This window comes from Arvicanthis niloticus, chromosome 12 (genome assembly GCF_011762505.2).
Source record: "Arvicanthis niloticus isolate mArvNil1 chromosome 12, mArvNil1.pat.X, whole genome shotgun sequence".
Classification (NCBI taxonomy): domain Eukaryota; kingdom Metazoa; phylum Chordata; class Mammalia; order Rodentia; family Muridae; genus Arvicanthis; species Arvicanthis niloticus.
In genome coordinates, this window is record NC_047669.1 from 61793594 (window position 1) to 61865682 (window position 72089).

General features: G+C 35.5%; 1 long non-coding RNA gene across 1 annotated transcript; it reads right to left on the reverse strand.

Moving 5' to 3' along the window:
- Nucleotides 1–39742: 39742 nt before the first annotated feature.
- LOC143434023 (uncharacterized) lies at nt 39743–49224 on the reverse strand. The gene is made up of 3 exons (XR_013103167.1): nt 48851–49224; nt 45548–45615; nt 39743–39833 (listed from the first exon to the last, which is right to left on the reverse strand). It is a non-coding gene; the product is annotated as an uncharacterized LOC143434023 (long non-coding RNA).
- Nucleotides 49225–72089: the final 22865 nt, after the last annotated feature.

The window sequence follows — 72089 nt, forward strand, 5'->3', positions numbered from 1 at the left end:
GGATAACTCCCTTTTTATTTAGAAACACTTCTCGATCTTTTGCATATGGCCACAGACAGAATTCATTACATACCCAGATTTTCACAGGTAGAAAGACATCATTGCCCTGTATACATTCAGTTAGGTTCAGGAAATGGCATTTTCTAACTAGTTGTTAAAAACAGTAATTTCTGGAAACACCACCTTTCCTGAAAAAATGTAGTTTCTTCCTCCTGCATATAGATAGGCAATGACAAAATAAATCAATCATTCCAAGTTCAGATTCAGGCGTACTGATAACTGTTTTACTTACATAAGCTTATTTGTACAGTTATGTATAGGTATTAGTGACCCAGGCTGTTAAATAAAAAGAACAAATCCTTACCTGCATGGGTGACATCTAGTGAAAGTTGCATCACATAAGTTTATGAGACAGCTGAACCACTCAAGATTACCCTTTATTGCAACAATTTTTGATTGTTCATGAAACTTCTTGTAGTGCCCATGGTAGCCACTGTGATCTTTCTTGTGCGCCTTGTGTGTTTTATGTATCCTAGTAGCCCTCTATCTCCTCCCATGAGAGAATGTTCGTCACCCAGAGGCGATAGTTACAATGTTGGAACCAGATTACAAAATTTCTGCTTTGCTCTGTTGTCTGCTTTAAAATAGAATCCCAACTCCATTCTACCTTGGTACTTTCTCGAACCTTCTCTTTCAAAAAACAATTTACTGAGTTAATTATAACATAATTTTTGGAATGAGTTTATTATATTTGAGGTCCTCCATTAATTATTTCAAATAAAATATTACAAACAACTACAGAATAAAGGAACTTAAACTTGAGCTATGATAAAATTTTAAAACAGGTAATATTTGAAAATAAATAAGATAATTATATAAAAATATAACTCAACACCTCTGATTATAATTTTAGAGTGGGCAATTGTATATCCTAATTGAATATTATTTACAATTTTCAAATGGAAAATATAATCACATTTTCTAAGGGTTCTATTGCTGGGCTTTCTTGGATCCTCCAGCTTTTGAATAAAGACACAGAGATTATTTATTATTTATAAAATCTTAGGTACTGTAGCAAGGCTACTTCACCACTATCCCAAACTTAATTTATCTGTTTATTCTAGTACACATCTGCCAGGTGGTCCATTACCTGTCTTTCACTATGATATGACTAACTTCCTCATGTCACATTGGCAAACCCTCTTGTGCTTCATCCCTTTCCACAAAGCCTATCTCTCTACCAGTCAGGCCTGCCATTTACCTCTTTCTCATCTATTGGCTATCAGATCGTTATTAAAACCAGAGAATGCCTTAGACGGGTGAGGAAAGATAAAGGCAAACCTTCAAACAATGTACAAAAATGTTACTCCAACAGTGTTAAGTGGGAATATGTTAAATGTCAGATGGGTAATTTAAAATTCTTATAAAATACATGATTCAATATTCTGGATGTGTATATTCTGGGCAATAAAGTATGTATGATTATTACTCTTAAAATATGAAACTCGTGCAAAACAAATCAAGGACAGTGAAATTTCAACTTCTTTCCATTTTAAAGTAACTCTCAGGAATCTGTATCATATTGTGTTGAAAGTCATTATGTTGAAAGCAATGTAAATTTAGCAGTTAAGCAGGCAGGTTTTAAAAAATGCTAATCATCCTTACAACTCAGTAGTTAATTACCCATGCCTGTGTGTGGGAGAATGAAAGAAAAATGCTGCTACTTTAGCATATCAATGTAGCAAGCTTTTATAACAGTAAAAAAGTATAATGAACAAGTACAGTCATTGATAATTTCAGTAAAAATCTTCAAAACCATCATGTCTTGAACATAACATTTGAAAGTGTGGTGCTTTTGTTCAGAAAGCAAAATTTGCCTGGTTATTGAAAGTATGAAACAATTGTCTTTAAATTGGAAATGACACTTCAGTTAAAAACTTTACATTTATTTTGACCATTCTTGTTCTTGAAATACAAGTATGATAGCTGTGTGAATTATTCACTTCACAACTGAGATTATACTTTATTTATACTACAATGTTCACTATATGTTTACATGATACCTGTTCTTCTCATTTTGTTTTTCTTGACTGTTTTGCTGTAGGTGTTCTGCCTTCTGTTCTATACCTTAATGCTATGTTTATGTATCTTGATGAACATTTTCTTTGAAGGTCTCAGAGGGGGTAAGATTATTATAATTTTAGTTTTCCCTTCTTCATAGGTTCTGAAACATGGGCCAATAACTCATGGAAGGATGTTGATTCTGGATCCTAGTATTTAGCAGGCAACATGACCCCAATCAAATGTATGAGTGCCATTTTCTGCTGCCCCTCCCAACACAGTACTTCTAGTGAGGAATGAAGACTGAAATATACAGGAGCAGATTTTGATGCTTGCAAATATTCTTGATGCTATAACCTTGTTTGAATATGTAATCTCTAGTTTTGTGGTAATTTCTGTTCTAACATAATCAGTGTGAAAAAAATCCATTGTCTCACAAGTCTGGTGCTGCTCATTCCAAATTAATGAGCAATTAGATTATTATCATCTGGCAAGAACTGCATCATCCCATGACTGGAAGTGGACATGAAGGAGACAAAAGGATCACACTTCTCTCTCCTGAATATTATAGTCCTAATGACTGCAAGTAGAGTTCTTGGGTCTTATTAATGATATTTTAGGGTTCTATTTCTTAATGCTGTTACAATTGCAAGTTAACTTGAACATGACTGTGATGGTGGAGACATACTGATCTCTCTCTTGTAAGAAGGATTTAATGAATTCAAAGCTTCACTTAGAGTATATAATTAAAGGTCATTATAAAAGAGATAAATACAAACTTCCCCAGATTTACAATTTACAAATGAGGTCCCCAGATTTTCCTTTTATAAAGGTAGTTAGTAAAGGGGGAAGGTATATTGAGTAAGTATATGCTACAGACTGTCCAAAAACCTCTCTCTCTCTCTCTCTCTCTCTCTCTCTCTCTCTCTCTCTCTCTCTCTCTCTCTCTCTCTCTCTCTTCCTCTCTCCCTGCCTCCCTTTCAGTATCCTCCCTTTCCCTTTCTCTCCCTCTAACCCCCCTACTCCTCTTTCCATCCGTCCCCCTCTCTGTTTCTTTCTCCCTCTATCTCTTTCTCCTCCCTTCCTTCTTCCTCCCTCCCACTTCCCACTCTCTCTCCCTACCTCTCACCTTCCATTCCCTCTCTGTCTCCTATCTATCTCTCTCTCTCTCTCTCTCTCTCTCTCTCTCTCTCTCTCTCTCTCCCTCCCTCCCGACCTCCCTCCCTCCCTCCCTTCCTCCCTCCCTCCCTCTGGCCCTCCCTTTCTGTACCCTTTTTCTCCCTCTCCACCCCTTACCCAGCTTCAATTGCCTGAACAGAGATCAGAGAAAATATTATAGGAGCTAGCTGTTCTGTCCTTTCACCAGATGAGTTATGGGGTCAGTCTCACAGTATCAGAATTGGAAGGCAATTGCCTTTCCACAATGAGGACAACTCAGTGACCTTGGCCATGAACAAATTAAAATAGTGTTTAAATCAGTTCTACCCCTGTTGATTAGCTTCATTACCGACTGATACCATTGTTCTTTTCTTGTCCACTCCTAAGACCTTCACCTGTTTTTACCTAGTCGTCGTCTTAGTGTGACCATCACATTTTATTACCTCACCTTTACAACATGAGCCAAATGGAACTATTTGAATCTAGAATACCATGATGCTCCTCGTAACCATTTGACATACAAGCAAGGATGGCCTGAAATGTATGACCCAGCATCTTGCAGAAAAATTGATTTAACATGAATCTCAACACTATGAATCCTATCTCTTAAGCAGTCTTCTAATTAATCAGAGGAACCTAAGTTTTTAAAAACAAATCTGTCCACTGAGTAATGTGTCTGGTACCTTGCTCAAGTTCCTGTTGTGTGCTCACCATGTCTGTCGATGCACAGTCTTTCCTGGGATCACTCCATTCTTTACTCCCACAGACTGCCTGCTGTTCCCAAGGCCTTTGCAATTATGATTACCTCTCCAGTCTTCAACTTAAATGTTATTTCTATAGGAATACATCCCAAATGTCTTTTTTTATCCAGTCTTCACCATTTTGTGGCTCATAATGAGAATGTTAATTAAAAATTTGGGGATTAAAATAGAAAGTATAGATTCAGTCTTTCTAAAATATTTATAATCTCCACAAAATTTTTAAACATGCCCATTTTATTCAATTCTATAACCTCCAAGCTTTACCATAAATTTTCATGTAAGGAGGTCAGTAATTTTAGACATTTTTAAAATGTGCTATAAAATTTGCTTTGTATTAATATATGAGCTCTTACTGTGTCTCTAACATATCCTTCTATAACTCATTTACCTTAGGGTACTTTGAGATCATTTTAGTACGAATGCATTAAGAAATAAAGTCTGATATTCAACTTTATATCCCCATCAAGTTTTTTTTTTTCTTATTTCATGAACAGGAAACATATCCTGAAAGCTGTTTTTCAAGGGTGAAAGGTTATTTAAAAATAAATTTTGTTCCCTCTCACAAGGATGAAGCCAAAAAGACAGACTTATAAATTTTTATTGTAAATCTCAAGGCAAAGTAGATGCAGAAATCGGGATGAAAGTGTATCAGGTATGCACATAGAATGATAATATCTACTTTCCGTTTATGGAAGCAACAGGAGCTCTGACCTCAGTCCAAGGGATAGTGGTTTTAATGGATACAATGTCATTTTAATTTTCAGTGACAAGTAAGTTACAGTACTTTTATTTCAGTTACTTGTTTGTTATCAAACAGAACAGACTTGATATTTAGGATCCAGAGCTTTGACTCTAAGACCTAGAAACCCATGGAAGATTGTAACTGCAATTTGTTCATCGACCCTTGACCTGTCTCAGTCACAAATGCTGTTAGGTGTGTATCTTCAGCAGAAGCTGCTTAGAGACAAATCATAGCGGAGCCAGATTGAGTCCACCTGACATGGAGAAATGAATAGATGTCATTTTTTTTTTATCTTGTGTTGAAGCCTGGAAGCTGTGGTGTTTGACCTTCTGGATGACATCTCTTGTTTGACAGTCATTATTTTTTACCTTCACCTCACTAGGATGCTTTAGAAGTGCAGTTATTACAGCGCCACAGGCAGAGTAAATGGACCTGTGTGTGTGTGTGTGTGTGTGTGTGTGTGTGTGTGTGTGTGTGAAAGAGAGAGGGGGTTGTTTGGTGGTGTGGACTTTTCTTGTCCGAACCGGAAATTGGAAGGGAAGAGAGTTTATGGGAAAAAAAAAGTTGTTCATAGTTACTCAAAGTTGTATTGCTCCCATGTTGACTATATTCACTACTGTTGATTTCCCTGTGATTCTGAATTTCCTAGAGAACCATTAAATAGCTCCTCTCGAAAAGATAGACATCAGCCTTATGCCATTAGCCTTGAGAGTATTGCATGACGTATCTACAACGCCCCCACTCCTGGCCCATGCCTTCAGTAATTCTGAAAACTGTTTAAACAAAGATTAAAATTCAGTTAAATAAGGCATGTAGGAACACAGCAAAATCAAGCCTGGGGAATGAGCTGGGTAGGTATGTCACAGCAAAAAATGCAGAGGGAGATGAGAGTGTTAAGTGGGTACTGATGTAAACACACAGAGGCGTTTCTCTGGACCACTCCATCTAGACCACTTCTCTTCCTCTACCCTTGTCATGTGAGCTGTGCTCATCTTCTTCCTTAATTGACATCTTCTTTCTCCTCCTTTCATCATATTCAGATTGTTGAAGTTTCTTCTTTTCTTATAAAGACCATTGGCAAATAAAGGTTTTTGACAATGATTCAAACTTTCTAATCTTTGCCTGTATGGATTCCCCCCTCCCCCCGAGGAAGACATGTAAGTAAGTATACATGGTTCTAAGTATGTTTGTTTCCATTTCCATTTGACTCAATATCGTATTTCTTAAGTAACTATTGCCTTTTCTTTACAGGGAAATAATATATTTCACATTAGTGAAGTAAATGAAGCTCTTGGTGGTCTGATAGAGTTTTGTCTGGTATTCAATTAATGACACAAAATGGAAATATAGAATAAATGCTATTGATTAATTGAAAATATATTTTCATCAACTGTATTAATTTTGAAAACACATAAACAGGTCAAAGAACATGCAAATAGATCCCAAATCCTTTTGCCCATGTATATGTTATAGTGTCTATCAGGATGCATGGGCTGAGCTAATTTTTATTTCAGGCAAGTTGATGCACATTTTGATAATTAATGAACTAACTGCGCTATCAGTACCATATTTATTTAATTCTGAAAGTATGTAAAGCAGTATGTGCTTTACATCCTTAAGTATATTTTGTAATATATAAATGAATCATTAAAACAATGAAAAATTTTCACACATGCATGCACACAAATAGAAAAACATTCATTCTCTGCTGGGGGCCAGCCCCAGCTTGGGTATGAGGGGGGAGAGATTCTGCTTCTTCTTATTTCCTCTCTTCCTCCTTCTGTCCAGTTCTTCTTGAGGCAGCCCCTATGCTACTGTAGCTGACTTGCAGTCAGCATCCTGGACCTAAGAGCAGCAAGGAGTTAAGTAAATAGCCTTGTACTATCCTAAAAACTTCTTCTGAGGATAAGAGACTGCAGGCTAGGGTGATTAACACCTGTAGCCTAACAGCAGAGGATTAGGCAATGTGGCCTTTGTTCTATCTCAGCAGGAACTGCTGGGCTCTAACTTGCAGGCTAGGTCACAGGAAGAAAAGACACTTAGAAAAGTTACTATAGAGTTTATTAAGTGTAAAAAGTATCCTATGAAAGCTATCTGAGGGGAAATGTGGAAAGGTCCTAAGTGGGGAAGAAGAAAAGATTCTAACAAAGTAAAAATTCTAAGGGAGAAAAATTCTAGGCAGAGGGAAAGGAAAGGGCGACGGGGTCTTAACTAACTAACTGATACCTAACTCGCTAATTTCACCAACTCTTTGTCTTCAGTATTTATATACAATTCAGAGCACATGATCACATGTTACAAAGCACATGATCACAAGTTCACACCAAAATTCAAATCTTAAATTGAAATAGAAGTTTACAACACAGAATGTTTACATGAATATCCATTAGGAGTAATTATCTAGCTAGACATTCATCACCTGTCTAGCTCCACAGGTTTGCAGAAAGTTTGAAACTATAACTTAAGAAACTAGTGAAGTTTTGAATAGCTAAACCCAGGCAATATATTCTCTTCTGTCCTGGTACCTATAATAAATCGTGGATTCCTAGGTTAATTGTTTTACAATTTCTTGGAATGTGCTCTGAGCAGGAGAGAGGTTGGTTACTGTCTCTCTAGGGGCAATTAACTGATAACACTCAGGAGACTGGCAGAGTTCTCATTGCAGTTTTGACTATGCCTGAGGGACTTAATAGCAGTCCTGATATAAAAGAGCTTAGTAATCATTGACATAATCTTAGGAATTCTTATAGGATCACCATTAAGACTTAAGAAGTCATCTATTTGCCTATATAGTATCACTACAAGACAGTACATCTTCGTGGATCTGCAGAGATCTGCTACAAAGGGGTGTGCTATTGCTTAGTGATAGTTGCATATGTCTAATCATAGTAATAATAATGGGAAAAGCATATTAATAGCAGGAATCTTTCTCAAAATCACGTCCACCACAACCTTGCTAATGGGGCACACTCATCGCAGATTATATAATAATCCGAGGCAAGCATTTCAGGATGATCATCTGTTCATTATTAGCTTGTCCCATTATGACTCCTGTCAATTCTCTCTATTCCTGCTGGTAATTAACTTGGCATTGAACATTTGCTGCCATTTCAGTGCATTTAAATCCCTTGCTTCAGATTCATGTTTTCATCCACTTGAATAAAGTAATACCTTCTACCCTTCGGTTAGAAAACATCTGGACTATTCACTAACCCCTTGTTGTCTACCTATTTCTCTATCTGTTCAATAAGTCATCCTCATTTCATCAAATGAACAAACTTTAGAACCTACTCTATATTGTCCCCACCATTTGTTTCTCATTCATATCATTTTGTGTGTGTGTGTGTGTGTGTGTGTGTGTGTGAGAGAGAGAGAGAGAGAGAGAGAGAGAGAGAGAGAGAGAGAGAGCATTCTACATTTCAAAGTACTGAACACTTTTGCATTTTGGCATCCATGAATCTTAAGTAATGTGTAAAAATTAAATGTCCATTTATATTCAGAACTCCCTCTTAAATTATTCACTGCTCTCATCGAGAAGTTGACAGGTATTGCCATAGCAACTCAAGTTTTCCTTGGATAAAAGACAAGTGTTTGTGACTTCCAACAAAATGATTTGGAGTTCATCACTAACCTCTATGATCACATGTGCCTGACGATTGGACTGTCCTGGTTTTCATTCACACATAACTCATACATAATATAATAGAGGCTAATTTCCTTATTGGCAATGTTTGTAATATCAGATGTTTTATTTTGAAGATCAATTTATTGTCCCTACTTTTAGAGCTTATATTCTATTACATGAAGTTCATTGTGACTTGTCATTGTATTTCTCTTCAATTGGCATTCATTTAAGTAAGTGTAGACTGTAGAGTTTAAACCAACATTGTTTTACTGATGCTTTTATTTATTATGATAACAAGTAACTTTTACTTATTGAATATAAGCATAAAAACGACACCACAAACAGTGATATTATAGTCATCTGCTGGTAGTTGTATTCTCAAAGTAAACAGGTATGTTTCTGTAGTTTAATTACTTTAAGTTGGAAAAATAATTGGTAAAAATAATACATAAAAATAGAAATTAGAAGCAAGCATATTGGATTTCTTACTTATGTTGGTTTTTAATTATTCTTCTAAAAGTAAAATACTTAAGATGACAATTTTATTGAATAATAATGTGAAGGCTAATAGTATTCCTAAGAAGAGATATTAAGGCAGTTTATTTAATTATTTATATTCAAAATGTAAGCCACATACTTTCTCCTAATTTTAATTTCAAGCTTCAATTAAGATGATGTTATTGATGAATACATGAAGAAATCAGATTTTTAAAAAGCATTATACTCATATGCATACATATTAAGGAGAGCAACCATTCTGAACTTTGTGGAGTCTCATGTCTTCTAATGCATGTGCATCTTAGGGAATCGTTTGGTTGGCTGATTATTTCTAACCACTGGTAAACCATACAATATTCATGCATGTTACATTTATTAACTTTTAAGCAAGATTTTAAAAAATCCTATATTATATATAAAAATACTTTTTCCTCCGAGTTATGAATGCCTTTTTATAAGGACTTATCATAACCGATGATAGTTTATAATTCTTTGAAAAATAACATACAACCATGCAACCACAGAGGTTAGGTATAAAGTAAGGCACTAGGGTGGAGGTTGACATGCTCTAGAAAAAGGGAAACAGAATAAGTTTTTAAGGGTGGAGGCAGGGGTTCATGGCATGTTAGAGGAGGATGCAATGGAGAGGAGTATGGTACTGGGGGTGAGGGTAAAAATACAATGAGAGACACCAAGAGCTCAGCATATTTCAGGATCATATAGAAACCTAATGCAGTAGAGGCCTCCTATATTATTATATTATATAATATATTATATTATATATTATTATAATGATATAATATTATATTATATATGATACTATATTATTACATGTAAGAAGGTGATCTAAATGAAATGGCCAAATAGCAGGGAGATGTAGCCCCAAATGAACATTGCTGATCACATAATAAAGCTTCCAGTCTCTAAAATTGGTTACATTTAATTGTACTATTGGCCAAAGAGGCCACAGAGAGAACATGCAAAGAATTCAAGCAGATGCAAAGGGTATTGATTGCTCTGCACAAACTGATGATAATATCCTATTGCTGAAGACAACACCTACACATCTTATCAAACCAGGAAAAGTCAAGCCAGTGCCTATTCTGAACCTTCACCCTACTGACTAGAATTTTGGGTACCAGAATGTACTCTGCATGCTCCCCCAAACAAAGTGCAAATACCAAACCAGGTATGAAACCTTCAATCTACAATTATAATCTGCCTGTAAGATGTGCTTGTACAATAGAGGCACAAAGTTTGTGAGGAAAACCAACCCACATTGGATTGGGTTTAAGGCATTCTGGATGAGATGGAACACATTTGCCACACTGCTTTGGTGACTGAGAACCCAAGATAATATAGACTAGAAACCTTAGGGAAAACTAATACTACTGTTCTGTTAAAGAAATATAGCTATACTCATAAAGAGTTGCCTTGCCTGAGAGGCATCACAGAAGCTCCCTCTTGAATTAGACAATAACAATACAAAGATCCAATGTGGACAATGTGGAGTGAGTGAAAGATGGTGGGACACTCCAGTCTTACATGGGAGGTTGCCATCAAACCTTTGCATCAAGAAGCAGAGTAAGCACCAAAAGTGATAGAGTTGATGAGGCCACCAAGTACCAAGGCCTTCCGAACACTACAAACTCAGAGAAATATGAACTAATGGAGACTGTTGCAGCATGCACAAGAGCTAAGTGGATTTCTGCCAGAAGAGGTGTCAGTACTGAGAGGAGAAGTGGACACAAGCCCCATTCTTAACCCAGCAATATATATATATATATATATATATATATATATATATATATATATACATATACATATATACATATATATATGTATGTGTGTTACCTATCTACATTGTGTATTACCATGACATTCTCACTTAATTTTCATAAATTTTCCTGAATTTCTCTTATTTCCTTATATTCTCTTTTGTTGCTATTTTCTTTGTTTTTTTATATTTTAGCATAAATGGATTTTATGAGATGTTCTCCAATACATGTAATGTGCATGCCCACCACATGTATAAATTCATAAATTACTTCTGCAAAATTATACTTCAGTAACAAATAAGATGGAGTATGAATATTCCACTCTTCCTCTCCATGTGCTAGTGAATAGGTTTTAGCACCGTGTGCAGATTATGACTTTCCTGAAAAGCAATGGTACAGTGCAAAATCAATGTTTAAGCACATACATATTAACTTAGTTGAAGTGATATCTACCTTCAATGCTTTATAAATGTGGTTATTCCTAGATTATATTTTTATTTATTAGAAATAGATTTTTTTCATTCAAATTCTGGTAGCTATTTTCCCTCCCCATTTCTTCACGTTTGTCCCCAGTCTCTTCCCATCAGAATTCTCACCATTTCTGTTTCTCCTTAGAAAACAAATAGGAATCTACAGAAGAAGAAGAAACAAAAAAAAAAAAAACAGAAATTTTTTAACATTTTCTGGTTCTCTTAATATTCCAACATTCACATACACATGGGGATTGTGAAATACCAGAACTCTTCTTTAACTTGAGTTAGCATTTAAGATATTTAAGGGTTCTTTATGTTTTAATTATTTATATTGGATATTTTATTTATTGACATTTCATATGTTATCGCCTTTCCCTGTTCCCCACCAAACCCCCATCCCATCCCCTTTCCTCTGCTTCTATGAGGGTGTTCCCCCAGCCACCCACCCACTCACACCTCCCAGCCCTTGAAATTCCCTAAACTGGGGCATCAAGTCTTCACAGGACCAAGGGCCTCTCCTCCCATTGATGCCTGACAAGGCCATCCTCTGCTACACATGCAGCTGGAGCCATGGATCCCTCTATGTTTACTCCATGGTTAGTGGTTTAGTCCCAGGGAGCTCTGCCAGGTCTGGTTGGTTGATATTATTGTTCTTCTTATGGGGTTACAAACCCTTTCAGTTCATTCAGTCCTTTCTCTAAGTCCTCCACCAGGGACCCCATTTGGGACCCCATGCTCAGTCCAATGGTTGGCTGTATTTGTCAGGCTCTGTTATTTGTCAGGCTCTGGCAGAGCCTTTCAGGAGACAGCTATATTAGGCTCCTGACAGCATGCACTTCTTGGCATCTTTTTAATTTTCAAAAATGTATTTAAGGGGCAAGAGAGGTATCTCAGTGGTTAAGAACACTGACTGCTCTTCCAGGGGTCCTGTATTCCATTCACATCACCAATATGGTGGCTCATCATTTGAAACTTCAATTCTAGAATATTTAAATCTCTCCTCTGACGTCTATAGATACAGAAGACATGCATGCCATCAACTCTCCATTCACATATTCACATAAATACATCTAAAAAATGTCTTTAGTCCATGAAAAAAAATGTATTAAAATATTTGTGGTGGCCAAAGATGTTACTCAGTAGTATAGAATGAGCTCATCATATGCAAGACCCTGGGTTTAAACCCAAGGAACGAGCGTGCTCTTGCACACACACACACACACACACACACACACACACACACACACACACCACAGAGAGAGACAGACAGACAACAGAAACAGGGACAGACACCGAGAGGAGAGAGTTAGACACAAAAAAATACCACAGTGAGAGACAGAGAGACTGAGAGAGATAGAGATGACAAAGTCACAGAGATGAGAGACAGACAGACAGACAGACACACACACACACACACACACACACACACACATACACACACCACATACACACACACATGGAGAGAGGGGGGAAGGAGGGAGAGAGAAAAGAGAGATTCTTGATGGTTTGAAGTTCTACATTTCTTTTTTTGAATTTTATTTAATCTTTTATTTTTTCACTCCAGATTTAGTCTCCTCCAGGTTCACCCTCTGACTGTACCCCATTCTATACCTTCTCCCCAAGCCTGTGTCTCCACGAGGATGTCCCCACCCCCACATGCCCCACTCCATCAGACCTAGCCACTCCCTGGGGCCTCCTTGAGGGTTTGTTGCATCTTCTCTGACTGAACCAAGACCCAGAAACCCTCTGCTGTAAATGTGTTGGGTGCCTCAGATCAACTGGTGTATGCTGCCTGGCCGGTGGTCCAGTTTTAGGTCTCAGGGATCCAGGTTAATTGAGACTGCTGGTCCTCCTACAGGGTCGCCCTCCTCCTCAGCTTCCTTCAGCCTTTACCCAATTCAATCACAGGGTTCAGAAGCTTCTGTCCATTGGTTGGGTGTAAATATCTGCATCTGACTCAGCTGCTGGTGGGGTTTTTTGGAGGGCAGTCGTGATAGTTCCCTTAGTAATAGTGTCAATCCTTGGTGCCTCCCCTTAGGCTGGATCCCACTTTGGGCCTGTTGCTGGACCTCCTTTTCCTCAGGTTCTTCTCCATTTTTGTCCCTGTAGTTCTTTCAGACTGGAACAATTATGGGTCAGAGTTTTGACTGTGGGATGGCCACCCCATCCCTCACTTGATGCCCTGTCTTTCTGCTGGAAGTGGGTTCTATAAGTTTCCTCTTCCTACAGTCTGGCATTTCATCTAAGGTCCCTTCCTTTGCGTCCTGAAATCTCTTACCTCCCAGGTCGCTGGTACTTTCTGGAGGGTTCTCCCATCTTGTACTTCCTGAGGTTTCCTGTTTCCGTTCTTTCTGCTGGCTTTCTGTAATTAGTTTCTTAACGCATCATCCTTGGTTTAAAAGTTACTCTTTTGGTCTCAGCTCATGGCTGAATCAAGTCAAGCATCATGTCTTGATTTGATTCAAGTCAGTGTATTTTGATTGCACATTTACCACTTTTCTTCACATCTTTGTGTGGTTTTAGAGAATGACACAGCTGAATTATCCTGCCAATATACTCTGGTCGTTAACATTGAATCTAATTACTTCAGAAGATACTTCTTATACTAGTCTTAATACAGCCACCAGTGTAGGAGGAAATAATGATATGGGCATTGATTATAGACTAAATGAATACTATTCTTATTCCAAAATAGTTATTTGGCCAACATAAATATCTGTTATCTAACTTTTTGAGGATTCTTAAATGTTTCAAAATAAAAGATTGTATCTGAGTAACTGTTTTTCTCTTAAATATAAACTATAATTTATTTATTTATTTATTTATTTATCTATTTATTATTGGATATTTTATTTACATTTCAGATGCCATCCCCTTTCCCCATTTCTCCTCCCTAGAAAACCCCTGTTCCATGCCCTCTTTTCCTTTTTGCTTTTATACAATTTTTTAAAAATGTTAATCAAAGGCTTTATAAGTTTGGTATTGCTCAATCAGAAGTGTAACCCAATACCCAACCTAGATATATCAACTATCTTTCCCTGGGCTTGGGGACTAAGGCAGTTAATATTGGGCTGTCTTTCTAGGGAAAAGTAGTGGTTTTGTTGGAACAGGGAGGATTAGCTAGGACTTATTGCATAGCCATAACCTATTGGTAGATCTGTATAATTAATATCAAGATGAAGTTATAATTTCTTAAATAGTACAAAATTTAGTTTGACTTCAAATTTAAGGTTTTCATTTGTACGAGCTTCTAATTGATATAAAAGGGAGATGAATATTGATACTCTCATGGGCATTGTGCCTGTATAACACATTTAGGAATACAAGGCTTAGACCCAGTCCTTCTTTAACTTTTTTAACTGATTTGAGATGGTTAGCCTATGAGTTAAGGGACTATCGCAAATTCATGGCTTTAAGTTTATTGTTAGGGTGTTTTCTATATTTTATTTAGAAATAGCTGAGAGGAGTTAACAGACAACAGTCCAGATTACCTTACATGGATAGTTGGTTTTCAAAACGTCAGAAATCCACAGAATTGACGTTACAAACATTTCTATATTAACTATAATATATTTAATCTCATTTTCTGTAATATCACTTTCAAAATACTGGAATTTATTTCATAGTATTCTAGATTGTCACAAAGTTACAGGTCTTCCTTCCAATATATGTGCAATATTTTAGAACATTAAATAATATAGATAAACCAAATATTTGTAAAAATGGCATCAAAAACAACCCTTAATGTACATTTATAAATTAAAAAAAAACTAGTATCCTGGTCATGTATAATTTTATGAATCATGTTTAACAACTAACCATTCTCTAAGAAAATCTGCAGAAACTACTTCTCAAATTTCTCCTAATTTGATGGTTAATCTATCTGTTTGTCTGGATCCACAATAAGGATCAAAATTTTTATCCCATAAGTGCTGAAGTTTAAATCATTTAATTCTAACAAAAATGATCCAATTTGACTATACATTTTCCAAACAGTATAGTTTAAATAACCATTTAAATGTTCATCATTAAACTTGAAAAATTCTGGAAATCACCATAACCTAAGATGGTAAAACACATACATGGGTACACACACAGAGAGACACACACAAATGCCTACATACACACTCACTCACACAAACATACATACACATACACACACACACTCACACACACACATGCACATACATACACACTCACACACATACATACATGCACACACATACACACATGCACACACACTCACACACATACACACATGCACACTCTCACATACATGCACACACATGCACATGCACACATACACACATATCTCACACACACTCACACCCACATCACACAGGCACAAACACACATACATATGCACACTCACAAAGATGCACACACACTCATACACATGTCTATACACACACACATACACACTCACATATACACACATGCACACACACACACACACACGTACACACACACACATACACACACACACACACACTAAATTTTCAAGCACTTCCTTCTCTCCTTTCCATTTCTTCAGCCTATCTCATTATGTCCTTTGATGGGAATTCCTATCAAAAGTTCTTTAGCTTGAAAAACATCTGTTTTTGTTATGTCTGTTCGACACATGCAGAGGAGAGCTATTATATTGGTCTGTCCCTGATAAAGCTTTCATTATTAAGTTCTGAATCAGAAAGTTCTTCTCTGGAGGATTATGCATCATTTAACAGACCATTGCTCCTGCAATCACAAACTCACCAAATTGCTCCATTATACTTCCTTCTGGAGTAATCTCTCTTCTCCATTCAGGTTCAACATTGTCCTTAGAGACTAAAGAACTACTACGACCACCTCAAGATCTTGCAATTAACCCCAAATTGCTTTTCATTATTAGGTTGAGATACTTTCTCCCAACCACCTTCTTATTTGCTCAGAGGTTGAGAAAGTATTTGGGGGTCTCCCAATATATTTTTATAATGCACAGCATAGGTGATATTAAATCGTTAACTCTAGGTCACACAGTGGCTAATGATTTTTATCTCCTCTTAACTCAAGGTGAAACTGCATTTCATTTCTGGGAACTACAGTATGTGTTTGACATCTGCCTTCATTCCTCCAGAGGGTCTGTACCGGAAGGTCAGAACTCACATCAATGATCTGATTAGGTAGGACCAGCAAAGAATGAAAATTAAAAGGAAAATATTAGTAGTTATCTTGTTTGTAAACTAGGACAGCTGGGCCAATGATAATTTTTGAACCATTGGCATCTAGTGTTTGAATTTATGTGTGAAAATTTCTTAGATAGCAGTTCCAACCTGATCAATCAGAAAATTTCAATACAGATCCTACAGGTGACTTGGAGCAGATTGGCAATATCCACAATTTTTGACTACTGATGATTTCCCGAGCAAAACAGTGGATGTGGATAATTCATAAAGGTGATTTTTTTTCAATTAAATTTGTGTATGTGAAATCTAAGATAATGCTTTAGAAAAAAATTACTAATGATGCCATTAGTGGAGTATAACTAATAACGCAATACTAAGGTGACAATAGCTTCCCCTTCCCTCTGTATGGGAAATCATATGTTTGAAACTATCATAGTCTTAAAAAATTACCAATACTTGAATTCAGAATTGAAAGTAATTTTAAGTATTATTTACTGCTTTGCTTTCCTCCAGGCATATTTATTTTTTTCTGTATATGCACTGAATCTACCTTTTTTTTTTTTTTTTTGCTTTTTATGTGTTTTGCATTTCAAAATGCTACACAACATTTTAATGAGCCTATTCCTGTGTGTATATGCTCCTCTGCACATATATTGTTTGCACAACTAATTATATTAATAGTATCATTTTATTAAGCACCACTACTAAGTGAATGCACACCTATGCTTTTATAAAGTAATCTTTTCAATCCTAACAAAGTTACACTTTTAAATGCTGTTACTGACATTAATCTTCCACCTCTGTGGAAACAAAGCTTTTATAAAAAACAAGAGGTTAAAGACCATTATTGTATTTTCTTATCTGGAATTTTACCCTGGTTTGACTCCTATCTTGGCTTGCTGTGCCTTTCTGAGAATCAAGAATGGAGACGCTTGTTGTGTGCTATTTTCTTCAGCAAAGTTGCACAGCTTCTTTCTTTTCATGAAACCCACACAGAACTTAGAGCAATTACCCACTGCCACACCACAGAATATACTTAGCATTTCAATTACACTTATATAGATTTAAGCATCTTTCTCACTTGACCACAATTGAGAAAATTTTTATTTGTTTTAATTTTTATTTTGATGTTAATTTTCTATGATAAATATAAGGTTACTGACAAGGCTAATGACATTATCTTTGTTGTAATTAGTGGTGGTTTTTTTTTGTTTGTTTGTTTGTTTGTTTGTTTTTTACTATTTAACGAGAAAAATAAAGTCCTCTTAAGAAAATAATATCTAAAATAAATCCATTTTTATTATGATGATATTATCCTACTTAAAATGTCTCATGTGGAGTTGAATCTTTTCAAAAATGCCCCTAACATTCATCTTATCATATGTATCTGGCTATTACTCATCTATTTAAAGTGGTAATACTTTTTAAATTAATTATCTTATTTATTTACACTCCAAATATTACCTCCCTTCCTTGTTTTTCCTCCCAGTTTTCTTCACCCTATCGCCCTTCTCTTTCGACTCTGAGAGGATGCTCTTCTCTCTCCACTCTCTGTCATCCCTGGGCCATTAAGTCTCTTCATGATTAGGCACATCCTTTCACACTGAGCCAGAAAAGGCAAACCTCTGCTACCTTTGTGCCAGTGCAGTGGCTTCGAACCAGCCCGGACTTGAAACCCCGACATGAATACTGATGTCAAGTGCTTGCAGACAGGAGCCTAGCATGGCTATTCTCTGAGAGGCTCTACCAGCAACTGACTGAGACAGATACAAATATTTACAGTCAACCATTAGATTGAGGTCGGGGACTCTAATGGAGGAATAGTTAGAGGAAGAATCGAAGGAGTTGAAGTGGATTGCAATCCCACAGGGAGACCTACAGTATCAACTAGCTTAGACCTCTGGGAGCTACCAGAAACTAAGCCACCAACTAAAGTGGCAATATTTTATGAGGGAAAAGGACCATTGTAACATGTAGCTTTTAGAAACTATGAATGCTAATCCAGCAATGCACTGGCAACGGTGGTCTCACCCACCTCCATAGCCAGCCCCAGGAGGCAGTCTTGCCTTGGTTCTCGTGGTCAGCTGCTGCCAAGCCACTCGGATCTTCCTGTGGCTAGCCTGCAGAAAGCCAGCTATAGCTCGCTCAAATCCCCTTAGCCCCATAAAATGATAACACTAGAGACTTATAATATGCCAGCCAGATTGTAACAGTAAATCTCCAACCCCAAAAGAGCACAAAACTCAATTGATATAAATACGAGCTGCACACCTACATAGGGCAAGTGTGCCCTACATCAATTACTCTATTGCCCATGTGTCAAATCTCTAGCTACCTGTGACTCCTTCAGTCCACGTGGGCCCAGCTTATCTTCTTCCTTCATCTTTTTCCATCCTCCATCTCTCTTCCTTCTCTTTCTTTCTTCATCTTTCCCCTCTCTAAAACTTTCAGCTCTGCCCTTTACTTCCACTGCCCAACCACAGGCTCTAGCCTTATCTGACCAATTAAGATTTCACCTGGTCTCACCTGGGTACATACACCCATCTTGAGGGAGCAGAAAATGCAAACAGCAATCCACAACAGACCATTTGAACAAAGACACATAGGGCTGATGGTGGAGCTGCAGGAAAAGTCTACAAGAAACACTTCCCAAGCCACTGGAAGAAAAAAAAAAAAAACTAAATTTATTTATCATGTTTTAGCGAAAGTATACATGAACCATTTTAACATCTTTATTTAGCTGTCACTGTTGACAATGTTATTGAAAGTGTGAAGCTATTCTCTAGAGCTTCCAATGATGCCAAAGAGATCTTTTGGGAAATGTGTAGCGTTCAGTAGAAGGCTTACATAGAAATCAGAAGGCATATGAAAAATTGTGTCTTCAGTTTATCATGCCAAATATCTTTAGACTATGGTAAATGATATTACCACTTTCACAGTTCCTACCTGATATTTTCAAATTTACTTAAGCATGCCATTTCCTAAAGGCCATTTTTTCTTTCTGAACAGCAACGCAAATCCATAGGTTTGTTTTGAGAGACAAAAATTTCAGAACTAAGCTTCTGAATCAGTTAATAAACTTCAATACAAGATCCCTGTGTATATTGAGAGTGGATTGGTTCTTCTTTCATGGGCTATCTTATGTACCCATTATCTTGCTATATTTTATGTCACATCAATGTTCACGTTCCTTTCAAAAGTAGATGAATACTTACCTCATTTCAATAATGAAAGGACATCACTTCAGAAAACTGTATCATGTTGAGTGCAAAGAAAAAGAAATGCGGTTCCAGGAAATTTATTAACACCATTTCTTTAACAGTAATATTGAAAATGAAATGCCATATGATTTGTGAAGATTGGGAATTCAGACAGAAAGTCCTTAATGTGTTATTCAAAAAAATGTGGAAGAAAAACTTCAACTTTCTAAAGACCCTTCAGACCAATGTCACCATTCCCATTAAAGCACTTCACTGTGTTTTCTATGTCATCTTCCCACTATGAGGCAGAAATATAATTGAAATAAATCTGCAAACATTCTAAGATTGCTGCACTAAGTCTGCAGGAATTCACCTCAATTTAAATGAAGTACATGCAATTTATGATGTCCCTGCTATAAAAACAAAAAGATATACTCAAGCCTCCCTAGGGTTGGCAATTGCTACTGGATTTTGATTCTATACAAATAGGAACCACTTTGTCACCCACAGGAAAATGACTTTCTGTGCCATGAAAGTCACTTACATTTGGATACTTCAATAACCTCTAGCAATTACAGATATTTTTTTTTTCAATTCATACAAGTTATTTCTTTAAACATAAAGCACCTTCCATACTCTTTGCCATCTACACTGTGAAACATGTATTCATCTTTACATTGTTTTTTGTAGTCCCTGGAAATGTACTTTAATGAACATATAAAATTTATATGACTCTACAGTACAAAATACGTTGGTATAGATAGGCATACCTCAGCAAAGAATTACATTAAACTAATGAATATATACATAATTGTACAATCTTTATTTCTTTCTATTAGTACTTTTAAACTATCTTTTATGGACATGTCAAATATATAAAACATGATTTTTATTGACAGTAATCATGTTGCACAAATAGTTATGCCAAAAATAGTTCTCTTCTCGTCTGCTTGACATCTCTATAGTTCCCTCTCAATACTAGCCTCAACTTTCTTCAACCTCCATTTTCCTCTGTGATTTTGTGATTCTCTTTCAATAAAGGAAGCTTACCCGGTATCCGAATATGTTCAGAATATGTTTATATTTTGGGGAATGACAATCATTTCAATAAACTAAAAAAAAAATGATTTAAGATGTTTCAAGCATATGGATCATGAAGATTTCTCTTCTTTTATAGATGTAAATTTATCATTGGTACTGGCATAAATTCTAATTAAAAAGAGACTGCAACTTAAAACATGGGGCCTATTTATGAAGACGGACAAACTACATTGGAATCTGGTTAATGGTGCCTGACTCCTACTAACTGTTATCTGTTCTTGGGTATCTGTCACACATTGCTTGACTTGTATGTCAGTTGAAGGTAATAGCAGTACTTATCATGTATATACACTCACAATATGCAGTAGTAATGTTGACTTTTAGCATACTATGAAACCTAGGGTCTTTGGCTCCACATGTGTCTCAGTTTCTTCAACTCTGTTACCAGGTTACAAGCACTTGGCTTTGGTGATATCCTTGTGGAGTACAAACTATATTGAATGTACCTATGATGCTAAACACATTTAATTGAAAGTTGGTTCTCCTACCATATCAAAGAGCACACGCCACCTAATGAACTCTTATACTAGGAGTTCACTAAATATCAAATCAGGGCCAGATGGACAGTGGGGAAGAGCTGCTTGTACAACTTTTTAACGAATCAAAAATCTTGAACACATATGTCACATGATCTCACCTTTCGTCATATATAAATTGTTGCTAGATAGTATTGATCTTGTTAATTTGCAGACATATTCATCATTATATGTAAACACATCTATCTATGTAGTGTATGTGCATGTTATGTCTGTCTGTCTGTATATGTGTCTGTCTGTCTGTATTTATGTATGTATGTATGTATGTATGTATGAATGAATGTATGCCTGTCTGTCTGTCTGTATGTATGTATGTATGTATATATGTCTGTCTGTCTGTCTGTCTGTCTGTCTGTATATGATTACATTTCTGTCCTTATTGAAGCCCAAGCTATTTATCTTTGGGGACACAATTTAATGTTTCTGTTCATAGAGTTTTACACCATGTCAGTCAATTTTGTCAACCGAGCTGACTTTTTATTATAATAATCCAATCATTATAATTCATTAAATTTCTTTATAGAATTTGTTTGCTTTCAAAATTAATTTGATAGCTGGAATATTTCATGCAGAAGTATTCATTTGCTTGTTTCTCTGTTTAGGCTTAGGAACTGTCTTCTTCCCAACCACCATCACTTTCTAGTCATGTATAGCATCCACTATACTCTCTTCTACTTTCCTCTGTTTGTTTGTCTATAATCTTAGCAGTATCTGTAGTCACTGTTCTGAATGTTCCAGGACACCATATTTTATTGCTGGTTATATAGATCTTTGGTTATTCGTCCCAGAACGAAAGGAAAATTGGGCTAATGTTTTTCATAAGTTTTTTATTTACTTTACATCTTGATCATAGCTTCCCCTTCATCCTCTCTTCCCAATTTCTCTGACTCACTCCTCTATCCAGTCCTTCTTCCCCTCTCCTCAGAAAAAGTGAGGCTTCCTATGGATACCAATCAGCCTTGGCATACCAAGTTGGAGTAAGATTAGGTACATCTTCTACTGTGGCTAGACCAGGCAGACCAGTTAAGTGAAAAGGATGCAAAGACAGGCAATATAGTTAGAGACAGCTCCAGCTGTCCCACATAAAGACCCAGATGTACAATTGTTGCATATGTGCAGAGGTGCTAGGTCTGTGCCATTCATGCTTTCTGGCTGGCAGTTCAGTCTCTATGAGCCCCTATGGGCCCAGGTTAGTTGATTCTATAGGTTTTATTGTGATGTCTTTGACATCTCTTGTTCCTTTAATTATTCTCCCTCCCCCAGGTTTCATAAGATCCCCTTTTGTTTGACTGTAGGTCTCTGTATCTGTTTCCATCAGTTGCTGAGTGAAATCTCTCTAACGACATTTAGGCTAAATTCCTGTTTGCAAGTATAGTAGCATCACTGTTAGTGCCGGGGTGGGCTTCTTCTTGTGCCATAAGTCTCAAGGTGGGACAGTCGTTGGTTTGCTCTTCCCCAAAATATACTCCATCTTCTAGCCCTGTGCATCCTGTAGGTAGGACAAATTGTGGCTCTAACCTTTTGTGACTGGATGAGTGTTTCAATCTCTACATTGCTACGTCTTGTCTGGTTGCAGGAGAATGCACGACCAGGCTCCACGTCTCCTATTGCTAGGAATCATAGGGTCACCTTCATAGATTCCTGGGTGTTTCCATTGTCCTAAGTTTCTAGTTTATCCCAGCAATCTCTCCCTCTAATCCAGTTTTCTCTCCTAGTTCTCTCTCCTTTTGTCCTCCCCCTACCTAATTCTTGACTGTTGTTTTTTTTTTTTTTAATTCATTCTTCCTTTTAGTTTTTATTTTGTGAATAAGGAACGTTAGCTACTATTAAATTCATACAAGATTTCAGGGCAAACATAAAATTTTGCTTGATATGTTCTTGAAAGACCACGCCTATCACACTAGAAATTAATAGCTAAATGGTAGAGACATCTCCCTTTTACATTACAGGTTTTGATATCAATGATGATGCAGCATGTTATAATAAACCCATTTACTCTTGGATATGGTACACAGCACTAAATAAAATTCATTTCTTTGACTCTTAACTTGCTCAGATTTCATGGTCTGAAACATTTTACATGGTTGTTTTTTAACTTATTGCTTCAGGAATTGAATTTTCAGCTTTGATAAACTGTTTAATTTCTCTCTTCCACAGGTATCTACAAAACTATTTTTTTTTTACCCTTCCGGGCTATAATTTTTTCTCAGTTCTTGGGCCATAACCATGAATGGCTTCTTGAGGTAGCTTCCCCACAGCTAATGTCACCAACAGGAAACTAACAGCCTAGGTTTATAAGCATGAAAATCCTTATTCTGAGGTTTTGTGTTAGTTAAATTAAAATGCACACATTTAAGAACTGTAAAAAAAAAAAAAAAAACAGTTGTAAACATATTGCAAAAATCAAGCAGAGTCATTTAAGATGAGAGAGCCCCAAATGAAAAGATTCCCCCACCAGACTAGCCTTGTAGGCAAGCCTATGGTGTAGTTACGGATCGATGATTGTAGTGAGGCTATTATGAATCAAGTGGTCCTGGGAGCTGTAAGAAAGCAAACTGAGCAATCCATGAGCAGGAACCTAGTAAGCAGCACTACTCCATGGCCTTCCTCATGAATCTTTCTTTTATGATGGATTGTGCTGAATAATAAGTGTTAGCTGAAATAAACACTTTTCTTCCCACACAAACACACGAAAAATAATCAATATAGCTACCTGAAAAACTGTGTTTCCCCTCCCCACCCCCCCACGAAATTAGGAGAAACTGAATTTCTTGGTTGCACTTTATTTATTTAAGGAAACACATACACACACACATACACAAACACAGATATACTTTACATGTGTATGAGATTCTAAAAAGTACAGTTTGTTTATATGTATTTTTAAAATTTATTTTAATTTTGTATGTGTGTGCCTGCTTCTCAGTACTTCCATCATATGCATGCCGGTGCCTACAGAACCCAGAAAAGGATGTTCTATCCATTGGAATTCACTCAAGATTTGGAGTTTGGAGACACCTGATATGGCTTCTGTTATTTGATCTCTGGTCCTCTGTTAAAGAAACAGGTTACTAACAGTCAAATCGTCTATCTAGTCCTTGCAAATGAAAACCTAAAATGCCATTTTTTCATACAAATATTAATGATGTTTTGTTTATATCTTTGAGAATTTTGTACAATGAATTTTGAACATATTCCCCCTACCTATCCAACACCTAGATATACCTTCTTTCTTTTCCCACCTCAATGTCTGGCTTATTTGATTGCCTTATCTCATCAGGGCCAGTTTGTACTATCCAAACATCTTGGATATGTGGATTTCCACTGAAACAAATTACTTATTAGGAGATGTAGTCTAAAATAAATTTGATTCTTCCCTTTTCAGAAGCAACTAAGTATTAGTAGTTCCTTGGTTAGGATTAAAACTTCTGGCTCAACTCTTCTCCATAAGTTGAAATTTAGTTTCCCTTGGAAATGCACATGTCTTGTGAATCTTGTCACAACTGTTATAAGTTCATATGCATAGTCCCTTACTGTGCCCAGAAGACACTATTGTCTTATAGTTACCCATCAATGGTTCTTAGACTTATTCTGCTCCCTTTTCTAGATTGGTCCCTGAGCCAGTGGAGGAGAGGATGCCTCTAAATATTTCTTTTAGGCCCAGACAATATAAACAGATTTATTCTCTGTACCTTGGCCTGGTTGATTAGTATCTACCTCCAGTACAAGTTTCTGTGATAAGGATCATAATCTGAAGGTACAATGATAGTACTTAACTTAATATTATTTCTATTTAGTAGTTTACTACAGTAGTACTAAATACTACTAGTACTAAATACTACTAGTAGAGAGTCTCTTCTAGGGCTTTGTCTAGTTACAGATTCTTCTACTGATAACATTGACACACATGAGTTTCATCTTCTAAAGCAAAACTTTAATTCAGCTACAAAGGCCCATTGATATCAATATTCCTCCTACCACTATTGCTCCAGTGACCAAAGACTTCCAGGTCATTCACTATACTTTGCTTGTTTCACAGCTATGTATGATTAATGCATGTTTTTCTCTGATAGTGTGCATAACACTTTTCAGTACTATGAAGATTAGACCATATGAAAAACATTTGCAAGTTAGTACTGACTTCATCTCTCAATGCTATATAATTGACGTATGTGGTTACTTTTAGACTCTGACAGGTGATCAGGGACACTGACTATTGTAATATTTTGGAATCTCTGTGACCTTGTTCATCAACAACTTGAAAAGAAGTAGACCACTAGCAGCACTGAACTTTTTACTTCTTGGTCTCTGGGGTTGAGTAGTCATATGTTGTCTCAATATAGGAACTTCATTTTATCTCCTTTATATCTATGCATGTATATATTTTATAAATCTACAATATTATATTTCCATATGTCTGTTTTAAAAGGTCTTTTGGTGTTATTTATTCTTCCTAGTTTCCCTCATCTGTTCTGCTCTTCTATTTCCAAGCTCGTCATCTCATCCTGTACAAAATTCTGCTTTCATCCTTAACAACAGTGATTTCTTTCTCTCCCTTCTCCCCATGACTATTAAGAATTTACTAAGCTCAATAGCCATTCAAATGTAACAAAAACTTCTAACAATACAAAGTGTTTAGTATACCCAAAGGCAAGGAAACATGTTATATTTGTCTTTCTGGGCCTAGGTTGCCTCACTCAGGATTATTGCTTCTTTCAATGTGTAAATATACCACATTTTCATTATCCATTCATCATTGGTTGATTGATACCTAGGTTGCTTCCTTTTGCTGAATATTGTGAACAGAGGCAAATCCACATGAGTGAGCAAGTATCTCTATGGTCAGATATTTGAGTAAATATTGGGGCAGGGAGGGTGAATATGAATAAACTCTGTGGAGCAAATGTGATCAAAAGCCACTGGACAGAGCTGGATCACGTGGTTAGTGATCTTAATCAAGACACAGGGACTTGTAGAGCACCAGTCAAAGTAGGAATGCTTAATTGCATAAGATACATATAAAGTGTTAATTAGTTAAAGAATATTTTTACATGAAATAATGAATTTTTAATAAGTGTATTATATTATTTCCACATTGGACTAAGTATCTGGGTTTTAGATTCACCATGATCCTAAATGTCTTTCAGAAGAAATATATTAAATCTTTCTGGACCTTTAGCCAAAATAAAACAAACAAAAATGAATACTTTCTCTTGAATCAGATTTTCACTTTCTCTGCTAACAGATAATATTTGAAGCTTGAAATGTGAGAGATCAATTTCTAACTCCAAATCTATGACAGTTGAGTAGGTGGTGCATTGGCAAAATTGTGTCCATCCATCCTAAAGCTATTAGTTCCAAGGCCTGCTGATAGAAAAATCAATGCAATACAAAGCATAACAAGTTAATGTAAGATGGAGAACCTTTTTATATCTTCATTATGAGATGAATATAAGTTAATTCTGAGACATATTTAAAAAAATGTGTAAGTGATAAGAAGATTGAATGTGGACTGGTTCCAATTTAAGGAGATTAGTTATACTGACTTAAAAATGTCTATAACATGGTAATCACACCACACATGAACACACACAAACACACACACACATTTGCACACACACACTACCATATAAATTTAAGAAATCATTAAAAACTCTAAAAATGTATACCAAAGAATGTTTCTATCAAGATATGCAACATATACTACAATATAATATATACAATATTTTAAAAAGTCATCTTATCTTGATAATTCTTTTTGCCTATAGCATGTTGTCAACTCTCCAACAAACTTAAGAAATATATATATATATATATATATATATATATATATATATATTATATATATATATATGTCTGTGTATTACATTAAAAAGGGGAAAATCAACCTTCTACTTTTAGCATTTAATTTTTTCCTTTTTTCTTTTAGTTTCACAAAAGCAATGTTTTATGACAGTGTACACTGTCAGATTTTAGGTATTTCCTTGATTAAAACTGAACAAAATTATGAATTTTTGATTCTCCTGCTGCTCAGAATACCAGCATATTTATTATATTTTCTCAGTCTTGAATATAACCCTGCTGATTATCATATAGTTTTCATACTAGTCTTAGTCAATATTGGTATGCTTCTAATTTCTATTCATACAATCAGATGCACTATGAGAATTCAAATGCATGTCTTAAAACACACACTTGTAAAATATATGAAGTCACACATTAGTCTTTTTGCTTAAGGAAAAGATAAATATTTTTCTCATTATTTTAATTTTATATTAGTAAGTTTACTTGATAAAATAAAAATGAAGAGAAATGTGCATCTTTCACACTGAAATGAAGAAAATAAAATGGATTTTAGTTAAGTAAAATATCTACTAGCAAAAAGTAATATCAAGAGAAATAAAAAACAATTAAAATTAGTTAAATATTTAAATTATTGAGACTAAAAAAAATATTTTCACATTATTTACAAAGAACAAGAAACCACGGACTACTTAGAAATTTTAGACAGTGAGCAAGACATGACCATTATAAACTAAAAGTCAGCTGACAGTAAATAAGCACATTTAAGTATAGCTAAAAACTTGGATTAGTTTAGTGACAACATTATTAAAATAAATTAAGAAATCAATTATTTCCTTTTAAGAAAAATTCTAAGCCATCTCTCTAGTTTTTAAAGGTCTAGTTGAATTGCAGTACCATTTTTAAAATACATGTTGTATACTCTAAATAATAGAAAATAGTATAAATCATCTTGAGTGAGCAAATCATATTTGAGGAATTCAAATACCTTTTGGAAGATACATTCATAAATATAGTATGTCACTGGCAGAAAGATGGAATGACAAGGAAACAATAAAGAGACATGTACATAGAAGAATACAAAGATATAGATATACAAGAACACGCATATACACATTAACACACACACACAAGCATTATTTTAATTGTGACCTAGTAAATCACAAATAAACAGGCTTTTAAACTAAACATTAGTCACTATTTGTCTACATATTTTTGGAGGGGAAAATGAACCCTTCAACATTCTTTGATACGTTAACATATCCAAACTGCCTTTGACCAATCATAAAATATAAATATATTTTAAAAGCAAGAACAAGAGCTGAGACTGTATTTTGTCATGAAATGGCCAACCAATGCATTCACAGAATAAATAAAAAAGTTGTGATTGGCACTTGTTAAATACTAACCAGGTAAGAGATAGTTGGACTTAAATTTATGTTTAAATAGTATAAAATTCCTTTTATAGAGGGTAATTTTTATTTCTGATGTACACCAGGATTCCTCCAAGAGATCTTGGTAGGGTTCAACCAAGAGACATTGAATACTTTATGTCAAAGTATGGATGCTAGAACCAGGAGTTTGTAATACTTGTTCCTTTGTGTCAATGCTGATGTGGGCTCTGGTTTTACTTCATCTTTTTCTTTTACATAACAGCTTTATATGTCCTTTCTCTCAGAGTCTGTTGTGATCAGCTTCCCTAAGTAGCACTTAGGGGTTCTTTGACACCTTATAATCTGAAGACTTAATTGTTTGGAAAAAAAAAAAAAGCAAAGGAAGATTTGGTTTGAATTTCAATCAATTGGAGCTTATCAGACTTCCTGTGTGTAATCAGAGAACATGGCCTTCTGCACACCTTGACAGAACCAGAGTTTATGGGAAAAAAATCGTGGATCCAATGACACTCCCACAAAAATGATAGCAGAAGGGAAAGTGGAAAGAGGAAAAAGATTTTTCTACTGTGGAAAACTGTAGGCTACAAATCACACTTCAGAGATGTGTAGCCTGTCTCTGGAAAGGAGCCGTAGTATGGATTATGTGGGTGGGCCTTTAAATCATTGAAATGCCCATGGCCTTTAAGTTTAGAGATGAATCTCTTCTACAGACAGAAACTGCAAATGGTTATAACACAAATCAGTTATGTGCACCACTTGAGAGGCTTACAAGCATGCAAGGATACTTCGTTAAACCCCTTAGAGTCTCTGATTTTAATTATAGGTAGCAGCTCATCCCACCCAACAAACCAGAACTCAAATGCCAGGTAGTCAGTAATCACACCGTAGGCCCAGCATATGTCATGCAGCCAGAGCTCCTGAGTTATAGGCAACAGCATAACATTGTCCTAAAGCATGCAGTACTTTGTGGACCTTGATAAATGTATTGTCACCAATGTTAAAGGATTCACTTCCAAATTCAATGCAGAAAAAAAGTTACAGTGCCTAAGAGTCTCGAGTTGTTTAGGATTCAAAATTTAACAAGAGTATCTCATTCCCTAAAAGCTATATTTCTGAAAGGTTCAAAGGACTTGCCAAGAACTTTGGCTGTCTTTAGTCTTGTTGAAAAGTACGTAAGAATTGAACCCCCAAATTGTGATATCACCATTAATGAGCTGTTCATGTGAACTGATCTTCACAGATGTCCATTTTACAGTGAATACTGATTTCTCTCTTGCATGTGCCAAGGCCTCAGACTATGAAATAATAACAGATGCAGAAATTAAAGGGATTTTCTTCCTCTGATGAAGTCATAGTGGGCAAAATGCTATGATTAATGTTTGTGCAGTATGACTGTCTTAACCATGTTGAATAAAACAAACCTATTTAAGTATTTTTTTGTAAATTACCTGCTAATATTTTTCATCAATGTCTACTAAGTTTCTAGATGACAATATTAATCTTTAGAATATAATTAAACATTAGAGTTGGATAGATAACTCAGTGGTTAAACATTTGCTGTGCAAATGTGCAGAAATGGAAGAGCATTTCGAGCTCCAGAACCCACATAAATCTTGTGTGAACACTGTGGTCACATATGATTCCAGTGTCAGAAAACCAGGATATATATATATATATATATATATATATATATATATATATATATATATATATCCTGATTGCTTGTTTGGAACTGTTTATTTTATTTGTTCTCCCCTTTCTGTACATGTGATTGTTTATCTGTGTGTTGTGCCCACCTTGAGTTGGAGCCAAGCAGATGAAAATATTTGTAATGCTCAACTTTAAAATTCTTTTAAAGTCTATTTTACAGAGAAGAGTAATCACATGTTGGGAAGCAGTGTTTTTATTATTCTGCTTATCAGATGCCACTGGCCTAAGGACTTGGCCATTCTAAGGGTTATAGAATACGAAAAGGAGGGCATGGACTACAGATTTTTTTCTTCAGTCGTCATTGCTCCCATTTTATAGTGAAGAGGGATGCTACCTGAAGGTGAAGCAATACCTACAAGATCCCAAACCTCCTTGGTCCACAAATATTTCAACTGCCCAAGACCTCCTGATGTAGGTGAAAACAAAACCCATTATTAATGATATACCATCCTATGAAGGACATGAGATATTTTTCCCTCTCTGGATAGCAGAATTCTCTAACATCCTTTTAGGGAAGAAGATCATGTTGGGCATGATTTTTATTGGAGGTTCTCTAAAACTCAGCACCAGATGACAGCACGCACGTTTTGCCAACAGAAGGCTGGAGGGGAACGTTAATGACAAATTGGCTTTTCAAACATCACAGAAATTTGCATAATTAAACTGGTTGTGGTCCAATAAAAAATCATTTGAAAAGGTACTAACAATATGGTAATTAAAAACCAAAAGTATTCAGAAATGCCACTTGACTTAAGAATTTGGAAAGTTATGTATATTGGAAATATCCAACAGGATGGAAAGTAGGTGTGGCCAGTAAGGATAATGAAGGAGCAGCATCCATGCATACACACTCACACACACATAAAGCCTATATGATGTTTTGCTACTTCTTTTAACACAATGGTATTACATAAGAGAATGGATAGGAAGTATATAATAGGCAATCACTAGGGGTGCAAAAAAATGTCTGGAAAGAGTACCTGGAACATGGTATTTGAAAATAAATGTTCTTATACAGTGAATTCTGGTAACAGTTTCCATTCTGCAGCTCTTCATAGATCCTCATTTCCCAACCTACTCTCTTGCATGCCTTGAAATAAGTTCAGTTCTTTACCCAGATCTTCATAAAGGAATGGAGAAAATGCCTCTATTTATTAGAAGCCGAATCACGTGGAGAGTTCATGAAGGCATGTGTTGAAATTAGACAAAGACATAAATCTATTGCTGAAATTACCAGAAAAATACAGGCACTCTTAGAGATGAACACAATACCATACAAATCAGCCAGAAAATGATTTGCCTATAAATCTTAATCTACTATGATTTTATTTTCTTCTCATCTATTTGCTGTGTGGCACTGCTAGATTTAGGTGCTAACTCTATTACTTGGAAATAGGCTGTCCCTAATAAACCTGACATTTCTTAAGGGCCGCTTCTGTAGAATCATGCTCCTGCATCTGAGAACCCTAATTCAATATCCTTTGCAGAGACTCAGTTCCTTTCAGAGCACAATACAATACAAAAGAAAAACACAAGTGCCAAGGAGATTAGATCAGGGATAAGTTCATAAAGCTTTCAATTCCTTCTAATTCAAAATGCTAAAAAATTATTTAACATGCCTCTCTTTATTTTCACTTTACCTTTGGTTCTCAGTCAGCAACAGGCAAACCTCGGGTTTTTAATTATTTTTGCATGCACTTTTTACTTTCATCTGGTGTAGATAAGGTTTCAGTTCTCAACTCTTTCAACTCCAGGTTTTTATCTCAAATAATTGGTTGATTAAACATTACACAGGTTCAGTTTTCAAGTAAATAGTGAAATCGGTTTTTAAGTTGGCATTTTCATTTTAAGAACATAACTTGAAATAACATGACTAATTGGAAAACAGAGTGAGATACCATGTTTGCCTCTCACAGAAGTCCTGCCAGCCAAGGATTTTTTGCAATTATATAATGTCAACATTTCTTGTGGAAGTGTGAATTTTAGCCAAAATTACATGACAGACTATATTCTTGAAATTGTGTGTATCGATGTATGTGTGTGACCTATGCATGCTAGTCAAAGATGCTACCATTGAGCTACAGCCCCAGCCCCAACACTTTGTGTCTTTAACTATCACATATACCTCCATCTCTGCATCATATATATATATATATATATATATATATATATATATATATATATTTTCATGTATTATAGGCAAATAAGTTTTAAAATGCTTTCATCTGTTGATTTTAAAAATTTATTACTTTTAGGAAGTATAGATTTGTTTATGGAATAAGGTGCCATGCACCAACTACCATTCTAATTATCCTATGAGAAACATGAATTTACATAAAGTATATATATTACAATATATAGTAATTGTTGACACTTAAATATTTCAAAAATAGTTTGTATAATGTCAATAAGTAATATAGACTTTTGTTTTAAATAAAGTTGTATATCATCAGGTAATAATACAATTTTTTAATTTTATCAAATATGTTGTTTTATATTTTCAATTATTACATCAATAAACACTATTGGCCAGAAGTGAAAATTTTTTTAAGAGGAAACCAAATCAATTGGTAATGTAAGTCTGCCTAAAGGAAAGGGAGGAATTGGTGCTGTTGATTTCTCTCACCTTTATTCAGAATTTCATGATATGAAGTTTATTCTGGTTTAGAAGTTATTGACACTTATTATTGACTTTAGTACAGAAGTTATGATTGTGAAGACGTCAAACAAATGTCCAGTCTTCAAAAGTTCCCACTGAAGGACTTTGATAATTTATTGAGTCTTGGAGGCTCCCTAAAACCCAGCACCAGATGGCAGCACCCACGTTTTGTCAACAGAAGGTTGGAAGGGAAAGGTAATGACAAATTGGCTTTTCAAACATCACAGAAATTTGCATAATTAAACTGGTTGTGATTCAATAAAAAATCATTTGAAAGTGTACTAATAATATGGTAATTAAAAACCAAAGGTACTCAAAAATGCCACTTTACTTAAGAATTTGGAATATTTATTGAAAATATCTGACGGGATGGAAATTAGGTGTGGCTGGTAAGGATCCATGCATACACACTCACACACACATAAAGCCTATATGATGTTTTGCTACTTCTTTTAGCACAATGGCATTATATAAGAGAATGGATAGGAAGTATATAATAGAAACGCAACCACTAGGGGTGCAAAAAATGTCTGGAGCGAGTACCTGGAAAACATCCTTTGTGATCTGGAAGAAAAAGTTTGCATTATAAGTTCTTAAAGATAACTTATGGTAGATCAATACTAGGCACTATGCATATATATGCTAAATCAAAGAATGGTCCACAAAAAATTTAATAAGATCATGTTTTACATAAATTACTAGATCTAATAATGAAGATCTATTGACTCATATTTACTTTACCAAAATTTGTATAAGGAAGGGCTAAGATATGACTCACTAGTTAGGAACACTTGTTCATCTTGAAGATAACTGGCATTCAGTTACTAATATCCATAGCGGGAAGATTACTGTTTCCTGTAATGCCAGTTTCAGGGGGACTGGCATCATTAACTTGTTTCCAAGAGCATCTACACATGCATACGTATCATACACAACCATCCACACACACAGAAACAAAAAGCAACACCTTTTTAAAATCAGTATATAAAAATGAAATAAAGTATAACGGTTTTACACCATACACAAACATCTTGTAAGTCAGAAAAAGTAGAGTATAAAATATACAAATTCTAAATTAGATGCAACAGAGATCAAATTCTGTGTTGTTCAAAATGAAGGTAAACTACTTGTATGATATTATCCCAGTTTTGGCCAATGTCAGAGAATTAGCCAAAGAATCCCAGTAGGGAACACTAACTGAAAGTTCAATGCAAAACCTACAGCTAATGCCAAGGATTACCTGCTTCTACTTGCCTCCTCAAGAGAGTTTCTTTTACCCACCATTCATTAGGAAATCTAGTATGCTCCAGGAAGTACTCATGAATAATTATATTATTTTTGTTTTTCTAAGTCCTTCAAATCACAAAGTAGTGATTTTAAATCCAGGCTGTTAAATTGAAATAAAGCAACATGTTACATATAGAGGCCTATAAAACACAAGGGAAGATAATAATGTAAACATTTGCTGTTGTTGCATATGTTAAATATGCAATGCCATGTTTATTGAATGTTTATTCTCCTAGTCTCTTTCGTTGGAAAGCATTCAACCAGAAGACAAGATGTCAAGAACTCCAACTACTAAAAGACTAAATGTGATGGAGTTCACCTGTTTGTCCTCGCACTATCACTTAAATCATTCATAGATGCAAAAATGTAAATCTCATTCAATGTTTTCTCAAAGAAGAAATGTTATCTCAAAATACAGAGCAATTAAATTCCATTCCATCTCTTAGGGGTTAACTCTTGTTAGAGCATATCAGTGTGTACTTTATTTTGATTTCTATATTTCATAAGGAATGGATTAAATTTCAAGTTGTCTTTTGTCAAGATACCCTAATGGAACTTTATCAGACAGAAAAGAATAACTGTATCACAGCAATATATTTATGCCTGAATATTTTATAGTACATTATGCAAAAATAAATGATTGTAAATATATTACTTCTGTAATTGTTCCCAACACTGTTGTTAGAGTCTACCAATAAGAATATTTGTTTACACTCATGACTCTATTGTACTTCTAATATAAAATATAACCTATTTTATTATTCACTGAAATGTCCTGATCATAATTATTTTAAAAGTACATTTTCTTAAGATATTAAGAACTAATTCTCCCACATCTTAGGGTCCAGGCATACAGTATGTACAATTGGGCCTTAGTTATTTAAATCTATGACAACTAATAAATAAATCTTCAGAAAATATCACATATATTTGAAAATGCTTAGTAGTTAAGCATTAAACATTACATCTAAATCTATGAACTCTGTGCATAATATAATTTCTGATTATAAGAGATATTTGATAAAATGTTAAACATATAGTAACCATTAGATGTAACTAACAATAGGATAAGAAATTAGATGAAAACACATAGCGATTTCATTTGTAAGTACATATATCTAAGAAATAATATGAACGAATTATCTTCATGATTAATTTAGATCTTGGTAAATCTGGAAATAGAGGGAAAAGAAAAAAGAGTAGAGAGCAAACATGAGGAGATTATACAATTAAGTGTCAAAAATGTTTGAAATATGTAAGTAAATAGAGATCAGTCAGGATAATTTATTACCTCACAAGTCATCTGTTTGTTTAAGAAACATTCCTAACCCTTTTCTCAAGAACTCTGAAAATACAATTGGTTTTTCTTGCTAATCATAACACTCATCTGCAATAGAAAAATGGAACTAAATTTTATCTAATATTTTATAATAATTTAAATAAATAATAATAAATAAATAATACTTAAAATTAATACTTTTGTGCATTTTGCTTATCAATTTTCTCTTTCTGCAAACTTTCCCTAGTCCCCTTTATGACAACTGTCAGTCTCTTATTATGTGAGATCAACATTGGGTGTTTTCATTTGTAAGTGGAAATATGCAGTATTTATACTTCTGTTCATACTTTATTTCATTTAAAATATTTTGAAGTTAATATTATTATCGATGACAAATTTTCTTTGATTTTTCTATAACTGAGTATGGTTCCAATACATATAGCATCATCATTTCTTCAATAATTCCTTCATTTGAGATGAAGGATAAATTCTTTTCTCAGGTATGTGGGAAGTATATGCATCAAGAATAGGAATGTAGAGTTCTCTTAACTTAATGAATAATAAAGGGGTTTTGTCAATACCAAGTAGTGATATAAGTAGATCATTTCTGTTGACTTCCTTGAGAAAACTTCATTTTGTTTTCCATATTAAATAAACTACCTCACTTTTCTACTGAAAATAAGTTTTTTTCTTCTTTTACTAGATTTTGTAATTTTAATAACAAAGATTGTTGATAGACTGAATATATTTCATTGTAGTTTGTGTTTATATTTATCTAAATAAGTGTTATTGAGACTTATTTATCTATTTCAGGGCAATTTGTATTTTTATTTTGATCAACATTGGTTTTAGCAAGTTTTTTTGTAAATAGATATTCATCAATTTTCATAGATTATTCATGGATCTTTTTATATATTAGTCAACTGTTCTAAAATTCAGCTGTACCCTTAGCCCCATCCACCAATATTAGTAACATTATTAATATTTTAGCTGCTTAAATTTTTAGTCCTTTTATATTCTGTCTCACAATTTCTTGTTGAGTGAATAACTTTCACATATTTCCTTGAATCCGTTAGCTATTTTTCCTTTGTTGATTTTTCCATGGACTGAGTAGAAACATCTTTGCCCTTGATAGGGATCTGTTTATTCATACTTCTTTGTCTTTCCCACAGTTAGATGTTAAACACCTTACAATGTATTAAAGTAAGTTCTTTGTTATTTCTAGCAGGTAGATTTTCAAGTCATGTATTTATGCCTTGTTCTGTTTTGAGTGTGGTCTTCTATGCAGAGAGGATATTCTGGCTTCTCCCTGTGGATATGCATTTTCTCATCACCATTTATTAAGATGTAGGTTCTTAGACTCTTTGACAAAATTCAGTTAACAATAAATGAATCTATTTATTTCTACATTGTTTTCCTCTGTCATTGACTTTTGTATACTTTTCTGTTAGCATCACCTTAATCTAGTTAAAAGACTTTGTAGTTTTGATGATGGAAAACTTGATGCCTTTAGGCATAAAAAAGCTTCGCTTGAGGTTTATTGGTTACTCAGAGTATTCTGTGTTTCCATGCAATGTCTAAGAATGATTTTATTTGTTTGTTTCTTTGAAGTGATTATTTATTTTTTCCTTTGAAGTTTCATTCAGCATGTTTAAAATTATTAAATAGTGGTTAAAACATTGACAGTAGTAAGTGAAAATAACAACATTAGTGACAAATAAAACTTTTCAAAATTAGAATAATCTGTTGATTCTCAATAATAATAATAATAATAAAAATAATAGAAATTGATGGAAAAAACAAATATGAGAAAGTTGCTATAGTTGATAGGCAGATTGTTTATTGCTTTGCATACTATAATATAAATCAAAGGCAGAATTACAATGTCATTGTTTTTGGATTAATATTCAGAAAACTACATTTGTTTTGGATTGATATTCAGAAAACTACATTGAGCATAATCTTGAAATCCTCTCTACTGCATTAAAACCAAATGAGAATTAAATGAAATAAGTTGTTTTATGAGTAAAATTAATTAATATATATGTATACTAAATAAATTATATTTCAACAATTTTATAAGAATAACAAATAAACAAACAATTCTATAACCTACCAGTCACAATTTTAGGTATATTTGATACTGTATTTGAAAAAACATTATATATTTAAACTTTAATAGACAAATTACTCCCTAACTGTAAATATTTTAAAACATTTTAAAAACTGTATCAACTTACAAAATCAAATGTAACTCTCTAAAAGTAGACTTTTGAATTTTTCAGTGATGAATAGTTTTGAAAATGATATCAAATAAGAAAAGCATCGAAACACTACACTTTAAATTTAGCAAAAGACACAAGTTCTGTAAGTAGAGTTCAAAACATACTTTAAACTATAACTTGAAGTTCTTTTTGTTTAACGTTGCCAATTCTTTATTTTTATTTCTATAATTTACTTTTTTCACATTGCATTCCAATCACAGACCCCACCCTCCTCTTTTTTCAGTTTCACCCTTACAAATTCCTCCCCCTGCTTTAAGTCCACCCCTTCTCTGAGAACAAGTGTAGCCTCTCTTGGGTACGTACCCATCCTATGATATCAAGTTGCTATCTTGATATCAAGGACTAACTGCATCTTCTACCTCAGAGACCCAACCAGTCAGTCCAGCTAGAAGAAGGGGATCCAATGGCAGGCAACAGAGTCAGATACATGACCCCAGCTCCAGTTCCAATTGTTAGGAGACCCACATAAACACCGAGAAGCACTTCTGCAACAAATGTGTTTGGAGCTCTGTATGTTCATTGGTTGGTGGCCCAGTCTCTGTGAGATGCCGTGGTAAATTTGTGTGCGTGTCTGTCTGTCTGTCTGTCTGTCTGTCTGTCTGTCTGTCTGTCTCTCTCTCTCTCTCTCTCTCTCTCTCTGTGTGTGTGTGTGTGAGAGAGAGACAGAGACAGAGAGACAGACAGAGACAGAGAGAGAGACAGAGAGATTTTTATGATTTAAGATCTCTATTTTGTTTCCTGTTGAGGTGGGAGCCTATCTCTGCCTCTCTGATTTTGTTGATATACAATGTAGCCTACGCCACTCTGAATCTCACAACTATCATCTTGTCTCTGCCTCCTGAGTTTCGAGGTCATGTGCATAATTCCTACATCTTAACAAGAACTATTTTCAGAAGGATAAATCTATGATTTGTAACAGACTAAATAGGAGAAAGCCGATAAATTTGTCCCACTTAAATTAGCAATATTTGAATGTTTAAAAGAAAAGTACATCAAGATAAAAGCAAAATGAGATGGAAATATTTAGACTGATATATCTATCCATTTGATTACAAAAATCTATAAGAAAATACCTACCAGTTAGTAGAATTTTCCCTCTATTTGTATATCTCAGCATCTGAAGAATTAATATTTTCTTGGTTAAAAAAGAGCAATACATAAAGAAAAATAAAATGCAAATATACCAACTGCATACCACTTAAATTATTAATTTTAATATGGATGTAATAAAATATCAAAGAAGGAACTTTAAAAATAATACTGTTGTACTGTGTTATTATATACTATCAACTGTATATTGAATGTTATGAACAGATAACATCAGTAGATATAAAATATTTTAATGTTCCTATATTTTATATAAAGAATGTATTATTGTTGTCATATTGAAAGTATACATTTGGGCGAATGAATCTGTATAAAATTATTTTTGAATCAGAATAATTCCATAATCCTACTACTTTAAATGTTTCCATTCACATTTTTTCTTATGTGGTGTAATGTGAATTGTTTTGGCTATCCTTGCTTTTGGAGCTGTTCCAAGTTGTAGGATAAATTGCCTCATTTCCCTTCCATGACTCTTCTTGCTTTTATCACCTTCAGTGAGCATTTATCAGTGGTTTATCCCAGTGGTACAGCAAACACTGTGTCCTCTGGAAGTAGAGTCATTGATGAGAGAAATTTGTTAAACATTCATATAGGTCATAGAATCCTACATTCTCCCTTTGCTTATCCCTTTGCAAAAGACCTGTCCCAGATCCGATTTGTAAAGGCATTAAGGATATTAAGCCTATAGGGATAAAGCTTGCCTAATGCCAATGAACAAGCTGCTTTAGCTGGAAAGGCAGCTTCCGACCGGCACTTAGATCAATGTTCTATAAATCTTCCACTTATTTCTACATACATACATACATACATACACACAATCATACACATACACACACACTTTGTCTCTGTCTCTCTCTGTTTCTGTCTCTCTCTGTTTCTCTCTCTCTCTCTCTCTCTCTCTCTCTCTCTCTCTCTCTCTCTCTCTCTTCTCTCTCTTTCCTATTCTGTCTTCCTTAATCAATAGCCTCAGTTTTATACAGTACTGGAGAAAGATGTGATTTCAACTAATGATAAAAACAGGTAGTCTCACAGGCTCAAGTTTTTAGTGTAAGCCTTGTAGTTATGTGGCAATGCTCTCAGACAATAGCATTCATCTTACTAAGAACCTGAACACAATATGAGCTCACCTGAACATAATATGAGAAGTAAATACCAGACTTTGGGTAGTTGAATTTCTCCTCATTTTCCTTGTCAGAATGCCCTAGAAAACAGGTCCTGAAGAAAATCAGTGTATTAATAGTCTGCAGAATGCCAGAAGGGAGAGAGGCATGAAGGGGAGAAGGTAAAATATGTCTGGGAGTGTTACTATGGCCATTGAAAATTTATAGCTTATGTAACTGTTCTGAGTGGGATGAGTCTTAAAAGGGGTGACTGGGCTGCTGTATTTCAGAAAAATATTAGGAGACAAAAGAACTCATCTATCTTCTGGCTCATCCAGCCTCAATTCTAGTTAGTCATATCACTTAGCCTTTCCATCATCACTAGGAATTCAGACTACCATGCGGGCTCATGGCCAACTAAAGTGCAGGGTCAGTACCATGTAATGTCATTTTAGAAGACATGTAATCATAGCTTTGAAAGGAATAGAAATAGTGACCTGGTTTAGTTGCCATAAAATGATGCTGGAATCATAAATATTTACCTTGGCTAAGTTAAGCAAGAGAGACAGATCTATGCTTCAAAGACCAGATAGAGACGTACATTGTTTTAAAATTACATTTTAGTTTTTATTTGTACATTGTTGGGGCTGGGGTTAGGGGGTCACATGTCACATATAAAGGCATCAGTTCTTTTCTTCCATCATGTATGTAGATGCTTAGGGATTAAACTCAAGTTATCTTAGGCAGTTTTCATGGTACTCATTCCATCTCTGAGAATTACTTATTAGGCCATTGCTTTTTAAGTGGCCACGTGCAATTATTTGATAAACAGTACTAGCACAATAGTCTTTGAATCTTGAACCTTAAAATGAGTAGAATTAAAATGGAAATAAAGTAGCAGAGTGGTGAAGAATTTTGGTGAACATTCCCATAGGTTATAGAATCTTGTACATTCTAGTTTATCCATGCAAAGAAAACAACCTGACTTCCCATCAATTCCCAGATTAATGGCTGTCATAAACTGCAAGCACTCCACTAAGGAATACATTGCAGAAGATTTCAGAAACTACTTATTTATTTATTTATTTATTTATTTATTTTCACAGATAGGTATTGTTAATATAATTTTGAAGCCTTGAAAATCAAGAGTTTCAGAATGAGTTCACTGTAAGTTCTTGTTACAGCTTGTATTTATACATTTTAAAGTATACATTAAGAGAAATAAAAGAGAAAATCCTTTAAATAAGTAATATATTAAAATATATATTTTCTGTCTAATTCAAAAAGTGAGGACAATATTTTGGAGTCTGATTTAAAATGGGTCATGCAGATTTAAAAGTAAATGACAATCCTTCTTTATTAATCTTTTTCATGACAAGTTTTGTACTTTGCATTTACTGCCTGTTCATGTTCTTTGATGAGAAATGCAGACTAAAGCAGAGTGTCTAATGTGTTGACTAAAAATAACCTTCAACTACATTTTAGACAGCTATGAAGACTAGACTGTATTATCTTTTGAAAGATCAGAACAAAGACCCTTTCATTTCAAGAAGAATGGATGATAAATTGCTCTAATTAGTTAATTTTAATTTTTGAGATGAATAAAACTTGTCTGCATATTATAAACGAGCAGTTTTTTTAGGGATTAGGTTTTTATGCTGTTTTTTTTTTCTAGGCAATGTACCAAACCACCTGGCTTAATTCTGGCCAAAGTTACTTTTGATCATCTTCTTAAAATTAGAACACATAAAACACTGCCGAGACTCATATAAAAATACACTAACTTCAAAATATGTCATTAAATCCACTTTTTTCATAACTACTTATGTTCCTTATGAGTCTACCATTTTCTTTTTTGATATGATAAATAACTTTCACCTTCATTTGCTCTTCAATTAACCTTATTTAACTGCCTTGCTATTTTCTCTCTTTATGTAAAACTGTTCCTTTCAAGTTTCAGGAATAAGGCATAATAATGATGCACTTACTCTGTAGAGACCTCGTAGTTGGACATCTAAAAACATATAGTCAGTGACATGAGACGCTTCAAAGGCTTAGACTGATAGGTAAAAGTTCTAAGCTGGCGTAGACTAGAGTAAACTGAAGGTCCGTTTGAGTAAGTTTAGGAGAGAGTGTATCAAAATCCAACAACAACAACAACAACCCATGTAAGCTGTGCTTTGGTAGCATAGCTTGTAAGCATGCATCTATAAACCCTTGTAAGCATGCACCTATAAATTTAATGTGCAGTACCAATGTAAAAATAAATAGAAAGATGATAGATGGATAGATAGATAGATAGATAGATAGATAGATAGATAGATAGATAGATAATAAATACATGATTACAACAACCAGCCTAACATGATTATTTCTTTATGTTCTATGAGAATTGTGTTCAATGGCTTTTGAACATACTCAGCAGTTTTCTCCAACTGCTTCCTGATCCATCCCCTCGTCCCTAGACAACAAACTTTGTGCCTTCTATGAGCACTTGCATTTCAGCATATGCTGTACAGTTGTTGGTGCTTGAGACATGTCTAGGACATACGGCTTTACTGGAGAAAGTGAGTCATTGATGGTGCACTTTGGGATTTCAAAACATTTCTAGTATGGAGTCTGTCTTCTTCATGAGCATGCTTTGACTTGTGGAATATGAGCTTCTGATCCATCATCTTTGCTCTTTGCTGCCGTGATGGACCTTTGTTCTCTGGAACCATAAGCTCAAGTAAAGCCTCCTTTGTATAAACCCTTTCTTCTTTCCTATTTATCTACTTATATATTTACAAATTGTAACTTAAAACTATTGTTATATCTCTTTCCCTTCCCTTTCCATCACCCAATCCCTTCCATGATCACCCTAGTTTCTTTAAATACTATTGTTATATTTTTTTCTATCTGTATGTGTGTGTGTGTGTGTGTGTGTGTGTATATATATATATGGATGTAGATGAATGAACATAAAAACACAGTATGTTGGGTATATTTTTGTTGGTACTGCATATATGGCTTCAAGATTGATCACTTGTGTTGAATAACTAACTTTCTTCCATCTCAGCAGTCTTTACATGTCTGTTCTGTAATTAGGGGTAGTCCATGTGCAGTTGTCCGTTTTACATTTACATGTCCTTGATATTGCCATTGCTACAGTCTTATCTATAAAGACATTTCTAGGAGGAAGTGATTCACAGCAAACTTTCTAATATTCTGGCTCTTGGAATCTTTCTTTACTCACATCCTTGATGTTTCTAGAACTGTCTATAATTTAATTGTATCACTCTATTGGCACCTTGCATAAATTTTCTGGCACACTAGAAACCAGAACAGGAAAGAGGCTTTCAGGTTAGACCCAACTCAATAATTTTAGTCCAGTATTCTAATTGTGCAGTATCTTCAAGAACAGGAGTTTACCTTCAACCTCTAAGAGGGAACAAGGACAGTAGCAATAGTCTGGATTATTTTTGGAGTTACTTGGGCTATTTACAAGGTTAATTTGAATTAACCGTTCAAAGGGAGGTTTCTTTCTTTTTTGTTAACGATTTTATTCATTTACATTACAAATGATATCCCTTTTTCAGTTTTCCCTCCACAACCTCTCCCATCCTATCCCAGTCACTTTTGCGTTTATGCGGGTTCCCCTTCACCCACTTACCTACTCCTGCCTCACCTCTCTAGCATCTCCTTACACTGGGGCATCAAGCCTTCACATAACCAAGGGCATCAATTCCATTGATGTCAGATAAGGTCATACTCTGCTACATCTATATATGGAGCCATGGCTCCCTCCATTTATACTCTTTGGTTGGTTGTTTAATCTCTGGGAACTCTGAATGGTTCAGTTAGTTGATATTGTTCTTCCTATGGGGTTGCAGTCCCCTTCAGCTCCAAAAGGAGGCTTTTTTTTCTGCCAGGTATTGAGATTTCTATTCATTTATCTTCGCAAACAAACTTCTCCCACAGTCTAGTTATATTTTCCTAGTTTCTGTATTTTCTCCATTGTTGTATGCACATATGAAGACTTATAGACAAGAAATACAAGAAATGCACATGCTAGAGAACATGCAGCATTTTTGTTTCTGGGTCTATGTTACCTCATTTTAAGGTGATATTTTATATATCTATCTGTTTACCTGAACATTCAGTGATTTTATAATTTTGGAGTTGAATAGTATTACATTATGTATATGTTCCACATGTTCATGATCCGTTACTGTGTTTAATGACGCTTAGGCTGTTTCCTTTCTATTATAAATAAAGCAGCAATGACTGTTGCTGAGCAAGTATCTGTGGAGTAAAATGGCAAGTCCTGCGAGCCAATACCAAACACTGGTAAAGCTGCATCATATGGTAGGATTATTTCTAGGTTTTTTATTATTCTCCATACTGAATTACAGAATGTCTGCACAAATTTATGTTTCCATCAACATCCAGTGAAGATTTTTCTTTTCTCACAACGGAGGCAACATTTGTTGTCAGTTCTTTTGCTAATATTACCTATTCTGACAAAATAAAATCACAATGTTATCTTAATTTTCATTTCCCTGATTGCTGAAGGAAGGTGATGAACATTTAACTCTTTATGTAGCCCATTTTTACAAAGAAAATATCATGTCATCTCTTTCTTTGGCTTTTTTTTTAGTTATTTGAATACTCTATATATTAATCCTCTGTCAGATATATAGCTAAGCAAGATTGATTAGATACATAAATAAAAATCTCCAAATATTTGAAAATGGAAGAAAAACATATATCCAAATAACTTATGAATCAGAAATAATGACTCAACAATAATAAAAAAAATACTATGAATTGAATAAGACCTAAAAGCATACATATGCTGCTAAAGCAGTAATAAGACAAAGATGTATAGCACTAAATTTCAACTGTCCTCATCTGGAGCTTTATTCAAAATGTTTAGCCATCTTCCTGGTAATAGTATTTTAATGTGCAGCTCTTCAAAATTTTGCTTTGGTAGAATACTTTATATACACTTAGAATTTATTTTAGATTATAGTAAAATTAAGATATTTGTATTGTAGAAATTGCCTTTCTTTATTGTCCTGTGAATTACCATTAAATGAAACTTAATTATCACATGGTGCATATTCATCATCAAACATTTTATTAGTGCTCATTTAGTTTACTAAAAGCAGACTCCGAAAGAGAAGTAGCATCTCCAGAGAAGAACCTGATGCAAGAAATCTAACAGTCTTGTATCACGTGCTGTTGATGGCCTATGTTGACACATTGCTCTGTTTGTGTTCCAGGTGGCTACACACTAAAGATGCACCCAGCTGGGAGGTATGGCCTGATTAATGTCCTTCACACATTAGGTGCAGATGGCATGACATTTATTACCTTAATTAATTTATTAGGCCTGCCATATGGGAGAAACAGCTTTCCTCTCCACTAGAATCACTTGGGAAAATGAAAGGACAACCCATTGCCATGGGATCTCATCAAATTACCAAAACTAGCTGATGATGAAAGAAATCAATGACTTGCTTAGACAGGATCAGTGCACATTGGCATCTTCCCATAGTTCATACTTTGAGAAACAGATGGAATGCAGTCTGTCATGCAAGGCTATATTTCAGGTTAGAAATTTTTATTACAATTTGTATCAAATAAAAGTGTTCTACACTCAGTATACAAAACCAGTTGACCAGCAGGAAGCACTAGTTAAAGCTGTGTATTACAAAAATATTATGGAATGCAAAAAGTCACTGAGTTGACATATGTACAAATTTAAATGTGTATATTTATGAATGATGTGGAGAGATTCTATTGGTGCCAACAGGAGGAGTGATTAATTATGTTGCTACTTACTTGTCACAAGATGAGTAAGTTTCAAGTACTGGTGTAACACTTCCTTAGGTCATCTTTTGAAACTGTATCTGGAAGTTGAAGTGCCACAAAATATGCAAAGAAGGCAAACAGTAAATATTTATTGAATTAAATGATTCTCCAATCTGTTTAAAATTATGGAGAAGACTTTCCTTTTTATTTCATAGTTCACTAAATACATCATTTGAATTTTTGATGTGATGTGAGTATTTTTCTTAAAAACTTAATGTTCTAGATAATATCTTAAAATATAGCAGCAATCTTGATTATTTATTAAATCATTAATTTAAATTTAGCATCAATATATATAAGGCAGGTCTTAAGTAAAAGATTAAGGAACAAATGACATAGATGTAGATATAGATATAGACATAGATATAGATATATACATACATATATTTTTATTGACTCGGCTATTTTGGAATACATTTCTATTTATGTACACAAAATACACCCCAATGTATTATATTGTCGACCCTTCTATCCCACAATGTAAACTTTTTCTTTGGGACTTTGCTCAGGAAGATAAATTTATCATGGTGTCTAAGCAAAACAAGCAAGTTATATTTCACCTTCCAATGGAACATATGGAGTTTAGTCAACTCATGAACTGGATTTTGACTGAATTGACCTTACTTTATCGTTGACAGCAGGAAAAAAGAAAGTGCCACTGAGGATGGAACCATGCCAGTGCACCAGATTTGTCACATTAGTACCAACTGAAATAAAATATAGTACTTGTAAGTTAAAGGTAAATATATAAATTCATAGGAATTTAACTCATATTTACTTATTTATTATACCCCAATATTGACTTATCCCTTTTTTACATTTCATATAATTAAATATTACTCAGAAATTTAAGGCATTTATTCTGTCAGTTATTGCTGTATAAACTGTAAAAAATATCAGAAGCAAAAACACATAAGTAAAAAAATAAGGTGCTATTCTATTGTACTACACACAAGTTCACAATGAAAACAAGTCAGTGACTAGCAATACTGAAAGGGAAGCTGGGCACTGAGCTATTTTTACCCATAAAATGTTATGTTATGATAATGGCAGGACATGCTATATTGTAATTGAAATTGTTCTCAAAAAAGTGAGAAAAAAAAGTAAATGAAGCCAAAGGAAAGAGAAAGGTAAGATACTCCTAGATCTGAGACTGTGTGGAAGGAAACGTCACATGGTGAAGAAACAAGAGACACCGTCACGAAGCTGTTGATCACTACTTAACTGACATATAATGTGAACATATGCATGCAAGGCTCACCCACAGTGCATGCATGCATGCGCAAGCACACACACACACACACACACAGAGAGAGAGAGAGAGAGAGAGAGAGAGAGAGAGAGACAGAGACAGAGACAGAGACAGAGACAGAGACAGAGAGAGATTTACTTTAGCTATGTGCTTCAGAAAATGTAATATTTCTAGCCTGAAAAGACATCTGACATCTGCTGTTAGTTAAGCCTTCAAGTAAGAGCAGCGGGCATGGTCCCGCACAACTGAATTCTCAGCATTCTGGTTGCTTATGTAAGATCAAGATTTTGAGGGAAGCCCAGGCTATACAGCAAAATAATGTTTTGACTTTTTAAAATACTGGTTAAAACTCTGAAGAATTTGGCAATATATTAAATAAATCAATATTTGAAAAACTGTATTTTCTCTAGTAATGGATAAAAGAGTTTGACCTGTTTTTTAAAATGTTGTCATTTTTAGTTTTCTTCATAAATGACAGTAAAGGCACAGTGGCAGGGGAGGGCCATGGTTGGTAACATTGCATCTACTGACACAAAACAGATGAATCCTGGTGTTATCAGGCTGAATACCATGCATGTCTTTCTGAGTCTGGGCAACCTCAATCAGGATATTTCCTAATCCATCCATTTGCTTACAAAATTCATGATGTCCTTGTTTTCAGTAATTGAGTAGTATTCCAAATTATAAATGTGCCACATATTCTTTATCTATTCTTCAGTTGAGGAACATTTAGGGAATTTCCAATTTCTGGCAATTATCATTGAAGCTGGTATGAACATAGTTGACCAAGTGTCTTCATGGTATGGTGGTCATATTTTGCTTATATGCTCAGTAATGGATTAGCACATAATGGGTGCTCAAATTGTGCTTTAAAGTTCCATACACTCTAACTATTTTGTAAGAAATCACCAAGTAATAAATACAAATGGATTTTATATCAAAATAAGAAACAAATCCATGTTAGAAATCTGGGTATAAAATCACACAATGATAATACCATTACACAGGTGACTGATTCAATAACGAGTTAGGGGCTAGCCTGGACTACAGAGCAAGAGCCAGCCAGATATAAAGAAATCACAAGAATCCCAAGCTTATATCATCCACTCAGTCTGTTCTGAAGTCTCCAAATTTGGAGTTAGCTTCAGGGACGCCAAGATTGTTCTTCAACTGACACCATCCCTAAGACCCAGAAACAATTGAGTGCAGACAAATTTACACACAAACACACACCATCCCTGAGACCAAGAAAAAATCTAATTATAGAAAAACTTACATAAGACACACATAATTCCATACAGGAATTATGCAGAAGAAGAACGGAGATGATTTGGATTCAGATAGAAAACTCAGCAGGAGATTGAAAGCTTTGAAAAAGCAGGAAGTGGTTAAGTCCAAGAGATGTATGTGAAATTATTTGTTGGAAGAAGATACCATTACTATTAAAAATAGATAGAAAGAACAAATACATTATCAGGTTGGTTTGTTTATGATCCAGTTTTGTGTCACTGAGGGTAAAATGGAGATATTTCCTTCTAATGACATGTTCTTTCTATGTCAATATCACTTATTATAGAAGATATGTTGGTAAGTAAATGTAATAAAAGAGGATAGGTATAGAGAGAGGAAGAGATGAGGGATGGAAGGTGGGACACAGAAAGAAGGAGAAAGGAAAGAAAAAAGGTAACAAACAGTCTATGAGAAATATGCAGAGAATTTTGAGTACCCTAAATTAAGTATGTAAGTATTGTTTACAAGATTTTTTCAATTTTTTCCAGAAGAAGGCTATGATTTACATACAAATAGGAATTAGGTTCAAAAATACAGATATAACTTAAGTTCAACATTTACAATGACTCAAACTATAAAGCAGTATTGCAAACTCTATCTTAATCTAAGATCTGATAGTCATACATAAAGGCACTCTAATATAATTATTGTAAAATGTAATTGCAAATATTCGTTTTGAAATATATGCTCTATTTCTCTGTGACATCTGCCCTTTTGTAGGGAAAGCTTACCATCAGTGTCTTTTCAGATATAAAAAGTAAAATGCAAGGAAAGCATTTAGAATAATTATTCAATCATGAAGTTGGTTTAACTTCACTGGGCTTTTGTAGAAGAAAATTGTGGGGACGAATCTCGCGGGCGGGGGGAAGGGAGGGAGTCCGGCAACAGAATCTCAGGGCGGTCCGGCACCAGGGCTTCCCGCGCCGCCAGCGGAAGATCCCACATTCACGCAGCTGTTGGTGGGCGGGCAGGAGGCTGCATCGGCAAGGTTCCAGGGTTCCAAAAGCTGGGAATCAGGCAGAGAGACCATGGACACGTGGAGTCCCCGGGTTTTCCAAAGCTTTTATTGTTCATGACATGGTGAATGGATGCAAGTGTTGTGCGCTTCCCCCGCCAAAGGCCAGGGGAGACCAGTCTTATAGGGAAGGGAGAAAGGGGAGGGAATAACTTAATTAGCTACGCCCCTGGCCTTTTGATAATTCGTTAATATTTAAATCTCTGGAGGTAGAGACTTGTTAATCACGCCCTCTACCTGTCCTACGTGACTGAAAATAACAGGTTAAATGGAGTTACCTCATCCAAGGCCCAACAGAAAATCATTCTTTGTTGTAGACAGTTTTGTTAAAATTCATGTTCCCTTCATGCACAGCAGAACCTTAGCTCCCGAAAGGAGTGATCTGCTCTGACACAATTTGCTTCCCATAATTTTACCATTCACTAGACAGCCTTATTAGCAGTCTTTCTTCAGCTAGAAAGAATTACTTGAACATTCAATTACTAGACAAAGTGAATATTGTTTTCATATCATGACAATATATATTACCATTGATGTCTTATTAACAATTGTGAAGGACCATGGTCCTTAATGCAATGGTGTGCAGTGATGCCCTGTTGAAGTCATAGTCCCTTTGCATCTTTGGCAAGTAGTCCAATCACTGGCAACTTATAAGTACCTTTTGTATAATTTACAAGTATAGATTAATTCTTAAAAAAAGGTCATCATTTTTACATAGTGGTAGTCAATTTTCTCAGGATATTAAAATTGATTATTATATTGATTTATTAGAAAATAAAATACAAGGCACTAAAATCTATTTAAAATAAGTATCTAGTAATATCATGTATATCAATTGTCACTGTGATTGAAACTAACACAAACAACATATTCTCTTTTGGTTTTCCTCTTTTTGCTAACATCAATGGGTCTCACCAAGCTCACTGACACTCATCTCTTTTCTTTAGTCTGAATGAAATTCATTTTGACTGAAGCATCAAAACAGGGGTATTGTGCATATTTATGGCACACTATATAATATTACTATGCAAATGTGCATTGTACTTAATTCTTCATGTCAAGCTATTGTCAGCTTCTCGAGATTTTATCATGGTTGCTTGGCAATATTAATCAAAACATTTTCTTCTAACTTTTATATAGATATGGAGATAGATAAATAGATAGATAGATAGATAGATAGATAGATAGATAGATAGATAGATAGGCAGACAGACAGACAGACAGGGCATCAGTAAGCATCACCATTCTCATGGGCAAATCACACTGGAACCTCTTACTATTGTTGAACTGTCAGTTATGTTCATTAATGAACTTTACAATGAACTCTAGTTTTAGTAACCACTATTTTACTCTAAAGCTTCAAGATGAAAATATAAGGTATAAGGTATATGAAAATATAAGGATCACACTTCAGTGTGATACTACAGTATTTGATTCCGAATGCCTACCTGTCTTGTTTCACTTATTATAATAGATTGATCTCTGACTTTATCTAGGTTGTGCACATGACAGAGTTTCTCCTCTCTCCTGTCTTCTTTCTACTACTCCTGCTTCTCCCCTTCTCTTTCTTTTCTTCTTTTCCTCCTCATCCCACTGTCCAGACTGGATAGAACCAGGTACTTTTATGTGATAGGCAATCTCTATATCATTTAGTAACATCTCATCTCCAAGATGTCTTCTTTTTTATTATTGAATAGTTTTTTTGTGCTGTGTAAACATTTCTTTCATCCATCCATCAGAAATTAGATATGGAAATTGTTTTTATTTCTCATCTGTTATGAATAATGTTATAGTATGTGTGAGAGTAAAGATAACCCTTTACTATACATATTTCGATTTTTGTATATATGCTTACTAGTGCAATTGTGAAATCACATGGTAGCTGCATGTTTTATTTAAGAGGAGTTCTATTTTTTTGTAAGATGACCACACTAATTCTTTAATATTCTATTACATATTCACACAAAGATTTGTTTTCCTTTATACCTTACCCAGTACTTGCTATTGGTATGTTTTGATTATAAGCTATTTTTTTTCTGGAGTAGAGCAATATCTCTGTTGTAATCTGATCTACACTCCTGTGTATAATGTTGAAGACCATTTCATGGGTTTGTTGATGAATCCATGACTTACTCTCAGATAGCTAAGTTTAGTTTTATTTACAGTTATTTAGTAGGATTATTTTGTTATTGATTTTTTGAGTTTAAAAATATATTTTATTTAGTAACCTTTCATCAAATAAATGACTCACAAATATTTTCACCTATTTTGCCAGTGTTTCTTTGATCTATTTATTCTTTTTTTCATATGCTATAATACTTTAGTTTGATATACCATCTGCCCATTTCTGCTTACTTTCTTGTGCTTCTTTGAGTAAAGAACATAACTAAATATTTAGTCATTTAAAAATGAATGAACACCTATTTCAAACCAGGGCTTGAATCCATTGTGAAACAAGTGATTGAGGGTAGGCAAATATGTTAATTCACCCTTCATTCCAATAGAAAGATGTTCATGCACTGTATTTCAAGTGTGCGTTCATATTGTAAATGGGCTTAAATGTGTCAATGGAGATAATTAAAGTTTATATCACAGCAAAGCACTCCTACATTCTTTATTTAGGAGAGTCAAAGAGGCACATTGATAAGAAAAATGAAAGGGCTGAAATGCTCTAAATAACTGGGCTTGTGAAGGGAAAATATATATAAATAAAGGAAATACAGTAGCTTATGAATGTCATTATTTCAACAATTTGAAGCATATTATTTTTGGGAGAACAAATAAAGGGTTTTCTTAAAAAAAATAGCCCATGTCATAGAATTTGCAAAAAACAAAGAGAAGAAAATAAAACTTCTTAGCGTTGACTAAGTAGTTAAAACTTGTGATAATTCTCTATTTCTGACCAGAATAGTTCATAACCCTTCCTACTTCCCACTTTTACTGGATCCTTTCTGTTCTCCAACCCATCATCGTCAATATGTAGCTTTTTTTGTAGCTTCCTCACCAAATTCCTTAGAATTTGCAGCAAAACTCAGTGTAACATTTGTCAAATTACATTATCTAAAATTTTGCCTTTACTCAGTATTAAGTGTATCTGACTTGTTTCTGTCTCTTTCTAATGTGTAGTAATAGCTGCACCATGTTTTATTAAAGTAGATCTTCACTTTCCTTTTGAGGCTTTGTAAATAGACACTGTATATGCTCATTAAATCATCACTAAATTTGATCCTTCTTTGAATTCAAGACACTAGTAAATGCCCCTGACCTTCTGACACTGAGAGGCCATCTCACAAGGTAGAAGCTCACACTTGAGAAGACACAGACTAGTTTCAAATAAAAAAAAAAATTGCAAAAATTCCATGGTGTTATATATAAGTTTGTGAACAAGTGTTGGGTTTTATAGCCAATTTTTGACATCTAAGTTAGATACGCTTGCTTATCACTCTCTTTTAGTTTTCCCCTTATTACCTGCTCCTTCCATTATCTTTCATTTGAGTCTTCCTCTACTATCTAAATATCAGAATAGTAATGGTTATTTTATGGTTGAGGCCAAGGTTTGAAGTCTATCTTTCTAGTTAGTCTTAGTTTTTTTATATGATTTATTTATTTAATCTATTTTATGGTACATTAACAGATTTTCTGGTATATTAACAGAGTAATAGTGAACTCTCTCTCTCATATATATATATATATATATATGAGAGAGAGAGAGAAGATTTTAGCTCACACTTCTGAAAGTTCAGTGGCCTTTAGCCACCAGTGACTCAGCTGTAGTAAAGCTGTTACGGACTTCAACTTCTTAGGTTTTGTAGATTAACATACTGACACACCAGGAAAAACTTTTCAGTGTATAAAATGCTGTTTCCTTTTTACATCATTTGCATGTGTGTGAACAAGTCTGTGTAGGTGAGCATTCATATGTGTGAATGTGCTTATGAAGGAAAGGGATCAGCTTCAAAATATATAGACCTAGATTTTTAAGGCAGAAGCTCTTGTAAGAACATGGGTCCTGCAGAATCAGCTAAAATCAGCTAAAATGTCTGGTCAGCAAGCTCTAGAGATTCCTAAATTTTTATATCACCAAGAATTGAGATTACAATAGCACACAGTCTTGGCCAGCTTTTTTAAATGAATAGTAAGGACTGAAGTCAGGTTCTCATGCTTGTGTAAAAAAGATTTTATTATCTGAGCTGTCCTGTCTATTTCCCAATATATAAACTCTTAAGGAACAATACATATCTCAAACTATAGTATTATTTTTTAATCAAATTACTTCAATTGTTTTAAAATAAAACAATTTTAATTTTTTTTTATAATTTTTATTCTCAGTTTTCTTCAACTCCTCTTGTGTATTATTTAAAATGTGAGACACTTGGGAAATGGTATGTCATTTAAAGTGCTTACCTCACAAGGTAGGAGTTCAGATCTCTAGAACCCATATGAATTTTTGTTGGAACAGACATCTCTTTTAATCTAGCCTTGGAGTAAAAATAATAAAAACACTTTCCAGAAAAGATGATAAGTTCATTTTGAATAAATATATTATATATAAAAAATAACACAAGCATGAAAAGCTATTGCAAATTTGGGGGACTTTATTACTTTTACTAACAATGATAATAATAGGGATTTGGCAAATATGGGTACCAGATGCAAGCAATGTTACAGTTAATAAAAAAGAAGAGGATAAAATTAGTATTAACAATTATTCCTGTGTCAAAAGGTTTTATAAGTGAGAAAGAGCTTCCTATTTATTTGTAAAGAATTTCATACACCTGTAAACCACAGATACAGATGGATACCCTGGGGGTTACTTAAGAGAGCCTGGAACAAAGACATATATAAAGCACAGAAGTAAGTAACAGTTATCAGATTACACACACACTTCGAAACAGTGAAAGTGATGTGCTTTTGTAGGTTGGAGACTAAGCTCTCCCTTCTCAACAACTGAAACTGAAAACTGCTATCTTCTGAACAGACCCAAATCTTCTTGTTTACAATTGTAAGTGAGTGATGAAACCTAAAGGGTTCTTTGTTTGACAATCTCAAATTAACTTATTACCTGTTCTGGTATTTTAAAAGCCCAATTAAGCTGTTTCTTTCCAGCATGCAACCAAGCTGTAAACTAAAGACTAGTATTTTCTCAGTAGGTCTCTCATGCAGATGCTCTTCAATACAACAAGCTTCCCAACAGTCCCAGGTGCTTTTAGTGCTTAGCCTTGAAGGCAAAGTAGTTTCAGTAGCTTAATTCATCCAGCTTCTACTTCTTTAGCTTATAGCAAATACTTCCAACAAACTCCTAGACAGACATGATTTTATTTAAATAGTTCTGCCAATCCATTGGGGTATACTTGTTTCATTTGTTTACCTTGACCTATTAAATAACTCTGGAAGCCACAGATTCCTATTTTATGACTCAGAGATACACACTGCACTTAGGTTGTAATAAAATATCCTTTGAGAACCACTCTCTATGTTGGATGTTTTTTTCTGTTTCTCTACTTCTAGGGTGATGTTTAAAGTCTTCATTTCTGAGTCTTTTCTGAGACTCAGTTTCTAATTCCATAGGCTTCAAACAAACATACATGTCAAGATACTCTGAAGATTTATATACAGTAAATAACCCAGCAGAAACTGACTCACAAGTGCTAATTAGGAAATGTTAGTCTGTACTTTCCATCTTTAATGTTTACAATATCATATAAGTAAACTGAAGCTTATCAGACCATAAGTAACAAGGGTTGGGAAAAATAGTTATATGTTCTTCTTTTCAGGGAAGTGTGAAGAAACCTTAATCAATATTTGGGCAGAAACTATATAAAAGGAATGATGAAGCATATTCCTTTCTAAATGCAATGATCACAATTGAATGAGTGATACAATTTTTAGAATTCGCTGTGAACATTTTTTTAAATGAAAGCTCAGTTCTTTTATTAATAAAAGCAAACCATGACTACTGACAATTTGCAAACTAAATAAAATCCAAAAGTCACACTAGTTCCAAGTTAACATATGTGATTCCTATTTGAACTAATGCTTGTGCCGAGTTAACACTATATTCATTGTGTTTATGGATAAGAAACACAGGCTTCCCATGCTTTGTATCAACAGTGGCTCTCAAAATTCAGAGGCTGCCTCCACATGAGAAAGGTGAATACCAGCCCAGCTACAACTTTTGATCTACAAGTATGAGCAGCCTGCAAAATACAATAAAATAGTGTACAATAGTGGCACACATCACATGAGAGTAACCCATCAATATTTGCTTTAACTTAAGGCCCATTCTATGACTTGCTATTCAAAACCAATGCTGCTTGGGTGGTCAATAACCTGAGACTAGATAGGGTAGGAACTTATGGGGAAAAAAAATACTATGTTCTGCTTGTGGAACATAGTTAAAAATTGATCCCTGATGACATTGCACTACACTCACAGATCAGTGTCTTGGTCAACTATCATCAAAGTAGTTTCCTCTTGAAGATAGAAACAAATGCAGAGACAATATTCAAGACAACATGAAGAGAGTTAGAGAAGTTGAAGTACTCAGTCCTAAATACAATGTCTCCATCAAAATATTTTTGGTTTCAAAGCTCAGGGAAGAGGCAGAAAGATTGTAAGAGCCAGTGGGGAGGAAGACACCAATGCAAGAAAGCTTTCTAGATATAATAGGGCTGGTGCACATATGAACTAAGGAAGACTAAGGCAGTGTGCACAGGACCTGAATGAGTTTGTAGCAGATAGAGTCTTACAGATGAAAGGAATAATGAACACTTGTCCGATTCAAACCCATAAGGGATCTCCAATTGATAGTCTCTTGCAAATGAAAAATTACTATTCTCTGAAGGCATCTCAATGGGGAAATAAACAAACCAGTCCTAACATGAAGCCTCATACCCAGTAGAATTTGTCCAACAGAAAACAAACTCACTGGTATCTTTGGAGGTTCTTAGCTCATGTTAAGTTAGTTGGAGCTTTGGTGTTGCTTATTTCCGCCTAGGTCTCCTGGTCTCCTCCTTAGTCTCCTCCTCCTCTTCCTCCTCCTTCTCCTCCTCCTTCTCATCTTCCTCTTCTTTCTCCTCCTCCATCTCCTTTTCCTCCTTCTTTTTTTCTTTTATAGCGTACAGGTTCTTTGCACATATATAATGTCTTCTGGTTTCCTGGTGTTATGGGATTTTGAGTGTGCAAATGTCTGTGTTTCTCTATCTGTATATTTCTTGTGTGTTTTGGATTTTTTTTCTTGTTTGGTTGTTTTGTCATATTATGATTCCTTAGTTTTGATTCATCTTATTTTACTATTATTGTCCCTTAGAGGATTATTTGTTTTCTGGGGAGAAACAGAAAGTTTGTGGATCTGGGTGGGAGGGAGATAGAGAGCAACTTTGAGGAATAGAAGAGGAGAGAGGTGTAATTAGAAAGTATATTGTATGAAAAAAAGTTCTATTTCAATCAATGGAAAAAATTCTCTCAAGAAAGAATTTAAAAGTAAAATCACAGAGGCTGGAATAGAGAAAGAAATTTTCTACACTTACTGAGAAAGCATGTCTGAGTCATTTGTGATAATATGTCATTGTATTTGCAAAGGTCAGTTGTTTGTAATGTGAGAAGTAACATAATATGGCACAATGGTAACATGTTTAGAAGTTAGCAATTATAAATTGCCCACCTTTGTGCTAATAAACAAGATTTTAATTTATATATTAAAAAGAATTTAAAGAACTTCAAAGTGTCATGAACAAATTTTAATTTATTGCCAGAAAAACAGAAAAAATATATCACAAATTATATAGTCAATGAATATTAGAAATTTTTACATGACTTAAAGTCTTAATTTTTCAGTAACAATATATTACATAAAGTATCATATTTTATGGAAATCAGTTTTTCAGTTTACTATAAATTCTGTCTTGCAAAGTGAAGTTTGCATCAGCCATACTGTGATTGTTATATTTTTGAGAAATGAGTGGTTTTCAGCAAACAATTTGGTGTTTTATTTTTACCAGGAGCTGTGAATTTCTCTTTTGAAAGACAATATGGATTGATAAAAATCTTTTCCCAATCTGTTGGTTGTTGTTTTGTCTTATTGACAGTTTCCTTTGCCTTACAGAAGCTTTGCAATTTTATGAGGTCCCATTTGTAGATTATTGATCTTACAGCATAAGCTATTGGTGTTCTGTTGAGGAAATTTTCCCCTATGCCCATGTGTTCAAGGCTCTTCCCCATTTTCTCTTGTATTAGATCCAGTGTATCTGGTTTTATGTGGAGGTCTATGACCCACTTGTACTTAAGCTTCTTACAAGAAGATAAGAATGGATCGATTTGCATTCTTCTACATGCTGACCTTCAGTTGAACCAGCACCATTTGTTGAAAATGCTGTCTTTTTTCCATTGGATGGTTTTAACTCTTTTGTCAAACTTCTGGGTCTTCAGTTCTTTTCTATTTATCTGCCTGCCTGTCTCTGTACCAATACTATGCAGTTTTTTAACACTATTGCTCTGTAGTACAGCTTGAGGTCAGGGATGGTGATTCCCACAAAAATTCTTTTATTATTGATAATAGTCTTCCATATCCTAGGGTTTTGTTATTCCAAATGAATTTGCAAATTACTTTTTGTAACTCTATGAAGAATTGAATTGAAATTATGGTGGGGATTGCATTGAGTCTATAGATTGGTTTTGGAGAGATGTTCATTTTTACTATATTAAGTCTGCCAACCCATGAACAAGGTAGATCTTTATATTTTCTGAGCTTTTTTTCCATTTCTTTCTTCAGAGACTTGAAGTTCTTGTCATACAGATCTTTCACTTGCTTGATTATAGTAACACCAATGTGTTTTATATTATTTGTAACTATTGTACAGGGTGTTGTTTTATTAATTTCTTTCTGAGCCTATTTATCCTTCGAGTAGAGGAAGGCTACTAATTTGAGTTGATTTTATATCCAGACACTTTACTGAACCTGTTTATCAGGTTTATGAGTTGTGTGGTGGAAGTTTTGGGGTCACTTCAGTATACTATCATATCATCTACAAATAGTGGTATTTTAACTTCTTTCTTTCCAGTTTGTATCCCTTTGACTTCCTTTTGTTGTCTAATTGCTCTGGCTAGGATTTCCAATACTAGGATATTCCAATCTATTGAATAGGTAGGGAGAGAGTGGGCAGCCTTGTCTAGTCCCTGATTTTAGTGGAAATGCTTCAAGTTTCTCTCCATTTAGTTTGATGTTGGCTACTGGTTTGATGTATATTGCTTTTACTATGTCTAGGTATGGGCCTTGAATTCCTAATCTTTCTAAGACTCTTATCATGAAGGGGTGTTGAATTTTGTCAAATGCTTTCTCAGCATCTAATGAAATGATAATGTGTTTTTTTCTTTAAGTTTGTTTATATCATGGATTGCATTGATGGATTTCAGTATATTGAACCAATCGAGGGCCAATTTTCAATATATATAAAAAGAACACAAGAAGTTAGACTTCAGAGAACAAAATAGCCCTATTTAAAAATTGAGTACAGAGCTAAACAAAGAATTCACAACTGAGGAATACCAAATGGCTGAGAAGCATCTAAAGAAATATTCAAAATCCATAGTCTTCAGGGAAATTCAAATCAAAACATCCCTGAGATTCCACCTCACACCAGTCAGAATGGCTATGATCAAAAATTCAGGTGACAGCATATCCTGGCAAGGATGTCGAGAAAGAGGAACATCTCTCCATTTTTGGTGGGATTGCAAACTGGTACAACTACTGTGAAAGTCAGTCTGGCAGTTCCTCAGAAAATTGGATATAACAGTACCTGAGGACCAAGCTATATAACTCCTGGGCATATACCCAGAAGATGCTCCAACATATAACAAGGACACATACTCTAGTATGTTCAGAGCAGACTTATTTATAATAGCCAGAAGCTGACAAGAACCCAGATATCCTTCAACAGAGGAATGGATACATAAAATGTGGTATATTTACATAATGGAGCTATTATGTAAATATTAAAATCAATGAATTCATGAAATTCTTAAGGAAATGGATGGAATTAGAAATTATCATCTCAAGTGAGTGAGGTAACCCAGTCACAAAAGAACACATATGGTATGCACTTGCAGATAAATGGATATTAGCCCAAAAGCTCATAATACCCAAGATAAAATTCCCAGAACACATGAAACTCAAGAAGAAGAAAGACCAAACTATGCATGCTTCAGTCCTTATTATAAGAGAGAACAATGCTGGCAGCCTTCTTGCCTGGAGAGGGTAGTGTTGGGGGCACAGAGTAGGACTCTGGTACTGGCTTTAAACTTTGAGGGTCTTAGTACATTCTAGCTCTCTGACTGTACTGAAATGCTGATGATAACTTCCAAAAAGTCCTAAACTTGGTTGCTCTTTCTAAAAATAAAATACTACTGGCTAAGGTGATTAATGTTGGGAGCTGACTCCTAGCAGAAAGTGGCTATCATCTTTGCAGCCATCTTGAGCCATATACCCTGACAAGAAATTTTTTTTCAACAGCCTACAACAGCTGAGCACACTCTGATAAATATTTTGTTTTACCTACATATCTTGTTTTGCTGTTTAGTGCCCCCAGCTGCAAGGCACACGTGGTATCCATGACTACAATGCACTTGGTAAAGCATATAAATACCCTGGATTTCCCTTCAATAAAGGAGACTTGAGACTTGATCAGATCCTCTGTCTTGTCTCCATTCTTCGAGTCTCTTCCCCTCCATTCCCACTCTCTCTCTCTTTCTAGACCCTGACCCGCAGACTGGAGCAGCTCAGTTGGGACGTTTTGGTGCCCAGTGAGAGGCAGCTAGAACGAGAGAAGGGTTGGCTGACAAATCAGAAGTGAAACCAAGGTGATCACAATGGGAATCTGCCACCTTGAGAAAGGTAAGTCATGATGATGAAAATGGGACAAGAAATAAGTCAGCCTGAACTCAACTCTCTGTTTTTGTTTTGTTATTTGCTGAATTATCTGCTTTTGTTTTGTTTTTTTGAATGCTGTCTTTCATGTTCAAAATAAAAAGAAATCCAAAATACAAACAAAGGTTGATGACAATTTGTCAGTGCCAGATTGTGTCGACCTAGAGAAAGAGGTAGTCAAATATTATGACCCTGAATGGCCCTCTTCCCAAAGGCCCCCTCCCTATGCACCTCCACCTCCAAATGCTCCCACTATGGAGTTGGTGGTTGTAGATCCCAGAAAGAAATTACAGGACCAAATATCTTTTCTTAAACAACAAATAGAGTTAGAAAAAGAGTATCAGGACTAATAAATCAGCTACAAAAATTAAAGACAGGGAAGAGGTCTCGAGAGGGCAAGGGAAATACCCAGGGTCCTTTAGTTCCTCAATCTGGAGTCCAAAGACAGTCCTCTAGCTTTAGTTTAGCCACAGATCAGCCAGAAGAGGGAGATGCTGAGGCTTTCCCTGTATCAGAGACCAGAGACACTCAAGGGGTTGCTTGGAGACATCACATAGGGTTTAATTTTCAAATTATTAAAGATTTAAAAAATGCAGTATCACAGTACGGTGCCACTGCTCCCTTTACTCTTGCAATTTTAGAGTCTGCCACAGAGGAGTGGATGACTCCTGGTGATTGGAATACTTTAGTGAGAGCAGTTTTTAGCAGTGGTGATCATCTTTTTTGGAAATCAGAGTATCATGTAAAGAAACAGCTAGGAGAAACAGGCAGGCAATGGTTGGTCCTTTGATGCCTTAGTAGGAGAAGGGCAATTTGCTTCTAGTGATAACCAGATGCAATATGACCCAGGCTTATTCGCTCAAATTCAAAATGCAGCCATGAACACTTGGTGTAAACTCCTGGCAAAGGGAAACCCTGGTACATCTTCGACAGCAGTCAGACAAGGGCAGGATGATCAATTTTCTGATTTTATTCATTGATTAATGACAACAGCAGGGAGGATTTTTGGTAATGCAGAGGCAGGTGTAGATTATGTGAAACAGCTTGCATATGAAAATGCCAATCCTGCCTGCCAAGTGGCCATTAAACCCTACAGGAGAAAGACAGAACTTACAGGGTATATCAGACTCTGTTCTGACATAGGTCCCTCCTACCAACAGGGCTTAGCTATGGCAGCTGCCATGCAAAGACAATCAGTAAGAGATTTTTTGGCTAGTAGAAACCAAAAGGCCTTTTTTAAGTGTGGCAAGCCTAGACACTTTGCAAGAGATTGCAAGGCAGAAAATGAGTTAACCCAGAGACAGCCCTGAAAACAGCCTGGGATCTGCCCACTTTGCAAACATGGAGGGCATTGGGCTAGTGAATGTAGGTCCAAAAGAGATGCACAAGGTAACACCCTTTCCCATAATCAGGGAAATGGGAACAGGGGCCAGCTCCAGGCCGAGAACCAACGCAAGCTAAAACAGGCTTATGGAGCACTCAGTTTCATACCAGCAAACAACAATCCCTTTCTGAAGTTAGTTGAGCAACACCAGGAAGTACAGGACAAGACCTCAGTTCTGCCACCCACACAGTATTAACCCCAGAAATGGGACCTCAGGTCTTACTCACTGGAGTGTTTGGACCACTCTATCCAAATGTGTTTGGCTTGGTAGTGGGAAGAAACAGTGCTACTATGCAGGAACTACAGATTTTTTCTGGAGTTATAGGCAATGATTATCAAGGTGAGATTAAGGTAATGGCACAGGCAATTCAGAATATAGTCACCATTCCTACAGGAATGAGGATAGTTCAACTATTGTTACTTCCATTGTTTCCTAATAATCAAAAATATAAAAGTCCTAAGAGAGCAGATCAAGGCTTTGGTTTGTCTGATGCATACTGGGTACAGCCTATAATTAAACAAAAAACCTATGATGACACTAGGGCTGGATGGAAAGGCATTCCAAGGCTTGGTTGATACAGGAGCTGATGTGACTATCCTAAAACAAAGTAATTGGCCTGCCACCTGGCCTCTGATCCCAACCTTAACCAATTTAAGAGGTATTGGCCAAAGTCAAAACATACAACAAAGCTCTAAGGTGCTGATGTGGAAAGATAAAGAAGGAAATACAGGAAATATACAACCCTATGTCATCTCAGGCCTTTCCATTAATCTCTGGGGCCAAGATCTGTTATCCCAGTTGGGATTGATTATGTGCAGCCCTAATGAAGTAATCACAACTCAAATGATAAACTCTGGATTCTCCCCAGGGAAAGGATTATGAAAAAGTGAAGATAGGATTACTCATCCTATTGAGGTCCATGGTAACACTGGAAGAAGAGGCTTGGGGTATTTTTGATGGGGGCTACTGATTCAGCTGCACCCCTAAGGCATTGTATGGATCCCATCACCTGGAAGGGGAACTCCTCTGTCTAGGTGGATCAGTTTTCCCTAACCACTGAAAAATTACAAGCTGCCCAGTTGCTAGTATGTATGTAATGTGGCTGGGAACTCTGAGGGTTCCTCCAGGCTGTGGGTAGTTCAGCATGGTTGTTGTGGCTCCATGGTTTCTCACAATGCAGTCTCAATGACACGAGAAAGTCTATGGGTTTTTACAGGCTTTAATGTCATGGCGGATGGTGGTTGGATCTGGATGTGCACCCCTGTAAAACCCGAGGCAGACCTGAGTTAAATAGGGAGGGAGAGAACGGGGAGGGGTTGGGAAGAATGTTTAATTGGCTCCACCTTCTGACCTTCAGGCATCTCATTAGTATGTAAATCTCTCTAGGGCCTGAGTCCTGTTCCTCTGACTTGTTGGTCATAGACCTCTCTGTGGGAGGGGCTGTAGAGATGGCTGAAGCTAAATGAAAAGAACCAGGGCCCAGGAACAGAGCTTAACTCCTGCCATCCAATAATGGTCTGGGGTTCCAAGCTTATGCTTGACCAAGCACCCAGCTGCTTCTCACAGCCCACTGCCCCACAGCCCCACACTAGTGCAGAAGCAATTACAGGTAGGACATTTAGAAGAGAGTAACTCTCCTTGGAATACCCCAATATTTGTCATTAGAAAAAAGTCAGGAAAATGGAGATTGTTGCAAGACTTGAGGGCTGTTAATGCAGCCATGATTAGGATGGGAACCTTACAACCTGGGCTGCCCACAACGGCGGTCATACCATTAGGCTATTATAAAATAGTTATAGATTTAAAAGACTGTTTCTTTACTATCCCCATGAATCCTAATGATAGAAAGTACTTTGCTTTCAGTGTTCCCACTATAAACTTTAGAGAATCTATGAAAAGATATCAATGGAAGGTCTTGCCTTGTGCCAAAAATTTGTGGCCTCTGCCATAGATGGTGTTAAAACCATGTGGAAGCAAATCTACATGATTTATTTCATGGATGATATTTTAATAGCAGGAAAAGATGGGAAACAGGTACCCCAGTGCTTTGATGATCTTAGAACAGCTTTACAGACAGCAGCATTACAAATAGCACCAGAAAAGGTACAATTATAAGATCCATATACTTATTTAGGATTTCAGATTAATGGTCCACATACTATTAATAGTAAGGCCACCATGAGGACTGATTCTCTTAAGACACTTAATGATTTTCAAAAACTATTGGGAGACATTAATTGGCTACAACAATATTAGAAACTCATGACAGGAGAATTGAAGCCTCTGTTTGAGATTCTCAAAGGAGATGCTGACCCTAAATCTGACAGGGCTCCAACAGAGGAGGGTAGAAAAGCCTTACAGAAGGTGGAAAGTACTATTTTGTCCCAATTTGTAACTCATATTAATTATTCTAAGCCTTTAAATTTTCTTATTTTTAACACTAAGCTAACTCCTACTGCAGTTTTTTTGGCAAACTGCACCCATATTATGGGTTCATCTTCCCTTATCCACTAAGAAGTTTCTTTATCCATACTATGCAGCTGTAGCTGATATGATTATGTTAGGCAAAGATAACAGTCAAAAATATTTGGAACAGATCTTGATGTCACAGTACAACCCTATACAAGGCATCAGGTAGATTGGCTTATGCAGAGTTCTGAAGTTTCCCTATCGCATGTGCCTCATTTGGTGGTCAGCTAGATAATCATTATCCACCAGATAAATTGGTTCAGTTTTGTAATCACTCTGCATTTGTTTTTCCATCTCGCACTGCACATGCACTTATAAAGGAAGCATTGCTAGATTTCACTGATGGTGCCTCATCAGGAACAGCTGTTTATGCCTTTAAAGATCAAATAATCTTCTTTGCTACATCATCTGTCTCAGCTCAATTGGTTGAATTACATGCTGTTATTGCTGTGTTTCAAGCATTTTCAAATGAAACTATTAATATTTACACAGATAGCTCATATATAGCTTAGTCTATCCCTCTGCTAGAAACTGTTGCACAAATAAAGCATGCTTCAGAAGCAGCCAATTTGTTTTTACAGTTCCAAAAATTAATTTTGAGGATTATTTATAGGACACCTGAGAGCTCACACTGGGCTACCAGGTCCTCTCTCTGAAGGAAGCACCAAGGCAGACCTATCTACTCATGTAGCTGCAGTGACTTTATCAGATTCACCGTTTAGCTTGGATTAGGCCATAAAAGCTCATGAGTTACATCACCTTAATTCTAAAACTTCAAAAGTCATGTTTAAAATTACCAGAGAACAAGTTAGGCAAATTGTCAAACAATGTCAACCATGTGTTACACTTTTACCAGTTCCTCAGTTGGGCATAAATCCAAAGGCATTGATACCAAACAGTCTCTGGCAAATGGATGTTATTCATTATAATGAATTTGGAAATCAGAAATATATACATGTATGTGTAGATACATATAGTGGCTTCATTTATGTGACATTATAAACTGGAGAAGCAAGCAAACATGTGATCACTCATATGCTTGCTACAATCGCTGTATGGGGTGTGCATAAACAGATAGACTGACAGTGGCCCAGGTTATACTAGCTCCAGTTTCCATCAATTCTGTGAAAAATTGGGAATACTACATAAACGGGTGTTCCATATAATTCACAGCGCCAAGGTATGGTAGAAAGGATGCATCGAACAATTAAACATCAATTTGAAAAAATTAAAAAGGGGGAATGGTGCCCTACCAAGGGATCCCCCAGAAATATCCTTCATCATGCACTCTTTATTTTAAATTGTTTAACTTTGGATTCTGAAGGAAAATCTGCTGCAGATAGATTCTGGCATCTTGATACCAAAAAGAATTTTGCAACAGTCCTCTGGAAAGACCCATTAACTGGAACCTGGAATGGGCCAGATCCAGTACTTATCTGGGGAAGAGGTTCTGTCTGCATATATTCCCAGATGGCAGATGCTGCACGATGGCTGCCAACGAGACTGATTAAAGGAATAGACAACAATAACAAATCCAGGGAGGAAAACCCCCTGAGAAGCATATTTTTTTTCTTTTCATAAAACATGAAGGCCTTCAAACTGGAATAGATCAACCAGTAAACCTGACTTGGGAAGTTCTCAATGCATCACCACCCACATTTCCAGCATGGCTCTATTGGATTCTTGGTTCCCCAACTTATGATTTAGTGGGGTACCCTTTAAAAAGAGTGTTGCTTTTACACCAACCATTCAGGCATTGTTAAGTCTCTTGTCTCTCGGGTACATGCTGTTCAACAGACTGATGGCTTTTGTACAACAACAGATAGACGCTATTCAAATGAAATCCATACAGGTCCATTATTACAGGCTGGAAGTAGCAGACTCTAAAACCTCTGTCATCAAGACTGATGAAGATTAATCCCTAACTTACATGATAAGCTGGATAGTCAATGATGAGTAAGAGAACACTTCAAGACCCTTGCCCCTAACTGTGAGGCCTCACCATCCTAAGACAGAAGCTCAACCAATGGCTGTTGAGTATCCAAAGATGGGAAAGGGAGGCTGGGGTCCTTTGTTCCAACCTAAGACATCCACAGTTTCTGTAAGTTTTCCCAGCCTTCCCTTTTGAAAAATATTTTAAAAGGGGGACCTGTTGGGAGCCAACTCCTAGCAGAAATCAGTTATCATCTTTTGCAGTCATCTCAAGCCATATACACTGACAAGAAACTTGTTTCCAACAGGCTACAACAGCTGAGCACACTCTGATAAATATTTTGTTTTTCCCACATATCTTGTTTTGCTGTTTAGTGCCCCCAGCTGCAAGGCACACATGGTATCCATGCCTGCAAGGCACACAATGCACTGTGCTATATTCATGCTATAAACACCTGTAAGGCACACTTGGTATCCACGTCTACAAGGCATGTGGCAAAGCATATAAATACCCTGGATTTCCCTTCAATAAAGGAGACTTGAGACTTGATCAGAACCTCTGTCTTGTCTCCATTCTTCGAGTCTCTTCCCCTCCATCCCCACTCTCTCTCTTTCTAGACCCTGACCCGCAGACCTGAGCAGCAGCTCTGGCTGGGACAGATTAACACCTGTAGCATAACAGCTGAGAATTAAGCAATGCCACCGTTGCTCTATAGGAACTGCACAGGTTAAAATTTCAGCCTGCTAGTCAGGATTTGCAGGAAGAAAAAGGGACATTTAGAGAAGTGGTTATAAATTTTATCACTAAGTTGTAAGAAGTTTCCTATGAAAGCTATCTAAGGGGAAAAGCTGAAAGATCTTAAGTGTGGAAAAGGAAAAAAAATAGCAAGGGAAAAATTATTCTAACGGAAAAAGTTCTTCTAGGCAAGGGGAAAGGAAAAATTTCTCCTCTCTTCTCTTTGTCTTCAGGACTTATTTATCTTTCAGAATACATGATTACATGTTACAAAGTTCATCATATGTTCCCGCAAAAAAACAAATCAAATCATAAATTGAAATAGAAGTTTACAACAGAGAATGTTTACTTGCATATCCATTGGGAGTAATTATTTGGCTAAACATTCATCACCTGTCTCAGCTCCACAGGTTCACTGAAGGTTTAAAACCATAACTAGTAAAGTTGTGTATAGATAAACCTAGTCAACATTTTGTCTTCTGTCCTAGCACCTATAATAAACTGTTAGTTCCCTTTTCATGACCTTTGGTTAATTGTTTTACAACCTCTTAGAATGTCCTCTAAGTAGGAGAAAGTCTGGTTACTATTTAAGAGTAATTAACTGATGACTCTTGGGAGACTGACAGAGTTCTCATTGCAGTTTATACTAACAGAAAATGACCTAATTGCAATCCCAGTATAAAAGTTCTTAATAATCACAGACATAATTTTAGAACTTCTTATAGGATCACCATTAAGACCTAACAAGTCATCTATTTGTTTATATAGCATCACTGCAAGAGAGTACATCTTCATGAATCTGCAGAGATCTGCTCCAAAGGGATGGGCTATTAATTAGTGATTGCTATATATGTTCAAAAATAATAGGAAAAGCATATTAATAAGAGGAATCTTTTCTAAAATGAATCTTTTACAGCCTTGCTTAATAAGGAGGAACCTGTCACAGATTATACAATTACAACATTAAGCAGGCCATCTCAGGATGATTACCTGATAGATATTAGCTTGTTCTATTATGGCTTCTGACAGAACAAAATACTCAGGGGAGAAAATATGGAGACAAAGTGTGGAGCAGAGACTTAAGGAAAAGCCATTAAGAGATTGCCTCACCTTGGGATTCATCCCATATACAGACACCAAACCCAGACACTATTGCAGATGCCAAGAAATGTTAGCTGTCAAGAGCCTGACATTGTTCTCTCCTGAGAGGCTCTGTGAAAGCCTGACAAATACAGAGGCAGATGCTCTCAGCCAACCATTGTAGTGAGCACAGGGTCCCCAATAGAGGAGTTAGAGAAAGGACTGAAGGAGCCGAAGGGGTTTGCACCCCATAGGAAGAACAACAATATCAACCAACCAGACTCTCCAAAGCTCCCAAGGACTAAACAACCAACCAAAGAATTCACATGGAGCAACTCCTATCTCCAGCTACATGTGTATTAGAAGATAACCTTGTTAGACATCAGTGCAAGTAGCCATTTGTCCTGTGAAGGCTTGATGCCCCATTGTAGGGGAATGCCAGGATGGTGAGGCAGGAGTGAGTGGGTGGATGGGGTATACCCTCTTAGAAGCAGGGGGAGGGGAGATGGGATAGGGGGTTTCTGGACTGGAAACCTGGAAATGGTGTAACATTTGAAATGTAAATATATACATAGCTCTGAGGGCTAGCAGAAAGAATGGCAACCTCAGGGAGTGGGATATTGGGAGGACCCTCCAGAATGTACCAGAGACCTGGGAAATGAGAGACTCTCAGGACTCAGTGAGAGAGACCTTAGATGAAATGTCCCACAATGAGATGAGGGAACTTGTAGAATCCACCTCCAGCAGGAAGACAGGGCATCACATGAGGGATGGCATTACCATCCCTCAGTCAAAATTCTGACCCACAATTGTTTTTGTCTGAAAGAACTTCAAAGATGAAAATGGAGAAACGCCTGAGGAAAAGAAGGTCCAGTGATAGGCCCAAAGTGGGATCCAGCTCAAGGGGAGATCCCAAGCCCTGACACTATTACTGAGGTTATGGATCGCTCACAAAGTGGGATCTATCATGACTGCCCTCCAAAAGACGCAAAAAGCAGCTGAAAGAGTCAGATGCAGATATTTGCACCCAATCAATGGACAGAAGCTACTGGACCCTGTGGTTGAACTAGGGAAAAGCTGGAAGAAGCTAAGGAGGGCAACCCTTTAGTTAGACCTGTGGTCTCAATTTACCTGGACCCCTCCTAGGTCTCTTAAACAGTGGACCACCAACCAGGCATTATACACCAGCTGATATGAGGTCCCCAACATATACACAGCAGAGGACTGCCAGGTCTGGGTTCAGTCAGAGAAGATGCACCTAACCCTGAAGAGACTGGAGGCTCCAGGGAGTTTAGAGATCTGGTGAGATAGGAGGTAAGTGGTGGGGACATCCTCATGAAGACAGGGGTTTGGAGTGAAGGTATGGGATTCGGAGTAGTTGGAGGGTGGTCCAGGAGAGGAATAAAATTTGGACTGTAAAAAATAAATAAAAAGAAAAAAAGAAATGTAAATAAATAAAATATACAACAACAACAGCAATCTTTTCCATCTTTTCCTGTCTTAAGAAAGCTTAACTCTGTCTATACTCAAAGGAGCAGATGGTACTTCAGGACAGGCTAGGATAGACACAGTAATCATGAGGAAAAGGAGAGATTTAGCTATTTTATTTTCTTTCCTGATGTATCTCATTTTAATAGAAAAGCATGATGTCATATAGCCTATTTTAGACTGTATTTTGTAAACACACCTGTCACAATTAGCCCTATATGCAATTTTCTGGTTTTATAATGATCAGGGAGGGTTAGAATATTATTAATTCTGTTCTAGTTTTTAACAGATAGATGGAAAATCTATTTTTAAACTGCTTAAAAGTGAACTAAAATATATGTAATATATGTGACAGTCTCAACTGTAAAAATAGTTTTAATATATGAAGCCTGGCTTTTATTCTGAAATTTGAAAGTATATGTTGTTGAATCTGATTGCTTTTAGACACTGCTTATTTTATTGAAGAGTATAAATATAAATAAATGCAAATCACATACATAAATGTTATTTAGAAGCAGAAAAATTGAGATGAACATACTTTCTAATCATTATTGAAACTGAGTTTAGAACACAAATCGCAGTAAACATAAGTATGTATGTACATGTTTATATATTATTCTTCATGAAAGAATTACATGGCATATTACATGGTGAACTAAAATAAGATATACATATTTGTGCACATATATACATTTGATTATGTGCATATATAGGACTTATAGATATGTATTTTTCATAAGAGAGAGGAACAAAGAAAACATGACAAGTTGCTCTGGATTGTTGTTTAGCCTTACTGATAAAATCACCAAGAATAGAAGATACCAACCAAACCAAAGAAAAATCTGGAAGCTCTTTGCTTTGATTAGCAATGATACTAAAGACAAAGAATTGAGATATCAATAATCACTCTTTAAAGGATAAAAAAATTAGTGTTGTATTATTATAACATGTCTAAAAAGAAATGAGAAAACTGGATGGTACTTTTCATTTAAAGTAGCAATTTTAAAAAGCTTGGAGGATTTCTAGTACTTTACATAAATATAAAAATTATTGGAGAATTAAGAGCAGCAAGAGATAATGTGAAGACAACTTTAATGTTTTGTTTCATCATAATGGCTTATATTTTTAAATCAATTTGGCAAAATTTTCTTATTTACACTAAAGAAGCAAAATTCCCCGTGTAGACATAGGTTATGTGAAAAATAGGAGATGTTAATTAAGGTGCCAAAGTCAACTCTTTTAAAAAATTTTTCAGAACAGCTTCCATTACATTTATATGATTCTAGCTGTTTAAAGGGTAATAAATAAGAATAAGACTTAATCACACTTTATTGAAATACAATCATTAATTCAGAATAAAATATACTAGTATCCAAAAGACTAAAACAAAAGTCATGATGTTTATTGTTTGAATAAAAATATATAGTTCTATTTATCACTACTTTTGTTATTGTTACTTTAAAAATAAATGACCAAGCTTCAAACAGTCCCTGGTCCTCAACCTTTTCAGGGTGAAAGTCACTCATATTATTCAATAAAAGTGCAGAGTTACATTTCTTGTTTTAGTTACAACACATAAAGAACTTGGAAGTCATCACCCCTGTCCTCACCAAATGCAAACAATGCCAAAAGGACTAAAAAATCGATGTTTATTTCTTAGATCTGTCAGAGATTTGAGGCCACCAGGCTTATTGCTGCTCTGTACAGTAGAGGCAAAGGTTTAAGTATAAGAGTCACACTCAAGAAAAGATTTATAGGACTGGTGGACACAGGAGGCAGAAAGTGGTCGGGACACTTAATGAAAATTTTGACAAATAATCCAACAATAAACTGGAATATGATGAGACACTGGAAAAGTCTCAGGTACCAGCCTTATCTGGAGAAGAGTGGGTGGTATGTGTGCTTGAATGCTTCACTTTAGTAGCCCCAATAGTGGTTCTTTTGATGAATATTACATTGGCAACTTTTGCGGAGAAGGAGGAAACCAAGAGAAAAGTAATCATATCATCTTTTATTGACAGGTGAAACTGTTGACATTCTTGATGGTAAAATGTATATTTAATTTTTTTACAGCCATAATCAAAGTAGTTAACATATAGTTCCCGAAGTTCTCAGGTCACTAGTCATGTCAGGCATGGAGGTAGTCATTAGGAGGCATAGATGATGGAGATTAATCCCATCACATAAGGCAGGATGCAGAGCACCCATGGAGAACTGTAAGAGCTGCCCTGGTGATACATTTCTGCTTGCTATGTACCGATCTTAAAGGCTTAATATCGTGATTACCCCTATACCAACAGCTGAGGAACAGCCCTCAACACAAGAAGCAATAGCAAAATTCTAGATTTCATGCCAGAACAATACTTAGACAATAGTCTATGGTTCTTTGTCTCAGGTGAAAACAAAGTAATCTAAAATTTAGTTCCTGCCTGAAAGGCTTTTTTGGTGCTGTTCTTGTTCATGTCTTGTTTAGGTAGCCATATTGTTGATATTTCATAGTGGTGCTTCCTTGTCTTTTCTTGGAGACACAATCTCACAACAGATTTTTTGTTCCTCTGACAAAAATTGGAAGGGCATCACTTCTTGGATGTTCCCTAGTCTTAGATACAGGAGCTCTTTGGTAGATGTATCCATTGAATCTGTTACTCAGTAATCACTTGTTGCCTACATGCTAGCCTTTTGTGGTTTTCTGAAATGTTCTCTGTCTGTGGCAAAGAAACACTTCTTTAAGGGGTGGGGAGAGCTACACTTACTCATCTGTACGTATAATGGTAAGTGTTTAGAATACAATTATGTACTGTGCTGGTATAGATAAATTAATGGTAATTCCTCCATTTAGTTGACATGCTTTTAAAATGTTCTCTGATTAATTTGTTTCAATTTTAGTTCTATAAGAATAAAAGTTGATTAATATACTAAATAATTTTGAATCCTCATCAAGAAA